General features: G+C 38.3%; 1 protein-coding gene and 1 long non-coding RNA gene across 4 annotated transcripts; one reads left to right on the plus strand and one right to left on the minus strand.

Moving 5' to 3' along the window:
* Positions 1 to 7,990: 7,990 nt before the first annotated feature.
* On the minus strand, positions 7,991 to 30,326 carry LOC143661305 (uncharacterized). 2 transcript variants are annotated; one of them, XR_013164497.1, is made up of 4 exons: positions 30,269 to 30,326; positions 27,452 to 27,569; positions 23,715 to 23,870; positions 7,991 to 9,841 (listed from the first exon to the last, which is right to left on the minus strand). It is a non-coding gene; the product is annotated as an uncharacterized LOC143661305 (long non-coding RNA). The 2 variants fall into 2 exon arrangements; XR_013164496.1 differs by lacking the exon at positions 30,269 to 30,326 and having other exon boundaries at positions 27,452 to 28,570.
* Positions 29,026 to 58,348, plus strand: RNF103 (ring finger protein 103). Of its 2 annotated transcripts, XM_077134836.1 has the most exons (5): positions 29,500 to 29,611; positions 30,092 to 30,345; positions 32,003 to 32,142; positions 53,239 to 53,354; positions 56,339 to 58,348. In XM_077134836.1, the coding sequence occupies exons 3-5, from the start codon at positions 32,011 to 32,013 to the stop codon at positions 57,909 to 57,911; spliced, it is 1,821 nt and encodes a 606-aa protein (XP_076990951.1). In that variant the 5' UTR covers positions 29,500 to 29,611; positions 30,092 to 30,345; positions 32,003 to 32,010; the 3' UTR covers positions 57,912 to 58,348. The 2 variants fall into 2 exon arrangements, with proteins under 2 accessions (XP_076990950.1, XP_076990951.1); XM_077134835.1 differs by lacking the exon at positions 30,092 to 30,345 and having other exon boundaries at positions 29,026 to 29,611.
* Positions 58,349 to 72,089: the final 13,741 nt, after the last annotated feature.

Genomic DNA, 72,089 nt, shown 5'->3' on the forward strand with positions numbered 1-72,089 from the left:
ATCTTAACTCCAAAGAAAGGGCCAATGAAGTTCGAGGTTTCTCTCTCAGGTGGGAGGGCACATGGCAACATCTACTAACTTTCTCTCCTCATTTGATAAGGCTTCCCCAGAGTCGTTTTTCCTCTGCATCTTCAAAAGTCTCTGGCTGTGTCCTGCTCTGAAATATGTTCCACAACTAATTGTGGTGCTGTGTTTTGAAACTTATTGCTTTTTTGTGTATATGTTATTTTTCACAAAAAAGAAAGAAAAAAGGTTATTGTGATGATAAAAAAATCTTTACGCCCTCTAGCCTCCTATATTCTGGAGCAGCTAGGAGGCAAAATATGAGAGGATTATATGGTAGCCATGACAAACTCTTGGATCTGTCCTGTAATTACTTATTAAACAGTGCTTTGAAAACTATTGCTTTTTTATTTCTTTGCTTTGTATATATGTTATACTATACAATAAAAAAATTTTTTTTAAGTCTCTGGTTGTGTGGGATATGTTGGCTTTAAAGTTTTTTTCAAATAGTTCCCTCTTAAAGGGCTCCACTAAGGAACCCCACTTTGAATGGGTGGAGACTCATCTCCCTGGAAACCACCTAATCAACAGTTACCCCCACAATTGGGTGGGTCACATCTCCATGGAAGCAATAAAAAAGATCCCACTTAGCAATATTGAATGAGGATTAAAGGACATGGTTTTTCTAGGGTACGTAATAGCTTCAAACCAGCATATCTTCTGACCAAAAGGGGAAAAAGAAATGCAATCAAATAAGGTATCTGCGGCTAAGAGATTTTCATACAACCCAGAGGCTATTCTGGAGGTTACTCTTATGCAAGCTTCAGCTAGATATTACTATTTGCCACGGTATATCAAGCCTCAAACAACAGTATTCCTATAAACCCTAAAGAATACCCAGGACTCGATCTGAAACTCTAAAAAAGTGTTACTCACTGTGCTGGTTTGAAAGGATGTATGGATCCTAGAAAAGCCATGTTTTAATCAAAATCCCATTTTGTAATGGCAGAATAATCCCTATTCAATACTGTATGTTTGAATCTGTAATTAGATCGTCTCCCTGGAGGTGTATCCCAATCAAGAGTGGTTGTTAAAATGGATTAGGTAGAGGCATATCTCCACCCATTTGGGTGGGTCTTGATTAGTTTCTGAAGTCCTACAAAAGAGGAAACATTTTGGAGAATGAGAGATTCAGAGAGGGCAGAGAATGCTGCAGCACCACAAAGCAGAGAGTCCATGAGCCAGTGACTTTTGGAGATGAAGAAGGAAAACACCTCCCGGACAGCTTCATGAAACCAGAAGCCAGGAGAGAAAGCTAGCAGATGACGCCATGTGTTCACCATGTGCCCTTTCAGCTGAGAGAGAAGCCCTGACTATGTTTGCCATGTGCCTTCTCAGTTGAGAGAGAAAACTTGAACTTCATTGGCCTTCTCTGGATGCCTTTGATTGGACATTTCTATAGACTTGTTTTAATTGGGACATTTTCTAGGCCTTAGAACTGTAAACTAGCGGCTTATTGGATTCCCCTTTTTAAAAGCCATTCTGTTTCTGGTATATTGCATTCCAGCAGTTAGCAAACTAGAACACTCACTAAGTTTATTTTTCAGAAACCTAAAATCTCCAGATGATTCCTAGGTCAGATAAGTCCTGATACTCAGAGTTACTAGTCTCTCCAAAAGCATCAATCAATTGCATCCTCCTACCCCATGATGGCAATTCCCCTTTTCAACATGAAGTTAGAATGTTCATTGCCCAAATATCCCTAAAGATTGGGAAAAGGATCAAAGGAGAAGGAGGAGTTATAACAGAGAAGATAAGATTTAACAATTAAGTATGACTACTGTGTCATTATATTGATATTTCTCTTTAGATTCCAGTGTTTTAGAGCAGCTAGAAGGAAATACCTGAAGTTGTGGAACAGTAACCCATACCATACATTAAAATTTGTTCTATAACTATTTGTTAAAATGTACTGTGAAAGAAAAACGTACTTTGAAATTTGTTACTATTTTTGTATATATGTTATATTTTACAATAAAAACATTTTTAAAAAAAATCAGTTGGCTGGTGACAAACCCACAACAATGTGATGATACTGTGAGCCATCGATTGCCACTTTGGATGGAGTGTATGGTGTGTGAATATATCTCAATAAACCCATTAAAAATCAATTGGCCATGTATGTATAGGTTTATACATACATGATATTTTAGTATTTTCAATTCTATTCCATTGTTCTATATGTCCATCCTTGGGCAACTACTCTGCTACTTGATTACAGTAATGTTGTAGTAAATTTTGAAATCAGGAAGTGTGAACTCTCCAAATTTGTTCTTTTTTCAAGATGTTTTTGGCTATTCAAGACCCCTTTCCCTTCCATATGAATTTGAGGATTAGCTTTTCCATTTCAGTAAAGAAGGTTGTTGGAATTTTTTTATTGGAATTGCTTTAAGTGGGTGGTACTGACATTTTAACCATATTAATTCTTCCACTTTATAAACATGGAACATCTTTCCATTTATTTAGGTCTTCTGTAATTTCTTTCAGTAACAATTTGCAGTTTTCTACATATAGTTCCTTTACATCTTTGGTTGCATATGTTCCAAGATATTAAGATTCTTTCTTTTTTTTTTTTTTTGGTTGCTATAGTAAATGGAATTTTTCCTTGATTTTCTTTTTGGATTGTTCTTTGCTGATGTCTAAAAACCCTTTGATTTTTGTATAAGTATCTCATAACTGCTACTTTAGAAATAGAAAATCACCATTTAACAAACACCACAATAATAACTGTTTCAGGCAAAAATCATCAAAGGATGCTAAAATTTATGGGTAAAAGCATGATACTACACACGATTTTTGTATAGCTTCTAGTATCTCCCCATAAAGTACTTATTAATTACAAAGGGAAAAAAAGGGTAACTTTTCAGTAGAGAAATCTGGAATATACCACCTTCAGCAAGTGATTTAAGTTACAAGTAAAAGGATGGAAAAAGATGTACCATACTAATACTAAAAAAACTGGAGTAGTCATTCTAATATCAGGTTAAGTAGATTTCAAAGCAAATGACATTACTAGGGATAAGGGAGGTCATAATGATAAACGATCAGCCAGTCAGGAGAACAGAACAATCCTAAATGTTTGGGCATCTTGTAACAGAGTTTCAAAAAACATGAAGCAATGTCAGGTCCACAAGTACAGTCAGATAGTTTAATACCCCTTTCAGAAAATCAGCAAAGATGGAGCAGACGGCGTGATAGATTGAATCATCTACCTCAACAAAAGACATGTTCTTAATCTTACTTAATTCCTACGGGTGTGAACCCAGCGTAAATAGGACCTTTTAAAGATACTATTATTAGTTAAGGTGTAACTAAACTGAATGAGGGTGGGTCTTAATCTGTATTACTTGAAGCTATATAGAGAGGAAATTTGAACACAGTCAAATTTCTAGTGGAAACTAGGAACTGGGAGAAGTAAAAAGATAGAGAAGCCAGGAGTCAGGGAAAGCCACAGGAGGATAGCAGACATCACCTTGTGATAGAGGCAGAGGTTATAGAGAGCATAACTTTGACTCAGGGCAAGTCAAAGAACTCCAAAGATTGTGGCAAGTCAGCATCAAAACCTACGGACTCCAAGTGAAAGTATGGCCTTGTCAACATTTTGATTTGGGACTTCTGTACTCCAATATCATGTTGTTTAAGCCAAGCCATTGTGTGATATTTGTTAAAAAAAACTCTGGTCAACTAAGACATACTCCATCCAACAGCAGAATTCTTCTTAAGTGCAATGGAACATTCATCAATTTATATCATGTTCTGGACCACAAAACAAAGTCTCAATAGATACTGAATGATTCAAGCCATACAAAATATGTTCTTTGATGCTAATGGAATTAAACTATATGTAAACAATAGAAATACTGTTAGAAAAATTCACAGGTATTTGGAAATGAACAAACTTCCAAATAACACATGGGTGAAAGAAGAAATCAGAAGTAATTAAAAATTATTTTAAACTAATATAAAGGTGAAAACACAAAAAATAAGAATTTGTTGGATGCTGCTAAAGCAGTTTTGTGGGAGGAAATTCATAGCATCAAACACCTACATTAGAATAAAAGTAAGATGTCAAATCAATGACCTCAGCGTCCACATTAAGACACTAGAAAAGAAGAGCAAATTAAACACAAAGTAAGTACAAAAAAAGCAAATAATAAAGATCAAAGCAGCCATCAGTTAAATAGAAAACAGAAAACAATTAAAAAGATTAGTGAAACTAAAACCTGATTCTTTGAGAAAATCAATAAAACCGACAAAACTCTTGCCAGACTTAAGAGAGAATACACAAATGACAAATATTAAAATGAAAGAGGTGACATTACTTCCCATTCTTAGACATTTAAAGAGTAATAAGGTAATATTAACAATCTTATGTTAATAAATTCAGCACTTTCAGTGAATGACACAAATTGTCAAAGCTCACTGAAGAAGAAATAGATAACTTGAATATATATTTCTTTTATATATATTTTAAACTAATATAAAGGTGAAAACACAATATATATTAATATATATATAGATATATAGATATATATTGGGTGCATGGGTAGTTCAGTGGTTAGAATGCCCGCCTTCCATGCAGAGGATCCGGGTTTGATTCCCGGACCATGCACCCCCCCCCCCCAAAAAATATATATATATACGTAGAGTTAGTTTGAACTATGTCAAAACTCTACCACAAAGAAAACTCCAGGCCCAGATGATTTCAGGGTGAATTCTACCAAACATTTAAGGAAGAAATAATACCAATTTTACGCAAACTCTTTCAAAAAACTCGACGAGAAGGGAACATTTCCCAACTCATTCTTTGAGGCATTACCCGTTAAAACAAAACCAGACAAAGACAGTACAAGAAAAGAATACTATAGACCAGTATCCCTCAAGAACATAGATGCAAAATATTCTACACAAATGTTAGAAAATTGAATTCAGCAACATATTTAAAAGATATTATGTCATATGATCAAGTGCAGTGTGATGGTTGGGTTCATGTGTTAGCTTGGCCATGTGATGGTGCCCAGTTATCTGGTCAAGTAAGCACTGGCCTGTTACTGCAAGGACATTTCGTGGACTTGAATCCATGAAATTAAGTCAATGGCTGATTACATCTATGATTAAATAAAGGGAGTGTCTTCCACTATGAGAGATGTTTAATCCAATAAGTTGAAGGCTTTTAAAGGAGAGGAGATGATTTCAGCAGTCAGGAGAGAGAACTTTCATCTGTACGGCAGCCAGCCAGCCTTTCCTGGAGAATTCATCAAAACCTTCACTGGAGTTGCCAGCTTGCAGCCTGCCCTATGGAAGTTGGACTCGTGCATCCCCGCAGTTGCATGAGATACTTTTCTAAAATCTCATACTATTTACAGATATCACCTGTTAGTTCTGTTTCCCTAGAGAACCCTGACAAATACATGAGGTTAATCCTGTGAATGAAGGTTTAGTTTAACATTTGAAAATCAAGCAATACAATTCAACATATTAGCAAACCAAAAAATACAATCATATGATTATCTCAGTAGATTCTGTGAAAACATTTAACCAAATCGAACATCCACTCTCAATGATAAATGCAAACTACAATTTGAATAGAACTTCCTCAATCTGATACAGAGTCTATAAAGAAACCTACATCATACTTAATGGTGATAGCCTAAATACTTTCCCCTCAACTCAGGAACAGGACATGGATGTTTGTTCTTTCAATTTAGCTCAACATTGTATTAGTGATCTTAACCAGTACAATCAGGCAGGAAAAAGAAATAAAAGGCATCCAGATTGGATAGGAGGAAGTCAACATTTTTATTTGCAGATGACATGATTGTCTATGTAGAAACATGATTAGTCCCAAGCTATTGACTAATAAGGTTCCAGGACAGAAAACCAATATACAAAAATCAATTGCATTTTTCTATGCTAGCAATGAAAACTTTCAAATTGAAATAAAAACAATGCCATTTACAATAACATAAAAATATGAAATATATAGAAATAGTCTTGGCAAAAGACATGAAAGCCTATACATTAAAAACTACAGAATATTGCTGAAAGAAATTAAGAAAGATCTAAATAAATGGAGAGATGCATTGTGTTCATAGATTAGAAGACTTAATGTTGTTAAAGATATCAGTTGCCCACAAATTTATCTATAGATTCAATGTAATCCCAACCAAAGAGGCAGCAGAGCATTTGCACAAATTGACAAATTGATTATAAAATTCCTATGAATGCAAAGAACCTAGAATAGCCAAACAACTTTGAAAAAGACAAAGCTGGAGGGATAATACTACCCAACTTCAAGTATTATTATAAAGTGACCCTAATGAAGACAGTATGATATTTATATAAAGATAGAAAATTATATCAGTGGAACAGAATAGAAAATCTAGAAATAAACCCCTGCATATATGGAAACTGGTCCTTGACAAATGCACCAAGGACAGCCTTGTCAACAAATGGTGCTGGAAAAATTGCATATCCATATGCTTGAAAAAATATCAACTTAGATCCACATCTCATACCATATGCAAAAATTAGCTCAAAATGGATCGTAGACCTAAATGTTCTGAACTTGCCTGGTGAGAACCTCCAATTAAACAGCAAACAGACAACATCACCAGATGCTGAGTATCCAGCCAGCATGGGAATTCAGTATCGCTCCACCCACAGCAGAAGGTCAGAACCCTAGGGATGGCCAGCTGAAAGCCAGGACAAGCTTGGTACCTGAGCTGGGGGTGGGAGAGAAGCTGCCCCTGTGAGTCACTGATCCAACGGTGTGGTGCCGCCGGCCCAGGAAGGAAGACTGCTGCCTCGCCCATCACCCCCTAAGGATCCGCATACAAAATGTATAGAAATGTTGTGTCTGCTTTATGATCTTCTCTGCTTTTTATAGGTACTTTTATATATCTTCTTTTAAAAGAGAAACAAGCATCCCAATAAAAAATAATCTAAAGACACAGACAATTCACAAAATAAAAATATAGGTGAGGAGGTGCCAGGGTAGTGCAGTGGTAGAATTCTCGCTTGCCATGCGGGAGACCCAGGTTTGATTCCCAGTCCATGCACTTTCCAAAACAAACAAAAAACCCAACAAAAACAAACAAACAAAAAATTCAACAAATGGTGCTGTAATAACGGGATACTCATATGGAAAAAGAAAGTAATGTGTCCCTGCCATACAGCATCCAATATATATATATATATATATATATATATATATATGTGTGTGTGTGAACAACAGATGTGAGGAAAGAAGTAATTTATCATTCAAGACATAATTTCAATCAAAATAGTGAAAATACACATGAGGCATAGGGCATCAGGCCTTTCTTTCCAGCAGAATGATCAATTTGTGTGGGCTTGTTCATTGTGTGAGAATGGTGGAACTGCGTGTGTTTTAAATTCTCTTCTTTTTGCTTATATGCGTTTGTCTAAATTTTCTATAATAAACACGTATTGCTTTTGTAACAAGATACACACATGTAAAACCCTCTGTTAACTGAAAACAAAATCACTATTTCTCTCTGTATCCTTTCCTTCTCCATGCTAACCAACTCCAATTTCCATTATCTTTCGAGACTTATTTCCATTTTGAAATGGTATTAACCAGATCTGTCAAGATTTTCTTCATTCTCTCCAGGTCTTTAATTGGGCTTACTTTCTGAAGTATTCTACCACAACCAAGGTGAATCTTTGAAAAATGCTTTTCTAGTTTCTCTTTTAAGTAATAGTTATTTCACCTAAGTAGTATTTCACCCAAAGTATCCTTTAGCCAAATTGACGTTAAAGACCATGTTCATACTAACCATGAAATTTTTTTTTTTTTGCATGGGCAGGCACCGGGAATCAAACCCGGGTCTCCAGCATGGCAGGCGAGAACTCTGCCACTGAGGCACTGTCAGGCCACCCCTAACCATGAACTTTTGTTTTGTTTTAAAAAAAAGACTTAATAACTACCTCCTCCATCCTCCAGGCCTGTCCATATGTGTCCTAGCAGACATACACGTATGCCAAGCTGTGTGGGGGGGGATATATGTATGCATAAAACACATGCCAGGCACTGACTTGGTGCCGCATAAACTTTATTTCATCGACTCCTTACTACAGTCCTGAAGATCCTTGTGATTATCTCTATTCTACACATAAGGCATCAAGAGGGGTTGCAATATGCTGGAGGAAAGCTGCAAAGGGAGCAAGTCCTTTCTGATGGTATCTGGGAAGAAAAGCTGGGCATGTACAGAAATAAAACTACATGCAAAGCAACATTTGGAAAAAACGTAATAAAAACAACAAATAGCCTTGGGCTCCACTGGTTTCATAATCCTGTCCCACAGCATTGTCTTCATGGGTATGGGGACAAGGCAGCTTGCTCCCTTGGAGTTGAGACAGTCTTGAAATTCTTAATAATTTCGCCTTTGAATGTGTGTTTTGTTAGGTGAGGCCTGATGGATGCTGGAACCTGTGCCAGGAACTTGGAGCTTTGGCTCACTTGTGGTCTTGCCTGCTGCCAGCTCCCCACCTCCCTGGCAGCCAGATCTCCACCCTTGGACACCCAGGGCCTTTCCAGCCTCCAGCTCCCACTGTGACCACTGCTGCCCTCCATCTGGGGTGGTGATCAGACTATTTAGGGGAGTGGGAGAGGTGGGGTAAAATCCCAGGTTTTGCTGGGACCCCCAGTGGGGAGGTCTGTGGTTGGGCACACCCTGCTGGAGTGACAGGTGGCAGGCGGCAGCCTCCCTGCCTGGGCTGGTGACAACACCCCTTTGGAATGGCAACTTGAGGGGGCAGGCCTCCTCGCCCACCCCCAGCTCAGGTACTGAGTTTGTCCTGGTACTGGGCTGGCCATCCTTGGGGTTCCAACCATCTGGTGTGGATTGGGCGATACTGACTTGCTGTGCTGGCTGGGCATTGTGCATTGGGATGCTGGTCTGAAGCTGGGTGGGGTGGGGCGGATGGTCCAGGCACCCAAAGTCTCTGCACTTGCTGAGGGGGCACCTCCACCCTTTAAACAGCAAATAAAAAACACCATGATGGGCCAAGAAAGAGATAGTGGAAAATGGGGAAAGCTTTAGTATCTTTAATGGCCTTTTACCCCTGCTTTCTAAACAGGTGCATGCATTTTCATTTTGGACTGGGCCCTCCAAATTCTGTAGCCAGCCCTACTGTGCAGCTGCCATGCCGTGTGTCAGCTTCAGGCAACCAGGGGATGGAACAGTTTACTGCAGGATGAAAGACAACTTATTTGCTTATTCCATCCTTATTTACCTTTCTATAAAAAATGTCTATAGTGGGACTCCTATGCTTTATGTTCCTGGTCTTGGAAGATGACAGCACCTGGGACTGCCATCTGAGGGTGAACTGCTAACTCCTGATAAGATTTCTTGACCGTGCATGCAAACGGGTGTGAGGAGAACTAGGAGAGGAAACGAGGAATTACTCATTTGAGATTATTGAGCAGTGTGACTTTATATGAACTAACCGTGCCTCCATTAACTGAAGTTCTGTAGCATCCTGGTTTTGTTTTTTGTTTTTTTTTACATTTTACTTTGAAATGCTTTCAAATTTACAGGATAGTTACAAAAATAATACAACCCCCTTACCAAGAATTCCAACATACCCAACGCCTCAAGACACCCAAATCCACCAATTTTAATATTTTGCCACATGTGCATCCCTCTCTCTCTCTCTCTCTCTCTCTCTGTCAATTTATTTTCTGAACATTGACAGTAGGTTGTGTAGTACATCATGCTCCTTGAACACTCAATGCTGCTATGTTCATTTCCTAAGAACGAGAATATTCACGATTATAACCATCTTAATTGCAATTGTCAAGTTCAAGGAATTTAAAATCGATATAAAGTTTACAGTCTATATTCCATATGCCTCAGTAATGTCCTTTTTGAGCCTTTTCCTCCTTCCTTGTTAGATCTTATCCAGGATCATGTATTGCATTAATTGTTATTGCTTATTTAGCTGTTCCTAATCTTTTTTTTTTTCCTTTTAATTGTAAGAACATATATACAACTTAAAATCTTCCATCCCAACCCCTCCCAGCCTCTCCCAATTCAGTGGGATTAATCATGCTCACACTGCTGCAGTACCCTCCCCAACTTCCATTACTGGCTCCTGGGGGTTCTCGTTTCAGCTATCTTAAAAGCAGCTCTCTGCAGACATCTCCTCCTGTTCTAGTTTGCTAGCTGCTGGAATGCAATATACCAGAAACAGAATGGCTTTTAAAAAGAGGAATTTAATGAGTTGCTAGTTTACAGTTCTAAGGCCAAGAAAATGACCCAATTAAAGCAAGTCTATAGAAATGTCCAATCTAAGGCATCCAGGGAAAGATACCTTGGTTCAAGAAGGCCGATGAAGTTCAGGTTTTCTTTCTCAAGTGGAAGGCACATGATGAATGCAGTCAGATTTTCTCCCTCATCTGGAAATGCACATGGTGAACACAGTTGGGGTTCCTCTCTCAAGGGAGAAGGCACGGGGCAGATACAGCGTCATCTGCTAGCTTTCTCTCCTGGCTTCCAGTTTCATGAAGCTCCCCGGGAGGTGTTTTCCTTCTTCATCTCCAAAGGTCACTGGCTGGTGGGCTGTGTGCTTTGTGGTGCTGCAGTATTCTCAGCTCTCTCTGAATCTTCTCATTCTCCAAAATTCCTCTTTTATAGGACTCCAGTAAACCAATCAAGACTCACCCAATTGGTTGGAGACATGTCTTCACCTAATCCAGTTTAACAACCAATTTATTAAATCACATCATCCAGGGAGATGATCTGATTACAGTTTAAAATTTACAGTATTGAATAGGGATTATTCTACTTTTATGAAATGGGATTTTGATTAAGGCATGGCTTTTCTAGGGGGCATACATCCTTTCAAACCAGCACACCTCCCATGAAGAGAGATACCCTCTTTTTTTTTTTTTTTTTTTATTAATTAAAAAAAGAATTAACAAAACAATTAGAAATCATTCCAATCTACATGTACAATCAGTAATTCTTTTTTTTTTTAATATTTTTTTTTTATTAATTAAAAAAAGAATTAACAAAACAATTAGAAATCATTCCAATCTACATGTACAATCAGTAATTCTTAATAACATCACATAGTTGCATATTCATCATTTCTTAGTACATTTGCATCGATTTAGAAAAAGAAATAAAAAGACAACAGAATAAGAATTAAAACAATAATAGAAAGAAAAAGAAAAAAAAAAAACAAAAAAAAACAAAAAACCTATACCTCACATGCAGCTTCATTCAGTGTTTTAACATAATTGCATTACAATTGGGTAGTATTGTGCTGTCCATTTCTGAGTTTTTATATCCAGTCCCGTTGTACAGTCTGTATTCCTTCAGCTCCAATTATCCCTTCTCTTTTTTTTTTTTTTTAATTAACGGAAAAAAAGAAATTAACCCAACATTTAGAGATCATACCATTCTACACATGCAATCATTAATTCTTAACATCATCACATAGATGCATGATCATCATTTCTTAGTACATTTGCATTGGTTTAGAAGAACTAGCAACATAACCGAAAAAGATATAGAATGTTAATATAGAGAAAAAAATAAAAGTAATAACAGTAAAATCAAAACAAAACAAAACAAAACAAAACAAAAACCTATAGCTCAGATGCAGCTTCATTCAGTGTTTTAACATGATTACTTTACAATTAGGTATTATTGTGCTGTCCATTTTTGAGTTTTTGTATCTAGTCCTGTTGCACAGTCTGTATCCCTTCAGCTTCAATTACCTATTGTCTTACCCTGTTTCTAACTCCTGCTGAACTCTGTTACCAATGACATATTTCAAGTTTATTCTCGAATGTCCGTTCACATCAGTGGGACCATACAGTATTTGTCCTTTAGTTTTTGGCTGGATTCACTCAGCATAATATTCTCTAGGTCCATCCATGTTATTACATGGTTCATAAGTTTATCTTGTCTTAAAGCTGCATAATATTCCATTGTATGTATATACCACAGTTTGTTTAGCCACTCTTCTGTTGATGGACATTTTGGCTGTTTCCATCTCTTTGCAATTGTAAATAATGCTGCTATAAACATTGGTGTGCAAATGTCCGTTTGTGTCTTTGCCCTTAAGTCCTTTGAGTAGATACCTAGCAATGGTATTGCTGGGTCGTATGGCAATTCTATATTCAGCTTTTTGAGGAACCGCCAAACTGCCTTCCACAGTGGTTGCACCCTTTGACATTCCCACCAACAGTGGATAAGTGTGCCTCTTTCTCCGCATCCTCTCCAGCACTTGTCATTTTCTATTTTGTTGATAATGGCCATTCTGGTGGGTGTGAGATGATATCTCATTGTGGTTTTGATTTGCATTTCTCTAATGGCCAGGGACATTGAGCATCTCTTCATGTGCCTCTTGGCCATCCGTATTTCCTCTTCTGAGAGGTGTCTGTTCAAGTCTTTTTCCCATTTTGTAATTGGGTTGGCTGTCTTTTTGTTGTTGAGATGAACAATCTCTTTATAAATTCTGGATACTAGACCTTTATCTGATATATCATTTCCAAATATTGTCTCCCATTGTGAAGGCTGTCTTTCTACTTTCTTGATGAAGTTCTTTGATGCACAAAAGTGTTTAATTTTGAGGAGTTCCCATTTATTTATTTCCTTCTTCAGTGCTCTTGCTTTAGGTTTAAGGTCCATAAAACCGCCTCCAGTTGTAAGATCCATAAGATATCTCCCAACATTTTCCTCTAACTGTTTTATGGTCTTAGACCTAATGTTTAGATCTTTGATCCATTTTGAGTTAACTTTTGTATAGGGTGTGAGAGATGGGTCTTCTTTCATTCTTTTGCATATGGATATCCAGTTCTCTAGGCACCATTTATTGAAGAGACTGCTCTGTCCCAGGTGAGTTGGCTTGACTGCCTTATCAAAGATCAAATGTCCATAGATGAGAGGGTCTATATCTGAGCACTCTATTCGATTCCATTGGTCGATATATCTATCTTTATGCCAATACCATGCTGTTTTGACCACTGTGGCTTCATAATATGCCTTAAAGTCAGGCAGCGCGAGACCTCCAGCTTCGTTTTTTTTCCTCAAGATGTTTTTAGCAATTCGGGGCACCCTGCCCTTCCAGATAAATTTGCTTATTGGTTTTTCTATTTCTGAAAAATAAGTTGTTGGGATTTTGATTGGTATTGCATTGAATCTGTAAATCAATTTAGGTAGGATTGACATCTTAACTATATTTAGTCTTCCAATCCATGAACACGGTATGCCCTTCCATCTATTTAGGTCTTCTGTGATTTCTTTTAGCAGTTTTTTGTAGTTTTCTTTATATAGGTTTTTTGTCTCTTTAGTTAAATTTATTCCTAGGTATTTTATTCTTTTAGTTGCAATTGTAAATGGGATTCGTTTCTTGATTTCCCCCTCAGCTTGTTCATTACTAGTGTATAGAAATGCTACAGATTTTTGAATGTTGATCTTGTAACCTGCTACTTTGCTGTACTCATTTATTAGCTCTAGTAGTTTTGTTGTGGATTTTTCCGGGTTTTCGACGTATAGTATCATATCGTCTGCAAACAGTGATAGTTTTACTTCTTCCTTTCCAATTTTGATGCCTTGTATTTCTTTTTCTTGTCTAATTGCTCTGGCTAGAACCTCCAACACAATGTTGAATAATAGTGGTGATAGTGGACATCCTTGTCTTGTTCCTGATCTTAGGGGGAAAGTTTTCAATTTTTCCCCATTGAGGATGATATTAGCTGTGGGTTTTTCATATATTCCCTCTATCATTTTAAGGAAGTTCCCTTGTATTCCTATCTTTTGAAGTGTTTTCAACAGGAAAGGATGTTGAATCTTGTCGAATGCCTTCTCTGCATCAATTGAGATGATCATGTGATTTTTCTGCTTTGATTTGTTGATATGGTGTATTACATTAATTGATTTTCTTATGTTGAACCATCCTTGCATACCTGGGATGAATCCTACTTGGTCATGATGTATAATTCTTTTAATGTGTTGTTGGATACGATTTGCTAGAATTTTATTGAGGATTTTTGCATCTGTATTCATTAGAGAGATTGGTCTGTAGTTTTCTTTTTTTGTAATATCTTTGCCTGGTTTTGGTATGAGGGTGATGTTGGCTTCATAGAATGAATTAGGTAGTTTTCCCTCCACTTCGATTTTTTTGAAGAGTTTGAAGAGAATTGGTACTAATTCTTTCTGGAACGTTTGGTAGAATTCACATGTGAAGCCATCTGGTCCTGGACTTTTCTTTTTAGGAAGCTTTTGAATGACTAATTCAATTTCTTTACTTGTGATTGGTTTGTTGAGGTCATCTATGTCTTCTTGAGTCAAAGTTGGTTGTTCATGTCTTTCCAGGAAGCCGTCCATTTCCTCTAAATTGTTGTATTTATTAGCGTAAAGTTGTTCATAGTATCCTGTTATTACCTCCTTTATTTCTGTGAGGTCAGTAGTTATGTCTCCTCTTCCATTTCTGATCTTATTTATTTGCATCCTCTCTCTTCTTCTTTTTGTCAATCTTGCTAAGGGCCCATCAATCTTATTGATTTTCTCATAGAACCAACTTCTGGCCTTATTGATTTTCTCTATTGTTTTCATGTTTTCAATTTCATTTATTTGTGCTCTAATCTTTGTTATTTCTTTCCTTTTGCTTGCTTTGGGGTTAGCTTGCTGTTCTTTCTCCAGTTCTTCCAAATGGATAGTTAATTCCTGAATTTTTGCCTTTTCTTCTTTTCTGATATAGGCATTTAGAGCAATAAATTTCCCTCTTAGCACTGCCTTTGCTGCGTCCCATAAGTTTTGATATGTTGTGTTTTCATTTTCATTCGCCTCGAGGTATTTGCTAATTTCCCTTGCAATTTCTTCTTTGACCCAGTCGTTGTTTAGGAGTGTGTTGTTGAGCCTCCACATATTTGTGAATTTTCTGGCACTCTGCCTATTATTGATTTCCAACATCATTCCTTTATGGTCCGAGAAAGTGTTGTGTAAGATTTCAATCTTTTTAAATTTGTTAAGACTTGCTTTGTGACCCAGCATATGGTCTATCTTTGAGAATGATCCATGAGCACTTGAGAAAAAGGTGTATCCTGCTGTTGTGGGATGTAATGTCCTATAAATGTCTATTAAGTCTAGTTCATTTATAGTAATATTCAGATTCTCTATTTCTTTGTTGATCCTCTGTCTAGATGTTCTGTCCCTTGATGAGAGTGGTGAGTTGAAGTCTCCAACTATTATGGTATATGAGTCTATTTCCCTTTTCAGTGTTTGCAGTGTATTCCTCATGTATTTTGGGGCATTCTGATTCGGTGCGTAAATATTTATGATTGTTATGTCTTCTTGTTTAATTGTTCCTTTTATTAGTATATAGTGTCCTTCTTTGTCTCTTTTAACTGTTTTACATTTGAAGTCTAATTTGTTGGATATTAGTATAGCCACTCCTGCTCTTTTCTGGTTGTTATTTGCATGAAATATCTTTTCCCAACCTTTCACTTTCAACCTATGTTTATCTTTGGGTCTAAGATGTGTTTCCTGTAGACAGCATATAGAAGGATCCTGTTTTTTAATCCATTCTGCCAATCTATGTCTTTTGATTGGGGAATTCAGTCCATTGACATTTAGTGTTATTACTGTTTGGATAATATTTTCCTCTAACATTTTGCCTTTTGTATTATATATATCATATCTGATTTTCCTTCTTTCTACACTCTTTTCCATATCTCTCTCTTCTGTCTTTTTGTATCTGACTCTAGTGCTCCCTTTAGTATTTCTTGCAGAGCTGGTCTCTTGGTCACAAATTCTTTCCGTGACTTTTTGTCTGAGAATGTTTTAATTTCTCCCTCATTTTTGAAGGATAATTTTGCTGGATATAGGAGTCTTGGTTGGCAGTTTTTCTCTTTTAGTAACTTAAATATATCATCCCACTGTCTTCTAGCCTCCATGGTTTCTGCTGAGAAATCTACACAAAGTCTTATTGGGTTTCCCTTGTATGTAATGGATTGTTTTTCTCTTGCTGCTTTCAAGATCTTCTCTTTCTCTTTGACCTCTGACATTCTAACTAGTAAGTGTCTTGGAGAACGCCTATTTGGGTCTAATCTCTTTGGGGTGCGCTGCACTTCTTGGATCTGTAATTTTAGGTCTTTCATAAGAGTTGGGAAATTTTCAGTGATAATTTCTTCCATTAGTTTTTCTCCTCCTTTTCCCTTCTCTTCTCCTTCTGGGACACCCACAACACGTATATTTGTGCGGTTCATATTGTCCTTGAGTTCCCTGATACCCTGTTCAAATTTTTCCATTCTTTTCCCTATAGTTTCTGTTTCTTTTTGGAATTCAGATGTTCCATCCTCCAAATCACTAATTCTATCTTCTGTCTCTTTAAATCTATCATTGTAGCTATCCATTATTTTTTCTATGTTTGCTACTTTATCCTTCACTTCCATAAGTTCTGCGATTTGTTTTTTCAGTTTTTCTATTTCTTCTTTATGTTCAGCCCATGTCCTCTTCATGTCCTCCCTCAATTTATCGATTTCATTTTGAAGAGGTTTTCCATTTCTGTTCGTATATTCAGCATTAGTTGTCTCAGCTCTTGTGTCTCATTTGAGCTATTGGTTTGTTCCTTTGACTGAGCCATATTCTCAATCTTTTGAGCGTGGACAGTTATCTTCTGCTGCTGGCGTCTGGGCATTTATTCAGATTTCTCTTGGTGTTGGACCCAGCAAGGTTGTAATATTTTTCTGTGAAATCTCTGGGTTCTGTTTTTCTTATCCTGCCCAGTAGGTGGCGCTCGTGGCACACGTTTGTCTGCGGGTCCCACCAGTAAAAGGTGCTGTGGGACCTTAAACTTTGGAAAACTCTCGCCGTCCTGGGGGTTCGCTAGCCAAAGCGGCTTGAGCCGGCCCGGGGTCCGAACGCAGGGAGGGTTGCTGGTCGCCGCAGTCAGGGAAAGAGCCCGTCCGAATTTCCTAGTCGGCCCTGGGCAACAAGCGTGGCGGGAGGGCGCCAGCGGCAGCGGCCCGCCCGAGAGAGTGCACGTTCCCCGGGAGTCACGGGTTTGGAAGGGGCCTCCCCCACCCGTCACCGTTCTCCGCGGCCTGGGGGTTTCCGATCCAATTCTCTCAGTTGGTCCGGGGGCTGCGCGTGGTGTGGGCGCCAGTCGCCTTGGTTTCAGGGGACCACCTCTCCAATTCTCCCAGCCGGCCCGGGAAGGGGGAAGGGAGTAACTCCGGCCGCTTGCCACCCCGCCCGGTAAGGCCCGCGCGCCTCGGCGATCTCACCCGAGCTGCTTCTCTCAGCCAGCCAGCCGTTCCAGGATGGGGTACGCTGTCTTTTTTATCTCTGTTGTGGCTTTGGGCGCTTTCTGTATCGTTTCTACTCCCCTAGTAGGTGTCCTGGAGAAGAAACTAAGATCCGCGCGTCTTACTAAGCCGCCATCTTCCAGGAAGTCTCTCGAGATACCCTCTTTTGAAGGTACCAGTTTGAGTGCCAAATAAACCTCTGTCTCCTGCATCAGGGTGTCACTTATTCCCACAGATAAGGACCAGAGTGCACTGGAAAAAGCAACCCATCCTAATGCTATGATGATGGTGCCCAGGTTGGCTCTGAGTAAGGACAGGCCGAGCAGTGCTCAGAATCTTGTTGGATTCCTGGAGAAACACTCTCAGACATCTGCTTTTCACACTACAACAGCCTAGAAGGTTAGATACATGCCTACAGGTTTTATTTTAACTCTTCTTTTTTGCATGACCATAAATGCCATATGCAAATCAGCTATAAATTATGCATTTGTACACTGCCCAGTAGTAAACTTTCAAAATGTAAATTAATGTGGTAGTAAGAAATTGATTATACAAATTTTCGGTTACCTTTAATTTTTTAGGAGAGTCTCTGGTGTCTCAGCTTTCTGGGCTGCTATAACAGACACCACACAGAGGGGTTTGGCTTAGCAACAGGCACTTATTGGCTCATGGTTTTGAGGCTAGAAGCGGCTTGCTTTCTCCTGGAGTCTAGCATTTGAGTGCTGGCTGTCTGCAAACCCTGGAGTTCTTTAGCTTGTATCTCTGCCTCCAGTCGCTTGGCCATGTCCTCTCCTTTCTTTGACTTCTGAGTTCTCTTTTTAAAGCCTCCAGTAAAATGGATTAAGACCCACCCTGATTCAATTTGGCCAAACCTTAACTAAAAACATCTTCAAAAGGTCCTATTTACAATGGGTTCATACCTACAGGCATGCAGATTAGGATGAAGAACATGTTTTTTTTGGGGGGGTCCATAATCCCATCTACCACAGGTGGGAAGGGGTTTGCGTGTGGGTGGAAGTGTGATAGGAGAGGGTCAAAGAGGAAGAGGAGCTATGGGCGGAGAAGGGAGGTGCCAGAGGGCCAGTAGGTTTCAGGGATGCCCTCACCTCACTGCAGTGGTAGAATGGGCAGAGTAGATCACCGAAGGGTGAGCTCTAAGTCAAGGGCTACCCATATCATCCCTTTTATTATGAGTTACTAAGGAAATTAATATTTATGTCCCCAGAATGGGAAGATTGTATATGATGGACAGAAACTTAGAGTTGCTCCCTTGCCTGCCTCAACTTTGTGCGTAGCTGGGTGCATCTGCCAGACATAACAATGATAAACAGCCAATCACCTGCACAGGACTCAGATTTCTAGAATTTTTTTTTAACCATTTCTGTCATTTCTTTTCCAAAATATGCTCTTGATAATGGGGTTAAAGAGCAAAGTGAAGAAAGGGGGCTTACTGCCTTTGACTTTATCTGCCACCTCCCCCACCCCACCCCAACCAGAAGGCAAAGTAGCAGATGGTGGGATTCCTTTCCCTACACTCCCTGCTACGGTTCTAGGTTCCTGCAAGCCCCATCCCTGTTCCTTTGGCTCTCTGGAATCCATCATGTCTTGGAGCAGAGAGCTCTGTGATGTACGTGTGTGTGTGCGCGTATCTCCTGGGAATGAACTTCCTGGGCCCCAGGGCCTGACCCTGTCATCCCCTACTCTATAGGGCCTGCTATAGTGCAAAGGTCTCGGGACTGTTCTCCCAGCCCAAACCCCTCCCTGTCCAGTTTTAGTTCTTCCCCTCACCCCCTCTGCTAGATAGCTCTACCAGAGGTTTCCCAAAATTCCACTAGGTGTAGCCCAAAAGGCATTTAGGCCCTTACTTCTGTGCCAGGCATGGACTGAGGGGGTGAAAACAAGTGACATGAAGCCTGCCTTAAGTAAGGCATTGGCATCTGGGATCCTGTTTTATTGTCAAGAAGACCCTTTCATCCTCAGCCTCTCTTAGGTGCTCCCTGAATTTGCCCTGACCACCCTCTTACTCTCTACCATGGCTATGGCTTTCCGCACTGCCCCATCTCATAGTTCAGAAAGAGGCATACCCTTCACGCCCCTATTACTTCCAACCATTATTCCAGGATAACTCACTGTGGTGGTTTGAAGCTGTATGTACCCCCAAGAAAACAGTTCCTTAAACCTAATCTGTCCCTGTGGGTGTGAACCCATTGTAAGCAGGACCTTTTGATGAGGCTACTTCAGTTAAGGCGTGGCCCACCTCAATCAGGATGGGCCTTAATCCTATTACTGGAGTCCTTTATAAGTAGAATGAAACTTAGAGAGAGAAAGTCAGAGGAACCAAGAAGCTGAAATCAACAAAACCTGGATGTGAGGCCTGAAGAGGCCGCCATGTGCACCATGTGACAGAGGAGCCCAGGGCCAAGGATCACTGGCAGCCAGCTCCAGAATGCCAGTCTTCAGGAAGAAAGCACCACCTTGATGATGCCTTGATTTGGATTTTCTCTTCGCCTCAAAACCGTAAGCTAATAAATTTCTATTATTTAAGCTGACCCATTTTAGAGTATTTGTTTGAGCAGTCAAAGGAAACCAATACTCCCACCAAAAACTTCCTATCAGCTCTGTATGTGTTTATATGGAAAGCATTCAAAAATGACACTTTATTTTATCTCATTTCTCTCTTCCCCCTTTCGATCAAGATGGTTTTCTCCATTCTTTGAAGGCATCTGGAGTTTGCAGGCAGAGTATGAGGGAGAAGTAAGCAGTGCTGGTAAGGAGCTTCAGCAATCTGCTTCTGAATCCCCTGGAATCACTGGCCAAATATAGAACTACTAGGTGCATGAACAGAAAGAGATGGCTTAAGGCCAGGCAAGAAAGACCTACTGGGGTGTGGGCAGGGGACTCCAAGGTGGGCAGGGAGTGCAATACCACCCAGCCAATGTAGAGGCATCTCTGGTCACCTCGGCATACACTGGAGAGCCTAGAGAGGCCACATCCTAGGAACAGAGCTACTCTAGATCTTGTGGAAGGGCTGTAGCAGACCCACACTCAGAAAAAGCAAATAAACCTAAAAGACTTGAACACATCAAGCTAACCCACCTATAAATGAACTAAACACCAGAACAAAACACTCTTTAAAGGATGACAACAAAGTCTAGGCTCTCAAAGATAGCCCCCAGAGCCAAGCAGACATTACAGCTACTGGATATGCAGAGAAGCAAAACAGACCTATTTAAGAATTGGAAAAGTCAATGGAAACAGACACAGAGTGGTAGAGGTTATGGAATTAACAAATAAGGACATTTAAAAGGGAATTATAACTACAATCAAGAATTTGAAAGAAAAGAGGCTATAATGAGGGTACTCATTGGGGAAATCCAGCAAAGTAGAAATCATAAAAAATAAACAAATGAGTTTAAGAGTGAGCACTAATGTAAACTATGGACTTAAATGAATGATATAATTATATTATGGCACATCAATTGTAACAAATGTACCACATTAATGCAAAATGTTAGTGTGCTGGTTTGAAAGGATGTATGTACCCTAGAAGAGTCATGTTTTAAGCCTAATTCCATTTTGTAAAGACAGCCATTTCTTTTAATCCCTATTCAGAACTGTATGCTGGAACTTTTAATCAGATTATCTCCATGGAGATGTGATTCAATCAAGCACGGATATTAAACTTGATTAGATAGAGATGTGTCTCCACCCATTCTATGTGGGTCTTAATTAGTTTATTGGAATCCTATAAAAGAGGTAACATTTTGGACAAATCTTGAGATTTGAGAGAGCAGAAAATGCAACAACCAGGAGAAAGCTTTAGAATGACATAGCCATGAGAAGCAGAGAGTCCACCAGCCAGCGACCTTTGGAGATGTAGAAGGAAAATGCCCTAGGGGAAGCTTCATGAAACAAGAAGCCAGAAGAGAAAGCTAGCAGACTTTGCCATGTGCCCTTCCGGCCAAGACAGAAACCCTGAACTTCATCAGTTATAGACTTGCTTTAATTGGGATACTTTCTTGGCCTTAGAACTGTAAACTAGCAACTTATTAATCCCCCTTTTTAAAAGCTGTTCCATTGCTGGTATATTGTATTCTGGCAGCTAGCAAACTAGAACAATTAGCAATAGGGAAAATGGGGGGTTATGGGAACTCTGCTTTCTGCATGATTTTTCTGTAAACCTACAGCTGCTGTAAATAAATAAACAAATGGACATTCTAGAATTAAACAAAAAACTAATTCAATCTCTTTTAAACAGTACAAAATAGTGTGATAAATGCTACCATTTGCTTGGATGTAGAAGTAATATATTTAAATGCATTCAGAAGGCTATGCAAGAAACTGGCAACAGTGGCTGTCTCTGAGGAGGTGTGGCCATTTTAAAACAAAGTGGCAAATTTGGGGGCATTCCTCCCATGAGAAAAGGGGTTTAGGTTCCCTCCCTCTGAAATTGGGTAGGATTTTGTGGCTGCTTGACTCACAGAGGATAATGGAGGGGATGCCATATGACTTCTGAGGCTGGTGATAAAAGGTGGTGCAGCTTCCATCTTGTTTGTGGTAATACTCACTCTTGGATCCCTAGACTACCACATACAAAGTTCAACTACCTCGAGCAGCCATGCTGGAAAGCCCATTTTAGATAGTCCAATTGACAATTCTAACAGAGCTTAGCCTTCCAAGAATCATTGAAGCCATCTTGGACTATCCAGACCAACCCACTCACCAGCTGAATACCACCAACTGACCGCTTCAACACCATGTATCACTCAGTCAAGCCCTGTACAAATTCTCAAGTCATGGAACTGAAAAGTGGAGTCAAGTGGTAGTTGTTTTCAGACACTAAGTTTTAGAATAATTTGTTATCCAGCAATAGATAGCTTGGAACAGGAGGGAAACTAAGTGGCTGGGGAGCAGGAGAGAGATATTACTGTAAACCCTACCGTACCTTTAGAATTTTGAATCATGTGATTACATTAGCTATTCAAAAAAGAAATTAATAACACTTTCCTACATTACCCTCTACCCACTCCCATCGCAATGCTTACTTGTTCCTTGGGTACTTCAGTCTGACCCACCATTCTCCTCTTCTCCCATTCACTGTCTTCATCCTTAGTGACTTTAATCTGTTTTTCTGGCTATCAACACACCAAGCTTATTCTGTCCCAGGGCCTTTGCACTCACTGTTTTCTCCTTCCAGATACTTTCTCACCCCAGAGTTTCAATCACACAGCTGTCTCCCTCTCATTCAGGCATTAAGTCAGAGGCCTTCTGTGCTGGTTTGAAAGGAAGTATGCCCACTAAGAAAAGCCAAGTTTTAATATAAATCCTATTTCATAAAGGTAGAATAATCTCTATTCAATACTGTATGTTTGAAACTGTAATGAGATCATCTCCCTGGATGATGTGATTTAGTCAAGAGTGGTTGTTAAATTGGATTAGGTGACGACATGTCTCCACCCATTTGGGTGGGTCTTGATTGGTTTATTGGAGTCCTATAAAAGAGGAAACATTTTGGAGAATGAGAGATTCAGAGAGAGCAGAACGATAAAGCCATGAGATGCAAAGAGTCCACGAGCCAGCAACCTTTGGAGATGAAGAAGGAAAACGCCTCCCGGGGAGCTTCATGAAACCAGGGGCCAGGAGAGAAAACTAGCAGATGATGATGCCATGTTCGCCATGTGCCCTTCCAGCTGAGAGAGAAGCCCTGACTGTGTTCGCCATGTGCCTTCTCACTTCAGAGAGAAACTCTGAACTTCATCGGCCTTCTTGAACCAAGGTATCTTTCCCTGGATGCCTGTGACTGGACATTTCTATAGACTTGTTGTAATTGGGACATTTTCTCGGCCTTAGAACTGTAAACTTGCAACTCATTAAATTCTCCCTTTTAAAAGCCATTCTGTTTCTGGTATATTGCATTCCAGCAGCTAGCAAACTAGAACAACTCCTCTTCAAGGGGGCCCTCAATGGCCTCCCTATTTGGAGAGGGCTGGAAGCTGTTTATGACGTCCAGTCCTGGAAGTGGTGCATAGCACTTCCACCCACTTCCTCCTCGCTACAGTTCAGCCACTTACCAGAGCTGTGGCCTGTCTAGACTACTGAGAATGGTGTGGTGAACCCATGGCATCATCTTTGCCACATTCATCAGCTAGTCCTACAAAGCTCAGGAAAAGTTCAGAAATTGGAAGGACAACACTTTGGAAGCCCAGGGTGGAAGGTAAGGCTGAAAATTGGAGGGTTTGCTAAAAATCTTATAAACTTCTGCTGGATCCTGTGCAGCCAGGCCCTTGCTCCACCTCCACTGCAGAGGCAGATTGGGGATAGGGTGGGGGCTATCCTCTGAAATGGACAGAGATGGTCTGACCTTGAAAACACCAGGCACAGCAGAGAAGGAAAGGTGAGGCATTCCACTGAAAACCGTGGTCTGGAGTGCAAGCCCAGCAGCTTAGTGGTGGCATCCATTCTTCCCTCAGCCGCAGAGTGCTGGCAGCCATTCTCCAACTTTCCAGGCAGGATTCCTCTTAGGGAAAGAACACAGCCGAAGAGAAAAGACTCATAGGTCCTCCCAGGAAAATGGCTGGAACCTACCCAGTCACCCTATAGGAGGCCCATCTGAGAACCCCACCCACTCTTAGGGAATGTCTGGTGAGCTTTCAGAGCATATTTGTGAACAGAGAGCCCAGACTTCCCAAGCAATTAAAGGGAGCCTCTAATGTGAAAGTCAGAGACCAAAATAAACAAATAGAAAATGAACCCAGAGCTAAGAGGGAATGCAAGGAGCAAAAGACTCCTTAGAGGGAAAACCACTATAATTAATATCTTCAGAGAGATGTGTATCTATTAGAAACATTAAAATAAAACAAACAGAAAAAAACAGATGCTATAGAAAAGGGATGTTCCGGTGACAAGGAAGAACTTTTGGAACTTAAAAATTAGGACAGACAAAATAAAGAATTCCATAGAAGGTGAAGTTGAAAAATTCTCTCAGAAACTAGAGTGAAAGGCAAACAGAGGAAAACTGGAGAAAAAAGAATAAAATTGTAAGATCAATTTAGAAGTTCCAACATCTCACCCATAGGCATTCCAGAGAACTGAGAAAGGAGAGGCAGGAAATTATCAAAGTTCCCTGAACTGAAGGTCAAGACTTTCCAAACTGAGAGGACCCACTGGGCACTCAACACAAAGAAAGGAAACTTGCGCTAAGGTGTGTATCACCATAAAAGTTCAGAACATCAAGGGAAAAGGATGACTATTGGAGCTAAAGAGGGAACGAACAAGGCCTTTTTAAAGGTCAGGAATCAGAATGGCACCAACCTTCCAACCACAGTAACAGAAGACAGAAGATAAGGGATCAATTCCTTCAAACTCCGGAGAGAAAATTATTTCCAATTTAGAATTCCGTACTTGGTCAAACTTTTGTTCAAATGTTATGGCAAGTGCAATTGACTCTGAAATGGTTCAAGGGAAAAATCTATTTTGCATATACATACATATATATATATATATATATATATATATATATATATATATATACAAAGGATGGGGGAAAGCAAATATAGCAAAAAATGCTAGTGTTGATGAAGCACTTAGAGTTTTTTTTTACAATATTCGTGCAGATTTCTCTAAGCCTGAAAAACAAAAAACAAAGCAAAACAAAAAAGATAAGAGTGTTTTAATACACATAAGGTCTCCAAAATTTATATCCTATGCCCACTTTCTTAGAAGCCACTGTTTGCATGCAAACAAGGAAGTGAATGGACGAAGTGCAAACATGGGATCCAGAAAACAGGGAGCCCACATAAAAGAGACGTGAAAGGAAGTTCCAGGATGGCAGCTGTGCAGTCAGTTTGGCAAGTAATAAGTCCATCCAGAGCAGGAGGAAAAAAGACAAAAGGGAACTGATAGCAGCTGTTTTGAGTAGCTTTATACTTTAGACAGAGAATTCGGGGATGAGAAAGTACACAGGGAATAAGAAACCAAAATTTGAGTTAATTATTAACTCCAAGGAAAATGAACAATTGCACATGAAAGGAAATACAAATGATATGGTTCAGCCATGAACAAGATTTATATGATTGCATTAATATAAAAAGGGATATTAATATACTCATGTTTGGAATGTGGGGAAGGAAGTGCTATGTGAAAGGAGGGTGTAAAAGAGATAATTCTTCATCTTCCACAAGAAGTCAATGGATGATCTATAAAATGGAAAAGCCCAGAAAAGCTGTAGAAACTTATTCTTTGGAAGTATAAAGGTGAAAATGAGAAAAATGCTTAAAAGAATTGAAGGCCGTTGCCTTTGAGGAATAGCAATTGGGTAAAGCTGTAGAAACTTATTCTCTGGAAGTATAAAGGTGAAAATGAGAAAAATGCTTAAAAGAATTGAAGGCTGTTGCCTTTGAGGGATGGCAGTTGGGGGTGGGGAGGGTTCAGCCGGGGACATGTTTTCAATGATAAGTAGAATTGGTTTGGGGACAGTCCCAGTTTATCCTCGACAGATTGGTATAATTTTACTATGGTTGTCTCTTTGACTTTTAAAATTGCCCAAGTTTGGATGAAGCTGTCAAGTGTTATTTGATTTTTTAAAGTACGCAAGTGTTATACTTTGATAAAAATAAAATAAAAAGAAAGTTCTCTTTGAACCCTAAATAAAATTGTCCTGTTTCGTCAAGATCAGCCAAAGATGTTTACTTTCTTTTTCCCTAAACTTAATTTTTCATTTTAAGTTAAATACAAGCAACAGGTCTGTTCTGAAGTACTTTACACATTTACTTTCTTGTTTAATCCTTGCAACAGGCTCCCGGGGCATACATACTATCTCATTTCATAGATGATAAAAATGAAGTTCAGAGAGCTCTAGTGAGTTCCAACAAGGTCACGCAGCTAGTACTAGTTCACGCTAGACCAGGCTCTTCAATTACTGTTGCATGCTCTTGCTTCAATAGCATATGTTAAGGAATTTAAGCCACAAATGAACAGAATCTGAGATATAAAACCAAGAACCCAGATTAATAGCCTAGCTTTAAAGAAAACAGATTATGAAAATCGATAAATAATTCAAAGGTTCTTTTGTCAGCCTGGTGTTTGAATAACAATTCTAATGAATCTGCCCAGGGAGGCATAAGTGAAGGCTGAAATCACTCTCAGGGGAGAACAGCCCACGCCCCCAATCCCAGACACCCTTGAAATCCCAGAAGACGGACCCCTGCTGCTAGAACGCAAGAATGGGAAAGCAGCCTTGGTGGATGTTTCATTATTATTTTTTAACACATTTTAAAATTACATGAGTGATGCATAATTGTTTCAGAAAAATAATAGAGACAAAGCCCAAAAGGAAAAAATAAATCTTCCAAATCCTTTCACCTAGTGATAAATACAGATAACATTTTACTGTGTACATCACTGATTTTTGGCTAGTAGAAAAACAAAAATAGGATCATATCATGCAAACTTCTCAGGAACTTGCATTTTTTACCAAACACTATTTTTTGGACATGATTCTATGTCTATAACCATATATCTACATCTTTCTTTTTAGTGCCTGCATAACAGTCCATCATTTGCATTACTGTATTTGTCCAATACTCCAAGGCTAGATATTTGGATTCGTTTTTCTATTGTAATTATTACATTTACAGCAACAAAACTGTGTAATACAGCTTGTACATATGTCCATAAGGATATGTCCAATCATATCCTTAGGATAAGTTCCCGAAAGAAGGATCACGTGCCAAAGAGCACATATGTCAGAGGGGCTTCTGCTCACAGTGCAAACCACGTCTTGAAAGGCTGTATTTCAGACGTGAAATTCATATTTAGTGATTTCATATTTAGTCCTACCACTTTTACCAGTGCTTTTATATTTCTTAAGAATTAAACCATGAGAGGAACAAGGTTGGGGATTTGAGACAGGAGGCATTACAAGAAACACAAAAGTTCTTTATTCCCTTCCTTTTAGTCCCTCCCACGTTAATTTTTTCCAATTTGGAAGTCTGGGACCAGCTGGTTCCATCCTCAGGTCATGCCCGCCATCCCTTCCCCTCTCCCCGCCCTGATACTATTAGAGTTTGGGTCAGTCTCTCCCCAAGGGCCAGAACATACCTTTGAGGTGAGGGATATAAGTCAGGGTTTCGACAGCCATCTTGTCCAGTGGCATGGTCACTGTGACATGCCCAAGGATTGAAATTTGAATACAGCCACCCACGTTGATCTGTCAGCTCTGGAAACAAAGCCACATTGGGGCTAGTTAAAACACAGAAGCAGGGGCCAAGAGCTGGTTGTACATTCCTACACCTCCTCCTCTGATTCTTTCCCCTGCCTACCCCTCCTAAGGCTTGCGGACATGTCTCTGTGGCTTTATTCTAAAGGTATGCCATTCTGAGGTCCTTTCTTTCCTTATTTCCTCCAAGATTGAGAATCACACCTTCTCCCTAAAATGTTCACCCCTACTTAGGATAGTTGACAGTTTTGCACAATAGCTAACTTTTCTCTGGTAATTCCAGAGTTTTCCCTTCATGATCTGGAGGGCTGGTAAAAACCCACCTTGTGCAGCTTACACACCCAACTCTCCCTTCTCTCGAAATGGGCACAGAGGTTGGCATAAAGAATATGTTCTATTGGGTTAAACACATACAGAACCAAGCACTACATGCCTGTCCATATTACTCATTTTATATAAGTTCTTTTGGTGGTGGAGCCCACACTCAGGATGGATAAGGAAAGAAAACACACGTAATTTTGCGCATATCAATGCTCAACAACCTTTGCCCTAGAAACTCAGAGCTATTATACCTGGCCTTTAAGACTCCCGAGGCTGGAGTGAGTGGAGGTGAGGGTTATAAGATGACAAATAGGGCAACTGGGCCCAGACCTAACTTGCCTTTCAGCCAACCTCCTGCAACACACACACACAAGCTATATTCTGAGTTAGATGTAGAAACATCTAGTTTCTGAGTTTCACCTTCTACCATCTCACACTAAATGTGCCCCAATTTTCCCATTTCACGAGGATTCAGCATAAACAACTCACTTCTGTTTTCACCTACTTTAAAGGGATAATTAACTGCTGTTTTTACACACACACAAAATACACAGTGTGACACAGTCCAAATTCCAATCCTCAGAAAAAATCAATTACTAAACACCTACAGGGAAAAAGGGAAGAAAGTGGAAAAGACAATGGAGCAGCAACTTTTGAAGTTGTGGGAAAGCAAACCAAACCCCCATTCCCCCCAGCTCCTAACAGCCAAGTCAGACACCCCCACACAAGCCAGATTCCCCATCCCACCCCCATTTCCTCTGCCCCAGCACCAGAGGGAGCCCCTTCTAGGTGCCGCCCCGCCCCGCCCTGGCGGCTCCGCCTCCGGCCCCGCCCCCGGCACGCGGCCCCGCCCCCCGCCGACGTCAGTTGTTATGTCTCCTCCGGCCGCCGCCGCCGCCGCGGCTGAGCCACTGCTCGGGGGACCGCGGCTGCGGCCTGGGAACACGGCGGGGGTGGCGGGCGCTGCGTGGCCCGGAGATAGCCAGAGAACCGGCCGCGTGGGACGGAGCGGGGCCTGCTTGTGCGTGCCTCCGTCGGCGCTGTCGCCCCGCGCGCCTGACCCCAATCCGCCGAGGCCGCGCCGTCCCCTCCCCCGCGGGATCGCGGCGCCCTCCCGCCTGAGCTACCCAGGCGCCCCGGAGCGGCCGCCACCGTGCCTGCCGCGCTTCTCGAGGAACCGGGGCGGCTGGCGGGGCCTGGGAGCGGGGCCGAGCACTGCGTCCTTCCTGAGCCGCCGCCGCCGCCGCGGGAGCCGGGCCCCTCGCCCCAACCGCCTCCCCGCGGACGCCTTGCCGCGCCCAGCGATCCCGGCCTGGTCGAGCGCATGGGGCCCTCTGACCCTCTGCGCCCTGCGGCCCGCGCCCCCTGACTGAAGGCCCAGCGCCGCACAGCCGCGCCCCTTCCCCGCCGCTCCCCGCGCGGCAGCACCCGCTGCCGGCTCCTGTGCCGCGGGCCGCGCCCGGGTCTCCCTGGGGAGCGGGGAGACGCCAGGAAGATGTGGCTGAAGCTCTTTTTCCTGCTGCTCTACTTCCTGGTGCTCTTCGTACTGGCCAGAGTGTTCGAGGCCGTCGTGTGGTACGAGACGGGCCTGTTCGCCACGCAGCTGGTGGACCCTGTGGCGCTGAGTTTCCGGAAGCTGAGGACCATTCTGGAGTGCCGGGGGCTGGGCTATTCGGGGCTGCCCGAGAAGAAGGACGTGCGGGCGCTGGTGCAGAAGTCAGGCGAGTAGTGGCGCGGGGCGGCTGGGCACTCCCACACCCCAGGACCCTGCCACCCCCGGGCCCCAGGCCTCCAACCCGGCACCCCCACACCCCGGGACCCCGACCCCCAGGGATCCCGACCCAGTACACCCCATGATCCTGACACCTGGCACTCCCACACCCCGAGATCCCGACTCTCCAGAAACCCCAACATCCCCACGCCCCTACACCTCGACGTCTGGAGCCCTACCACTCCACCACCCCCACACCCCTACTCTCAGACCCTCTCCCTGACACTCCCGCATCCCGGCACCCTTGAATCCCCGTACCCCGCATGTCCTGCGTGTCCTAGGGCGGCTGGTGCCCTGGAGGGTTTCCGAAATCAGGAAGCCTTGTTGGCATGGGTGTTCGTGTGTATTTTTTCAGGTTATTTTTTTTAAGGAACAGGATAAAGTGCGGCTTCTTAGCGTTGTTTACTTGTGTGATTTTCTCAAAATTCAGGAGTATCACCCAGTTGCAAACTGTTCTGAGTCCAGTGGATGGATGGGAAGAGGAAAACGCCAAAACGTTGCATAGATTTGCTCCCATAGTAATTGCACCCTACCCAGAGGGGAAAATGTCACTGGAGTACTTAATATCAAAGAGGCCTAAGGTAGTATAGGTAAAAATAATACTTACATTTCCTGTAGTGAGGGCAGACAAAGATACGGTGTACCCAGTCCAGCAATAGCTTTTCATGCTTTGGTGGAAATAAGGTGAGCATTTTGTGTAAATGCTAGTCTCTGTTGTTTTGCTTTGTTTTGATATCTCCGTCAGGATTAAAAACATATTTTTTGATTCTTGGAAGTAAATTTTTTTTTTCCTTCTATGTTACAGGCACTGCTGCACCAACTTAAATGGGTTGGGGAATAGAGTTGAATTATCTCTGATATAATATATAATCTCTTAAGGGACACATTTTCAATAACTGTTGGTTGGGTAGGGTTGGGTGAGAAATAAGGTTAATTTTTTTCCTCCTAGACAAAGTATATGTTTAGATATGCTTCCTGGAAGGGGAGCATGCTGTAATTTGAGAAGGATGCTCTGCCTTGCTGTAGCAAGCACTTGAAACTGATGGTTATCTTTTTTGTTGTTTCAAGTATATTTGTCCACTCTGTGTCTTTTACAAGATAATTCTTTCCCTTATTTATAACCAGTTAGAGTTGTAAGAGTGTAACTCCAGAGGAGCTCAACACTCGCATATCTGTATGTTCAGGATTATGAAACTCGTCTTACTGGGACGGAGTCGGGGAACCTTTTCTACAAAAGTGATAATTTGTTCTTTAGAGAAAATATAGGATGGTATATTATTCTTGTACCTTGTTTACTGACTGGTCTGTGGTGACTTTTATTTCTACCACAGGGAAAATAAATGGAGCAACTAAGGTAAAAGATCTATAATAAATAAACTCTCTAGCTTTACAGATGTCTTCAACTTCCAAAGCCAAACCATTTTTCATGGTAAAATCATTTGACCACACATTTTTTAAATTTTGACTTTTAATTAACATTTTAAAATTTTTGACTTTTAATTATTTTACTTAATGTTGCTCTCTGGGGGAGGCTAAAAGTACTTGTCACTTTTGAATATACAGGGGTTCTGCATATAATCTAAAGAGTACCCACAGATCCCCAAAATAGGACTCAGATCACACATTTTATAGCAGAGAAGAGTTGGTTGGCACGATAACTGTAAACTTAAGTGTTCATTGTAAATGAATTTGCTCTGATGATACTGTGCTTGATTTCTCATTGTGTTTAAGGCAGAAGTTAGAAAATTTAACATTACTGCTTACCTTTCCTCTTTGCTTGATGATACAAGCTCTAAATTTATAGTATAAATTTGTGTGTAGATACGAAGTTTGTTCTAAGAAAGTTCTAACCTCCAAGTCATATAAGCCCTCTTAATATTTTAAGCTCTGCTGATGGCAAATTCTGTGTAAACCGAATTCTCAATCTTTTAAGTCAGAAGTACATGAATTATACTGTTTAAAAATTATTTGAAGCCAGGACATGTTATATTCAAAACTAAAGTTTTAATTTCTGATTTTTTTTGGACTGGTACAAATTCAGTAATTTCCCAATTAAAGTATGATGAGCCCACTAGAATGTAAGCTCAACGAAGAGATAGATTTTTATGTGTTTTTTTTTCCTACTTTTGCCTGACACTTTATAACTTCTTCTTATATATTTATAGTATATATAAATCTTACATGGATGTATTTAGGTTCTGCTATTCTTTCCTATAGAATACATTGGCACTATTCTAATCAGTAAAGTATGGAATTAATTGTTGAAGTTGGGAAAGTGGGATTTTTGTATATTTTACCTGTCTGAAATCTAATAATTTGTGTTATTTTTGCCTTTCTTCAGGTGACTTGATGGAGGGTGAGCTCTATTCTGCTCTCAAGGAAGAAGAAGCATCTGAATCCGTTTCTAGTACCAATTTCAGTGGTGAAATGCACTTCTATGAGCTTGTAGAAGACACAAAAGATGGCATTTGGCTTGTTCAGGTATCAGAAACAATAATAGTTCTTGATAATTTGTTAACACTTAAGACAGACGTTATTTTTATAAAAATAGTATTCACTGGCTGGTAATACTTCTGTGTACTTGTACATCTTTCTTAGGCATAACTCAGTTCTTAAAGGGAGGCACTTAAAGAAGTTTTGTACACCAAGGGAAATGAAAATTGGAGGGGAAAAGCGGTTGACTTGTTTAGAATCAGCAGAGGCAAATCCATCCTGATTTAAATGAGAAACACCTATATATTCCTTTTATGTGGTGGTTTGCACTGTTTTTCTCAAGTGCTAACAATTCAGTTTTGAATTCAGTAATCCAAATAATTTTTGTATCTGAAGCAAGAACCATAAAAGTAAAGGAATCCTTCTCTTAGAAAAACAGCTAACTTTGGATGTCGGGATGGGAGGGGGGAGAATGTTTATTACATTTGGTGAGGTTGTAATTTTTTTACCTTGGTTCTTATAATGTCAAAACTGTGAAATTTAATTAACATATTGGAATTTTAGATCTATCAAGGGCCTCATAAATTATATTTTATGCTTCCTAAAGTATGGTTCCTGTCCCACTCATGGTAAATGAGTGACATGTATTATTATTTAAGTTTTTCATGTAAACTAGAAAAATCTGTGGCATATTAAATACGTGATTTCATAAATACTATTTTCGATAAGGCTAAAGTTATTTAAATGAAAATATGTAAGTTTATTTGAAGTAACATATCAGGCAAATTAACTGCATGAATGATGCTAAAATTATGAATGTAGTCTGAGAATATCTGAAGTTTGGAAGTCAAATTAGACTGACCCTTACTGAAGCTCTGAGAAGTGAAGTAGCTTGCCCAGAGTAACAAGACTAGTCAGTAATACTGAACCAGGTTAAATTCCTGATTGTCTCAGTTCTTGTCCCGTGCTCTTGTCATTTCGTACTGTGCTTGACAAAGTTTGGTTCAGGGTTTGAAAATCAAAATAGTTTCTTGTTATTTCTGTCTGAGAACAAAGATTGCAAACTATGGTAGGAAAAGCTATGAGGTCAGAGCCTTAGTTGCAAATTTGTTCTTATCACTGACTTGCATTATGATCACAGACAGAGGTTTTCTGTTGCATGTGGCCTTAGAAAAATACATTTACATCTAAAGCTGGAATGCTATACACAGCTGTGCTAAAGGGTTGAGGTTTGGAAACTCTTCAAGTAATTGTATGTCAAGAGTCTGGAAATTGTTTTAGGTGCTTTTACTCTTACAGAGTGCTCCCTGTGGAAACAAACACATCCTTGTTTACTAATTAATAATATGTATATATTACTAATGTATATATTATATGTACATGTTATATATAATATGTATGTATATGTATTTTAGTAATATTGCTCTTAGGGAATTCTCAATGCAGTTGGAAAAGGCAGGCAGTAAATAGTAAATATTTAATGTAATGGTAGAAAGTGCTCAGAAGAAAAATAAATAAGAATTGGAGACAGAGTGTGACAGAGACACTTGAATGAAGTAAAAAACAAATAATGAGTAATAGTGAATAATAGCATTATAAATTGTAGTACTATATTGTTTTTCTCTGAAAATATTTTTTAAACCTGATAGATATTAGTAGTTGAAATACAACTCCTAGGAAAAATGGAATTTATGCTGCAGTAGGGCACATGCTTAATTTTTCCAGTGACCCTCAGGGTTTGCTCTGTCTCTCTTGCCTTCTTTGGGGTCATTGCTTTATTCTTGTCAAATGACTGGCTTTGGCTGGAAGAACAGTCTTTGGCAGGGTAACTGAGAAGATTGAGATTGATACCTTGTGCTTGGCACTGTGAACTAATCAGCTAAGCTAATCAGCACACACTGATTCAAGCGCTTAAAAGAGGGTTAGGTTTTTATTTAAAATTAGAAGTCTCTGCTAGGAACTGAAGAGAAATGTTCTCTCGGTTTCATGTATTTTTTCAGCTCAGCTCATATTTATCTAATTTCCCTTTAAAGGATAACTTTTAAGAGTTCACTTTTTTTGTATGCTGTGTGGCAGGGGTCACATTTCATTCTTTTTCCATTTGAGTATCCCATTATTGCAGCACCATTTGTGGAATTTTTTTGTTTTGTTTTATTTTGTTTTTTCGTTTGTTTGTTATTTTGGGAAGTGCATGGGCCAGGAATTGGACCTGGGTCTCCCACATGGCAGACAAGAATTCTACCACTAAACCACCCTTACACCCCCTGTGAATTCACTTTTAAATAATTTGAATTATCTTTTCCATTTATTTTAAAAAGAAACTGATGAATTTCAATTTTCTGTTTTGTTTTTTTTTAATCTGTAAGGAGTGTTTCCATAAATAATGGTACATAGATCCTTGAACAATTCAGTCTTCTTCACTTTGCCTTTATTTTAGGTATCCTATATAAGAAATATTTAAGCTCATCAAAATTCTTTTTTCTTTCCCCCTGATTTTCTAATATCATTTTGTTGTTCAGATAAATTGTTTACTTGTATTTATTGGGATAAATTGTAGTTATGTGGCATGTAATTGATAATAAGCTTCTTAGACTTTATATATGATATCACTGAAAGGATGTCTGAATTTACATATTTTAGGGAAAATGGAAATGAATATGTGACTTAACTGTTCAATCACTTAACTATTTTTCTGGAAGAGATTCATAATCTACATTGGTTTTCTTGGTGATGCTACAAAAAAGTGTAGCGTGACACTATGAAATAATTTCTATAATTTTTTATTTGTCCTATCTTCATTGTAATGTCTATCTTTTGTACAGTTCACAGTGAATTTATTTTATGAATAATACATGTTAATGGGCTTCCTGTGTACTGCCTCTTTTTTTTTAATTGTGAAAAATAACATATATACAGAAAAGCTATAAATTTCAAACACACTGCAACAATTAGTTGTAGAATAGATTTCAGGGTTTGGTATGGATTACAATTCCACAATTTTAGCTTTTTACTTCTAGCTGTTCCAAGATGCTAGAGACTAAAAGAAATATCAATATAATGATTCAGAAATCATACTCATTTGTTAAATCCCGTCTTCTTGTTATAATTCCACCTTCTCCTTTGATCTATCTCCTAGTCTTTAGGGGTTTTTAGGCTGTGCCCATTCTAACTTTTTCATGTTGGAAGGGGCTATCAATAATATGGGATATGGGGATGGAGCTAGTTGATGTTCTGGAGAGACTGGCCCCTCTGGACTTGAGGAGTTATCTGGCCTAGGAACCCCTCTGGAGGTTGTGGGTTTCTGGAAAGTAATCATAGTGCATGGAATCTTTTTAGAGTCTCAGATAAAGCCCTAGGTGTTCTTTAGGGTTGGTAGGAATGGTTTTGGTTAGTCTCTTGTCTCTTAATCATTTTAAAATGTATTAGGCTCTCAAATTATCCTTATATTAAAGCAAAATAATGGGATATTCCTTTTATGTCAAACTTCCTTGTCTATCCTATATTCTCTGTAATGTGAAATGAACAGAACTCATTTTAGTTTTCAAGATAGAGGGACATGTATATGTCGTTTTTACCAGTAATACACTGGTAATCTATGGAAGAACCAAGATCTCTTTTTCCTAACAGTTCTGTCTAACATTCTGAAGTTTTCCTGCCTTACTCCCTATCTAACTTTGTATCTTTCATTAGCTGTTTATTTCCAGTGGATTCTTTGATTCCTGTGCCACCCAGGCTTTTTTCTTAGCATCACAAATAGAAGGCAGTCATTTTTCTTTGAAAAGACTCTTGGTCTAAGAGACAGATGGCACACTGATAGGATTCTGAAGTGGAAAGGCTAACATAATATATGGGTTTTCTGGATTTAGCCTCACCTTAACATTTCTATTTCTCTCTTGATTTTTGTCATAGTTCAAAGAAGGAATGTGATATTTATTTCCTAGTGGCTGTGTAAAAAATAACAAAAAGAATTTTAAATAACTGGAATTGAAGTAGCAGAAAAAAGTGTCATAGGACTTTGGGTCAATATTTACTGAAGGGCTATGTTAATGTATTTCCTGTTTGACTGAGAAGAGTTAATAGCTGTTTTTAGACTTGTTTATCTTTGCTCTTAGACAAATAGTTTTGTTCAGGGAAATTCTAACTTGTTAACTTCTTTATGACACACTCTAGAGGCAAAATATATGGTGCTTTGGTTTGCTAAAGCTGCCGGAATGCAATATACTAGAAATGGAATGGCTTTTGAAAACAGAATTTATTAAGTTGAATGTTTACAATTCTAAGGCTAGAAAAATGTCCAAACTAAGGCATCTGGAGAGAGGTGCTTTGACTCAAGAAAGGCCAATGGGTCTGGAACACCTCTGTCACCTGGAAAGGCACATGGCAAGATCTGCTAGCTTTCTCTCCTGACTTTTCATTTCAGAGTACTTCTCCTGGGGCATTTTCCCTCTGTATCTCCAAAGGTCTCTGACTGTGTGGGCTCCGAAGCCTTTTCCAAACTGGTTCCCTCTGAAAGGATTCCAGTAAGCAACCCCTCCTTGATTGGATGGAGACACATCTCCATGGAAACTACTACTCGCCACAGTTGAGCGAGTCACATCTCCATAGAAATGACAATAAAAAAGATCCCACCCAACAATATTGAATGAGGATTAAAGAACATGGCTTTTCCGGGGTACCAGCAGCCTCAAACCAGAACACATGGCAAGCCACTTTTTCCTTTATTGTGTATTGATGAAAAACTTTTATTCCATTTATTCATAAAGTTAGTTAGATTACAAGAAATATAAATGCCACTGAATTTTGTTCTGTCAAACACCTTCACTTTTAATGATTTTGCACAGATTGCATATATATACACACACATATATATTGCATATATATATATATACACACACACATATATATATACATACTTGTTTATGATTTTGAAAGTAGAGACTCCCTATTAAAATAAAATATTGAGAAATGCAGAAAATATCATAGCACAACACATGTTGTTCAAGGACTTTTTTTTTCTAATTAAACCTAGATGTTGTTGTGGTGGGATTAACAGTATTAAAGTGTTATGCCAAAGTTTTAGGTTGACCAACATGAAGGCATAAGATGTTCCAGCTAGCAAAACCTGGCAGAGCCATCTTTCTCAAAATTATGGAAAACAGTTAAAGGGTTACAGAACTGGGTGAGTGCCAAATCAAGAAAAGGCAGCTTTACAAAGGCTAGGAGAAGCTCATGGTGCCTGTGCTGGCCCCTCCTCAATACAATTTGGAGCCAGGCTATTCTACCACTATGGGTCCCAGGTTCTGTTCCAGAGGGAGAAGAATAACCTTTATGTGCAATATAGGTTGCCTCTGAGTCAGTGTCAGTCTATTGGGTGGTAGCCTGAAAAGCCTAAATGAAAATACTCTTTTCTGGCTCACTCTCTGAGAACCTGCCATGTAGGCAGAAGCAGCTTGCTGACTGCTAAAGCAGTATAAGAAACAATAAAAGACAGAATGACATGCGGAAAAAAATTAACTTCTTTAAGTCATACAATAGAGCATCTGGAAGAGTGAGAAAGTCTGTATTAGGGAGTAGAGGAGGCATTGAAATTCCACAAACGGGGAATTCCTAAGGCCAGGAGCAAGCACAAGTCCAGGATAAGCTCAGAAAAGACTGAGAAGATCCAGCATTTTGCATTTAATTAGGGCTGATTTTAATAGGAGGGCTACACTCTAAAGGAGAGCAGCAGCTAATACAGAGCAATTTGCAAAGATGGTGAAAGGTGTTTTTGTGCATCAGTTGTTTTGTTAGCTCCTGGCACTTATGGAAATCTCTTAAATCACAAGCTGGCTAAAAATTTAAGGAACAGACAGCTCAGACATTAAATCCCATAGTTAACTTTTTAAAATATTAAAATGCATAGCATGCAACAAAAGATTAGAAGACACACAAAGAAATAGGAAATGATGGCCCAGCCAAAGGAAAAGATAAGTCAGAAACCATCCATGGATTTTGGACGTATCAGACAAAGACTTTTTTAAAAAAATGATCCTCAGTATGCGCAGAGAGATGGGGGGAAAAAAACAGAAAGAAATAAAAGATATCAGGAAAACAATGAATGCACAATATGATAATCTAAATAAAAAGACTTAAAAATTTTAAAAAGGAAGTAAACAAATATTGGAATTGAAGAATACAATAACTGAAATGAAAAATTCCCTAGAGGGTATAAACAGCAGATTGGCACTGTCAAAAGAAGAATTAGTGATCTTGAAGACAAGACAATTTAAATGATTCAGGCTGAGGAGCAGAAAGAAAAAAGAAGGAAAACCGTGAACAGAGCCTAACAGACCTGAAATATACCTTCAAGTCTAACAATATATACATTATGGGAGTCTCAGAAGAAGCAAGAGATAAAGGGGCAAAGGGAATATTCAGAGAAATAAAAGCAGGGAACTTTCCAAATTTAATGAAAGACATGAGTATACACATTCAAGAATCCCCGCAGACTCCAAACTGTCAAATGCCAGAGACAAGAGTGAACTCTAAGAAAGCCACTCCCAGACAAGTATTAGTCATACAGTCAAATGCCAAGAGTAAGACAGAGTTCTGAAACCTGCCAGAGAAAAGCAACATGTTATGTATAGAAGAATCCCAATAAGTGCTGATTCCTCATCAGAAACCTTGGAGGCAAGAGGAGAGTGGGATGAAATTTTTTAAGTGTTGAAGAGAAAACAATTGCCACCCAAGAATTTCGTATCCAGCAAGACTTTGTTTTAAAAATGAGGGAGAGATTAAGACATTTTCTGACAAACAAAAGCTGAGGAGGTTCATCGCCACTAGACCAGCCCTACAAGCAAGGCTAAAGGGAATTCTTCAGACTGAAAGGAAAGGACATCAAAGAGTGAATCAGAGTGGCATAAAAACATGAAGTTCTCCAGTAAAGATAGATATATGGGTAATTGTAAATGCCAGTACTATTGTATTATTGTTTGGGTATTTAACTCCACTTCTTTCTTACTGATGCTAGAATACAAATGCATGAAAACTAATGATAAATCTATGGTTTTGAACATAGTATGTGTAAAGATATAATTTCTAGTAAGTACAAAAAATGCTAGTGGTATAGGAACCATATGTGTGTATGCTACTGAAGTTAAGATGGAATCGGTTTTAGTTAATAAGCTGCTGGAATGCAATATGCCAGAAACAGAGTGGCTTTTGAAACGGAGAATCTATTAAATTGCAAGTTTATAGTTCTAAGTCTGTGAAAATGTCTACATTAAGGCTATGAAAATGCCCAATCTAAGGCATCTAGGGAAAGATGCCTTGGTTCAAGAAGGCCAATGACATCCAGGGTTTCTCTCTTAGCTGGAAAGGTAGATGGCAAGATCTGTTAGCTTTCTCTTCAGTGGCTTTCCTGGGGCTCTGTCAGTTCTGGTGGCTCTAAAGCTTTTTCCAAAATGGTTCCCTCTTAAAGGGCTCCAGTAAGCAACCCCACCTGGAATGGGTAGAGACACATCTCCACGGAATCCATCTAATCAAAAGCTACCACCCCCAGTTGGGTGGGTCACATCTGAATGGAAACCATCAAAAAGCTCCCACTCAACAATATTGAATGGGGATGATAGAACTTGGCTTTTCTGGGGTATTCAACAGATTCAAACTGGCACATTCTGCCGTTTGGACCCCAAAAATAGGTGTTCTGTCCAAATGCAAGATGCATTCATTCCATAATAATACTAGAAACCCTTAAACCATTTCAGAAACAATACTAAGGCAGAAACAGTACAGAATCTCATCAAAATCAGCTATAAGCATATAAGACAAAATTCTCTGGCTCTGGACCTGCAAAACTCAGAGCAAGGTTTTTGCTACCCACATGCAAAGGAGGGACAGTCATAGGATACATATTCCCATTTCCATAGGGAGAAATTGGAAGGAAACGGGTTACCAGATGCAAGCAGTTTAAAAAAACTGCAGGACAAATGCAATTAGATTTCAAAGTCTGAGAGTCATTTATCTTCAGGGCTTTAGAAACGGCACTCCTACTCTTTCTAAGGGCCTGTGCAGCAGCCTGCCTCTCTCTGAAGGCAACCTTGGGGAACACTGGGAAGACTACCTTTTACTCAGCTCCACCTTCTCCAAGCACTGGGGCCCTACCTGGGTATCTGCCATCTCTGGGGCACATGCTCAACCCCTCCAAAACAATGGGGTGGCAGTCAGGCTCTCCCCAATACCCCAGGAATGTGTTCCACCCTCTCCAAAGTCTGAGGTGGCACAACGGTTCCACTGCAACAAGGTGGAAGGCCTATCCTCTGCTTTATGGGCCAGTTCACCCTGTCCAAGTACTTGGGTGGATCCATTCTCCTGGCCCATGGTTTCTTGACTTCAGACCTTAGCTTCCATAGTTTTGCCTCTGAGGTTATTTTTCCTTCAGTTTGTCCCTTTTCTCTTCCTTTTAGTCCAGACTGGCAGTGGTTCTGTTTATACAGTTCCCACGACACTCTTGTTGGTTTCTTATGCAATAAACTGGGATCATGCCCATCAGACAAAAGGACTTCCCACAAATCCTTCTTGGATAACTCCATCTCCAACCCTGGCTTTTTCTGAAATGGCTGACTAGTTCCATGTTAGGTTAAATCCTCACATGGGGAACTGTCCTCTGGGCTCTTTTAGGGATCGCAGAATTTTCCAGACTATCAGTTTCTTCTTTCTCTTACCCAAGAGTTCAGTTCTCAGATTATCTCTTTCCTGTTGCATTTCTCTAGAAACTGCAAGGAGAAACCAGACTTCACTTTCTACATTTAATTTGGAAATCTATCCTGCTAAATATCCAAGTTTAGCTTTTAAAATCTGCCTTCCATCTAAAGCCAGCAACCAGATTTGATAAATTTTCTGCAACTTTAAGACAAAGGTTACTTTCCTTCCAGTTTGCAATAACATGTTCCTCATTTCTGTCTAAAGCCCCATCAGAAGTATCTTTAGAGTCCATATTTCTACCAACAGTCTCTTCAAAGCATTTTAGGCCTTCTCTGTCAAGCTCCTCACTAGTCTTCCAGAATCTTCCCCTTATCAATTTAAAAAGCTATTCCAGCATGTTTGGTATTTGGTACTGTTCTAGTTTGCTAGCTGCCGGAATGCAATATACCAGAAACGGAATGGCTTTAAAAAAAGGGGAATGTAATGAGTTGCTAGTTTACAGTTCTAAGGCCGAGAAAATGTCCCAATTACAACAAGTCTATACAAATGTCCAATCTAAGACATCCATCCAGGGAAAGATACCTTGATTCAAGAAGGCCGATGAAGTTCAGGGTTTCTCTCTCAGGTGGAAGGGCACATGGTGAAGACAGCGTCATCTGCTAGCTTTTTCTCCTGGCTTCTGGTTTCATGAAGCACCCCAGGAGGCATTTTCCTTCTTCATCTCCAAAGGTTGCTGGCTCGTGGACTCTCAGCATCTCATGGCTACATCGTTCTGCTCTCTCTGAATCTCTCATTCTCCAAAATGTTTCCTCTTTTATAGGACTTCAGAAACTAATCAAGACCCACTCAAATGGGTGGAGACATGTCATCCCCTAATCCAGTTTAACAACCATTCTTGACTAAATCACATCAACCAAGGAGATGATCTCATTACAGTTTCAAATATACAGTATTGAATAGGGATTATTCTACCTTTATGAAATGGGATTTATATCAAAACATGGCTTTTCGGGCGGGCCGCGGTGGCTCAGCGGGCAAAGTGCTTGCCTGCTATGCCGGAGGACCTCGGTTCGATTCCCGGCCCCAGCCCATGTAACGAAAACGGAGAAACAAAATACAATAAAAACAAGAAAATGTTTAAAAGATGTTTCCCTTTCTTCCTCTCTTCCTTCCTTCTATCCTTCCTTCCTTCTCTCTGTCTTTCCTTTAAAAAAAAAAAAAAAAAAAAAAAAAAAAAAAACATGGCTTTTCTTAGGGGGCATACTTCCTTTCAAACCAGCACAGGTACCCACTCCTGGAACCAAAATCTGTTTTAGTTAGGAAGCTGCTGAAATACAATTACCAGAAACAGAACGGCTTTTATAAACGGGAATTTATTAATGTGTAAGTTTACAGTTCTAAGGCTGTGAAAATGTCCAGTCTAAGGCATCCAGGGAAAGATACCTTGGTTCAAGGAGGCCAATGATGTTCAGGGTTTCTCTTTCACCTGGAGTGATAAATGGCAAGATCTGCTAGATTTTACTTCACCAGTGCTCCTAGGGCTCTGTTGGTTCTGTTGGCTCTAAAACTTTTTCCAAAATGGTTCCCTCTTAAAGGGCTCCAGTTAGCAACCCCACCCGAAATGGGTAGAAACACATGTCTATGGAAACCATCTAATAAAAAGTTACCACCCACAATTGGGTGGGTTACATCTCCATGGAAACAATCAGAAAGCTCCCACCTAGCAATACTGAATGAAGATTAAAGAACTTGGCTTTTCTGGGGTAGACAGCAGATTAAAACCGGCACAGTATTAAATCAGAAATGATTGTTAGAGACTAAAGATGTTAAATTTAAGCCCTATGGTAACAACCAAGAAAATACCTGAAAAATGTATACAGAAAGAAATTAGAAGGAACGTGATGGTACAGTACAAAAAATTAGATAAATATGAAAATAGGCATTAAGTGAAGAATTGAGGTACAGAAAAGTATAAGATGGACAAGACCAAATAGTAAAATAGCAGAAAACAAGTACTGCATCATCAGTGGTGACTTTAAATGTCAGTGGACTAAAGTCTTCAGTTAAAAGGCAGAGCTTGGCAGAACAGATGAAAAAGTATGACCGAACCATATGTTGTGTACAAGAGACTAACTTAAATTCAAAGACATATACAGTAGGTTGAAAGTGAACAGATGGGAAAAATATAACATGCAAATGGTAACCAATAGACAGCTAGCAGAGCTACATTAATATCAAATAAAATAGATGTTAAGTCAAAATTATTCTGAGGGAAAAAGGTCACTATATACTGTTAAAGGGTCAATTCAACAAGAAGATATAACAATAATATATGCATATGCAGCCAACAGTAGAGTCCCAAAATACATGAAGCAAATATTGACAGATTTGAAGGGGGAAATAGACAGTTCTACATTAATAGCAGACTTCGAAACATCGTCTTTCAATATTAGAAAGACCATCAAGAAAGAAATCCAATTAAGATAGAGGGTTTGTATGATACTATAAATCAACTAGACTTAGCAGACATATACAGAACACTTCACCTAACAGCAGCAGTATATATATTCTTACCTAATGCACATGGATCATTCTCCAGGCTAGAGCATATATTGGGTCAGAAAACAAGTCTCAATAAATTAAAAATGTCCAAGTCATATTGGACCACAAAGAAATGAAGCTAGAAATCAATAACAGAGGGAAAACTAGAAAATTCACAAATGTGGTAATTTCCACAAGACAACACTATTAAGCAAGCATATGGCCTCTGAAATCACAGGGAAAAATCAGGCAATATCTTAAGGTGAATGAAAGCAAACAACATATCAAAACTTATGGGATGCAGCAAAAGCAGTGCTGAGAGGGAAATTTATAGCTCTAATAAGTGCTTAATTTAAAAAGTGAGTGATCTCAAATCAGACACCTGACTTCACAGCTGGAGGATCTAGAGAAAGAAGAGCAAACTAAATTCACAGTGAGCAGAAGGAAGGAAATAACAGAGTGGAGATATATGAAATAGAAAAGAAGGAGAAGGGAAAAAAAACCAGAATCAACAACACCAAAAGTTCATTCTTTGAAATGAGCTATAAAATTCACTAGACTGACAAAGAAAGAGAACAGAAAACAAAATCACAAAAGTGGGGAGCATTAGTAAGAAATAGAGAACTTCAACAGACAAGTAGCAAGAAACGATATTGAATCAGCAATAAAAAACATCGTGATAACAACACAAATCGCCCAGGACCTGATGCCTTTACTGTTGAATTTTACAAAAAACATTCCAAGAAAAATTAATACGAATCCTGCTCAAACTTTTCCAAAAATTAAGGAGAAGAAACTTCTTAACTCATTCTATGAGACCATCAACTTCATACCAATTCCAGATAAAGATACCACAAGAAAAGAATATTACAGACCAATATCCCCTATGAATAGAGACGCACAAATCTTCAACAAAATACCAGCAACCAAATCCAACAGCACATTAAAGTAATTGTACACCCATGATCAAGTGGGATTTATCCAGGTATACAAGCTTGGTTCAACATAAGAAAATCAATTAATGTGAGATATCACATTAATAGAGGAAAGGAAAAAAAATATCATCTCAATTGATGTAAAAAAGCATTTGACAAAATCCAGCACCCTTTCTTAATAAAAACACAGATAAAACTTGGAATAGAAAGAAAATTCCTCAGCATGATTGTTTTAGTTTGTTAAAGCTGCTGAGATGCAATATACTAGAAACAGAATGGCTTTTAAGAAGTGAATTTATTAAATTGCAAGTTTACAGTTTTAAGGCCATGAAAATGTCCAAATTAAAGCACAAACAAGAGGTTACCTTCACTCAAGAAAGGCTGATACTATCCAGAACACCTCTGTCAGTTGGGAAGGCACATGGCTGGCATCTACTGGGATTTCTGGCTTCTGGACACCTCCCTTAGCTAGGGAGGCACATGCAATATCTGCTAGCTTTCTCTTCTCATTTCATAAGGCTTCCCCAGGAGCGTTTTCCTTTTGTATCTCCAACGGTCTCTGGTTATGTGGGTTCTGTTGGCACTGTAGCTTTTTCCAAAATGGTTCCCTCTTAAAGGACTCAAATAAGCAACCCTACCTTGAATGGGTGGAGATACATCACCATGGAAACCACCAAATCAGAAGGTCCCACCCATAATTGGGCGGGTCACATCTCCATGGAAACAACTTAATCAAAAGATCCCACCTAGCAGTCCTGAACCAGGGTTAAAGAACATGGCTTTTCTGGACTACACAACAGTTTGAATCCAGTACAATAATAAAAATATATAAAAATCCTATAGCTAACATTGTACTCAATAGTGGAAGACTGAAAGCTTTCTAAGATTAGAAAAAAAGACAAGGATGCCCACTGTCACCAATGAATTAAACATTGTATTGGAAGTCCTAACCAGAGCAATTAGGTGAGAAAAAAAATTTTTAACTTCAAAATTGGAAAGGAAGAAGTAAATATTTCCCTATTTGCAGCTGATACGATCCTATACTTAGAAAATCCTGAAAAAATCAACAAAGCCACTAGAGCTAATGAGCATATTGGCAGGTTACAAGATCAACTCACAAAAATCAGTACACTTGTATTGAGCAGTCTGAAGAGGAAATCAAGAAAAATACTCTAGTTACAACAACAATTTATGGAATCAAATATCTAAGAATAAATTTAGCCAGGGATATAAAGGACTTACAAATGGAAAACTATGAAATGTTGCTGAAAGAAATCAAAGAAAACCTAAGTAAATGGAAGGATATTCCATGTTCATGGATTGAAAGACTTAAGTATTGTTAAAATTTCAACTCTACCTAAAGCAATTTACAGACTCAAAGTAATCCCAGTTAGTATTCCAACAGCCTTCTTTGCTGTGTTGTAAAAGGCATTCATCAGACTTATATGGAAGGGTAAGGGGCACTGAATAGTCAAAAAATATCTTGAAAACGAATACGTTGGAGGACTCATACTTTCCAATTCTAAAGTAATCAAAACAGCACAGTACTGGCAGAAGGACATACATATAAATCAATGGAATAGAATCAGGAATTCAGATATCGACTCATACATCTATGGCCCATTAATTTTTGACAAGTTTGTCAAGTCCACTGAATTGGGAAAGAATAGTCTCTTCAACAGATGCTGCTAGGGAACTGGATATCCATATATCCATATGTAAAGAATGAAGGTGCATCCCTACCTCACACCATATATAAAAATTAAGTCAAAATGGATCAAAGACCTAAATATGAGAGCTAAAACTATAAAACTCCTAGAAAAAAAATAGGGAACCTTTGCATGACCTTGTATTAATCTATTTTTTCTTAGACTTTAATCAAAAGCACAAACAGAAGAAAAATAGATTAATGGGATTTAATCCAAATAAAAAATGTGCATCAAATAAATTCATCATGAAAATGAAAAGACAAGCTACAGAATGGGAGAAAATATTTGGAAACTACATAGCCAATAAAGATTTAATAACCAGAATACAGAAAGAACTCCAGTGCAAAAACAAAAAGAGAAACAACCCATTAATAAATGGGGAAAAGGCTTCATAGACATCTAAGAAGATGTACAAATGGCCAATAAAGACATGAAAAGATGTTTAACATCATCCATCAGAGGAATGCAAATCAAAACCACAATGAGATACCTTTCCACACCCACTAGAATGGCTGCCACTACCAACCCCCCCCCCCCAAAAAAAAAACAGTAGTGTAAGTGTCAGAAGCTGAAGGAATTGGAAAACTCATTTATTGTTGTTGGGAATGTAAAATGATACAGCTGCTATGGAAAACAGTTTGGTGGTTCCTCAGAAATTTAACTATAGAATTTTTGTGTGACCTGGCAATGCCACTGTTAAGTATATCCAAAAGAATTGAAAACTGGGACTCAAACGGATGTTCATAGTGGCATTATCCACAATTGCCAAAAGATGGAAGCAACCCAAATGTCCATCCACGGTTGAATGTGTAAACAAAATGTGGTGTATCCACACAATCTGATATTATTCAGTTGTAAAAAGGAATGAAGTTCTGATACATATGACATGTATCATGTAGAGTGAAAGAAGCCAAGCATAAAAGGACAAATATTATATGATCTCACTGATATGAAATAATTAGAATTCTGTAAGCCAATTTATAGAGTCAGAAACTAGAATATAGATTACCAAAGGCTGGGTTGGAGTAGGAAATTGGAAGTTAATGCTTAATGGGTACAGAGTTTCTGTTTGGAGTGATGGAAAAGCTTTAGTAATAGATGGTGGTGATGGCAGCATAATATCATGAATATAATTAACAGATTACATTATTATTGTAAAAAATGGTCAAATGGGAAATTTTGAGTTATATTTATGTTACTAGGATAAAAAACGAACAAAAATCATAGAAATGTACAACACAAAGTGACTGTAGTGTGAAGTATGTACAATGGTTTATGGTATAATTATTATAATGTTATTTCATCAGTTTTTTAAATAACTTTTTTATTGTATAATATCACATATGTATAAAGCAAAAAAATAAAAAAGCAATAGTTTTCAAAGTCCTCTTCAACAAGTAGTTACAGGACAGATCCCAGAGTTTGTCATGAGCTACCATACCATCCTCTCAGATTTTTCTTTCTAGCTGCTCCAAAATATAGAAGGCTTAAGTATTTTTTTATCATCACAATCAACTATTATTTGTGAAAAATAATATATATACAAAAAAGTAATGAATTTCAAAGCACAGTACCACAATTAGTTGTAGAACATATTTCAGAGTTTGACATGGGTTACAATTCCACAATTTTAGGTTTTTAATTCTAGCTGCTGTAAGGTATTGGAGACTAAAATTTACCAGTTTATTGATTCAGCATTCATATTCATTTGTTAAATCCTATCTGCTCTGTATAACTCCACCATCACCTTTGATCTTTCCATCCTTCTTTTTAGGGGTGTTTGGCTTATGGCCATTCTAACTTTTTCATATTGGAAGGGTCTGCCACTAATATGGGATAGGAAGATGAAACTACCTGATGTTCTGGAGAGGCTGAGCCCTCTAGGTTTCAGAACTTAATCAGGACCAGGGACCCATCTGAAGGTTGTAGGTTTCTGGAAAGTTATACTAGTGCATGGAACCCTGGTGGAATCTTATATTTTGCCCTAGGTGTTCTTTTGGTTTGGCTGGAATGTTCCTGGTTGGGGTTTGGCATGTTTGTTTCAGCAGTTTTAACAAATGTTTCTACACTACTGCAAAAAGTTAGTAACAGGGAAATCTGTGTGTGTTTGTGTGTGTGTGGTGGGGGTCGTGGTTATTATTTGGGAACTCTACTTTCTGAGTGATTTTTCTGTGAACCTACAAGTGCTTTAATAATTTTTTTTCACAAAAAAGCTAAGAAAAAGGGCTCTGCTAAATCTTCTTATCAGTAATAAACACCCACCTTCCTCTAAAAAAGTACATGCATTGTATTATAAAACACACTGAGTTGGAAATGTCTTTATGTCTTACTGGGGTCAAGAACATAGAAGTACATTTGCATAGCAAAGTACTTTTATACTAAGATTTGTCCAGAAAATATCTCAGGCAGGTCATTGGGAAAGGGGCACTCATTATAACAGAAATTAAAAACTTTAGAAAGCCTATGTAATAAGAATTATAATAACAAGTTTGTAAGTTGTAAAAAGCTGAACTAGTTTAGGTCAACTGAAATAATGAGCACCAGATAAGCTGGGTCCTGTTGTAGGTACAGGAAATACATGGTGAACAGGTATAGAGACTCCAGTTAAAGAGGCAGAGACCCTGAAGGGGTCATGAAAAGATTGTGATACTTCTGATTCCAAGTCTACTCCAGATCTGGAACTCACGTTGTGCTTTTCTTCCAGTGTTTTTTTAGTCTGAAAATACTTTCAGAACACAGCCTTCTTCTGAACTGCCAAGGAATATGTGTCCCCTTACAATAAGACCAGCAGTGTGAATGCCACCCAGAATTATCAGGTCTACTTTAGAATATGAGCTATGTGTTGTGGACTCCTATTGGTTTGATACAGTAGTAGTCGGCTTAGAGTATTTTGTTGTAGACTCAGCCAGATGAGTTATTTTGTGAAGATATAAAAATTTTAATAGTAATCATTTAATTCAGCCTCCATCAAGTCTAATTTATACTCAACCTTCCATTGAATATCATGATTATATAGGACAGTAGACAAGCAATTTTTTACTGCATAAACATGGTAATAGAGCCATATAAAATGATTTTTCTTTTCTTTCCTGGCTCTCAGTAGGATCCCTAAACAGGTGCTAGAACAACTTGTTGATGCATAAAGCTCTGGGGCTGAACCTTGTCCTTGCCTTCCTCAGAAATGTTCCCACTCTCTCTCCACTTGCTTCTGCTCTGTATGCTGGAACCAGAAGTGGTTGGACTAGCCCTTCTCCTTCCTTTCCTAGCACGGGAGCGCTTGTCATAGGTCTTGCCTGAAAGAGGCCATCTATTACCTTGGTCAGCCGCATAGCACAATATCATTATAAAACACATACCTGAAATGTTGGGGTTATTTACAGACTCATCAGGAAATTGGAAAATGTGTGAAAAGGGAGTTCTTAAAAAAAGAGGACCAATGCCATCCTGACCAAAAAGGGGAAAAGAAGTGTAACAAATAATGTATCAGTGGCTGAGAGAATTCAGATAGAGTTGAGAGGCTACTCTGGAGGTCACTCTTATGCAAGCTTCAGTTAGACATTCAGTACTATCATAACTTGCCAAACCCCAACCAGAACCATTCCTGCCAATCCTAAAGACTACCTAGGGCATTATATAAGATTCAACAAAGGTTCCATGCACTAGGGTAACTTTCTAGAAGCCTACAACCTTCAGATGGGTCCCTGGACAAGATAAATCCTGGAATGCAGAGGGGCCAGCCTTTCCAGAACATCAACTAGTTCCATCCATTGTCCCATATTATCGACAGCCCCTTCCAATATGAAAAAGTTAGAATAGGCATAGCTCAAATACCCCTAAAGAGTGAGAGAAAGATGAAAGATGATGGTGGAGAGTTATACAAAGAAGCTTGGGTTTAACAAATGAATATGAGTGCTGAATCAGTATATTGATATTTCTTTTAATCTCCAATACCTTTAGAGCAGCTAAAAATAAAAACGTAAAATTGTAGAATTGTAATCCATACCAAACTCTGAATCTGTTCTACAAATTTGTTGCAATGTACTTTGAAATTTATTGCTTTTTTTGTATATATGTTATTTTTTACAAGAAAAACAGAAGGAAGAGTATAATAGAGAAGATAGGATTTAACAAATGTATAAGATTGCTGAATCAATATATTAATATTTCTTTTGGTTTCCAGTGTCTTGGAGCAGCTGGAAATAAAAATGAAAAATTGTGAAACTGTAAACAATACCAAACCTTAAAATCTGTTGTATAACTACTTGTTAAAATGTACTTGGAAATTTATTGCTTTTTTGTATATGTATTATTTTTCTCAGTAAAAAAAATGTTTAAAAAAAGAAAGAGGGCTGAGAGTAGGGAGTATGGTGATAGGGTTTCAGAGACTTTTTAATCCTCCTGAAGGATATGAAAAATAAGTTCAAGATTCCTTTGATTACTTGCCTCAACGAAGAACTACCACATTGACTCTTGAGTGGTAACAAAAAGAAGGAAAAAGAATTCCCACCTTGCTTTATTTCCCTGTTTACTTTCAAGTAAAACTTATAAAGCACTTTTGTACTATGGAAAAATGTAAAAGCAAAGGACTTACTGGGCAGAGTTATTTGTATGAACTGCCTTAAAAAGAGCCTTCACTGCTGAGACCAGGTCCTCAGATTGGCTTCCTCCTGGTTACTTCTGAACATTCGAATAATAACTCATCTTCCTCAATAAGGCTGTTTTTATTTTAAAAAGTGTCAGGGTTCTCAGAGAAACAGAACCAACAAGATATATTTTTATAAGTGCACACACATTTACATTCGCACACACACATAGGCATGTAACAGGATATATATGTGTGTATTATAGGAATTGGCTTACATCACCATGGGGATTGGCAAGCTTGAATTCCATCAGGCAGGCCACAAGTTGGAAACTCATTAAGGTGTTGGTAAATTCCCCAGAAGACCTGGCTATCTGGAGTAAGGACTGAAATTCTTTTTGATTGCTGAAATCATCAGTTCTCCCACAAAGACCTTCAGCTGATTGGATAAGGAGACTACACTCATTGCTGAAGGCAGTCTCCTTAGTTGATAGTAGGGAGGTAATCAACCAAAGATGCAAATCAACTGTTTAAGTCCAGAAATACCCTCACAGTCACAATCAGGCCAGTGCTTGCTTGACCAAACAACTGTGCATCACCTGGCCAAGTTGACATATGAACTTAACCATCACATTGGGATCAAAGTCATGCTTAATGCCCTAAATTTTGTGTACATGTGTGACGGCTAAGCATCAAGGTAATATTACAAAATGTTACCTGTGCATTTATGTCTCTGTCACTATATGGTAGTATCAGTAGCATAGCACAGGGATTGCTGAACAGTGATCCTCTGGCAAATAAAGTGAACTTGCTGCTACCCTCTGGTGTCTCTCTCCCTGCTGCCTTCTGAAATTTGTTAGACCTCTGTTCTAGTTTGCTAACTGTCGGAATGCAACACACCAGAGATGGATTGGCTTTTAATAAAGGGGGGTTTATTTTGTTAGTCCTTCAGAGGAAAGACAGCTAACTTTCTACTGAGGTTCTTTCTTAGGTGGGAAGGCACAGGATGGTCTCTGCTGGCCTTCTCTCCAGGTCTCTGGGTTCCAACAACTTTCCCCGGGGTGATTCCTTTCTGCACCTCCAAAGGCCTGGGCTGAACTACAAGTGCTGAGATGAGGAATGCCGAGCTGCTTAGGCTGTGCTACATTGTGCTCTCTCATTTAAGCACCACCCAGTTAAGTCAACCGTCATTCATTGCAGCAGGCCCTCCTCCTAGCTGACTGCAGATGTAAATCAGCAACAGATGAGGTTCATGTACCACTGGTTCATGTCCACAGCAACAGAACTAGGCATGTTCACCTGGCCAAGTTGACAACTGAATCTAACTACCACAACCTTCCAGCAGAGAGGCCACAGTGAGGTAGTAGTTGCACCACCTCTTGCCTCCCTAATTTCACCCACCCACCCACCCTGGATTTCATTTCCTGGAGGCCCTTCCTCTCTGAAAAGTTAGAGGCCCCAAGGGTGTTGTGTTATACTTTTGAATTGAATAGTATCAATAATATAGCATTCATCAAACAAATTTGGCCCATAAACCTTTGACTTAAAATAAATCAAGCAACTGGTTTTACAAAGTTTAAGCATTTTTGACTTTCCTTTAAGTTCCCATTTAGTTATTCTTGTGTATTTTTTTTTTGTTTTTAATTGTTTTGTTTACTGGCCTCTTGAAATTTTGCTTTCATTCAAGGCTGAAAGATTAAGGGATAAAGGCAAAAGGTATTGATAATTAGAAAGGCTAGCATTTATAAATGTAAAGAGGAATCATTACATATTTTGAAGGTTAACTTTTTCTTTCTTTCCTTTTTTAAGCTCCCCCCCCCCACTGTAATCATATTTGAAAGTAGAAGTTCAAAAATGTAGAATTCATTATAGTAATTCTTTTTATATTTTGGAAGCTTTTAAGATTGTTGAAAAAGCCGTAGAAGTTGTGGTATTGATTTAGTCAAAGCATAGTATAATAGAAAAAAAATGTTTGACTCTTGGCTTCATAATATACTTCATAATTATACTTAGAATTAAAGTGAACTTTCAACTCATTGAACCCACACATGATCATTTTTAGTAAGCTTTATTTACATTAATTTTTGCAGAGCAATGAGAAATGACTCTAGAGGCCAAGGAATTGATTCTTCCTGTGTAACTTAATTCTGGAGAATTAAGACCACATAGTGGAAAACATGGCTAGCTTTTTAATTTGGTGTTGACTCCCTCTTTATGTACTGCCAGAGAGTGTAGGAATTTAATGTACCATGTTCAGTGTTTTAAGTGCTTTCTAGTTGAACATTTGCTTCTTCCACAAGAATTGCATTGGGCGGGCCGCGGTGGCTCAGCGGGCAAAGTGCTTGCCTGCTATGCCGGAGGACCTCGGTTCGATTCCCGGCCCCAGCCCATGTAACAAAAACGGAGAAACAGAATACAATAAAACAAGAAAATGTTTAAAAATGTTTCCCTTTCTTCCTTCCTTCCTTCCTTCTATCCTTCCTTCCTTCTCTCTGTCTTTCCTTTAAAAAAAAAAAAAAAAAAAAAAAAAAAAAAAGAATTGCATTGATGCTATGATGATATAGTAAACAAATAAGAACTGGGAATAGGATACCTTTTTCAAAAGAGTAAAGTTATATTGTAGATATAGTTAGTTTAACTACAGTTTAGGTGATTAAAAGTTTCTTTTTCTTTTACTTTTTTTTTTTTGGAATAGGTCATAGCAAATGACAGAAGTCCTGTTGTGGGTAAAATCCACTGGGAGAAAATGGTCAAAAAGGTGTCAAAATTTGGAATACGTACAGGCACTTTTAACTGTTCCAGTGATCCCAGGTAAGTGGATTAGACAATTCTTAGAATTTGAGTCCTAACTTGGCCTTTTCTTTGTTTATTAAGACAGTGAAATCAGAAGCCTGTTTGATCTGAAACCTAAACATAATGTTTAGTACCCTGTTGGCTGCATAGGAACTTGATTAATAGTTTTGATAAACTATGAGTTATTTACTTTCTCTCTGAAATCTCTCTCTGGTTCATCTGTGTTCTTTCTAGTAGGGATGTTTCTTAAGAGTACATTGTCAGTCCTTTTTGTTTGTTTTCTTTCACAAAGAGACCTCAGAGATTCATGGCTTCAGGTGATACCTCTGTGCTGATGTAACTCTTCTGTGATTCTCGGAGAGTTTTGTTTTTATTTTTGTCTTCATCTCTGTTATTGTCTGTCACATTTATTTCTTATTTTATTATTCCATATTTTCCTCCTAATGCTGCTTATTTCCACTCCAGTGCCACCAGATAGAGTAAGAAATTGTCTTGCCATAGAAGACTCAGGGTTATGGTACTTAGGGTCATTTTTTCCTTTTGAGGATTATGAAGATAAAGAACAACAACACAGGGAGATACAAAAATGCCTGGTCTTTTTATAAGTATTAGAGATTTTTGCAAGACTGGGAAACATGATTTAACTTGAAAGATATATGATGACATGGAATTTTCTTTTCCCATGGATATTTTTAAAAGTTTATCTGGAATAATAACCTTAAGCCTTTCACTTAGCTCTGAACTGAAAAGAAAGCCCATAGTGTATTTGTTTTTTACATGAAGACATGCATGCACTAAGGCCTTATAAAGTTTTCTGTCAGAAAGACTTTGTCATCTAATTTATGATGACTATTTAGCAGAGCTAAATAGTCTATGAGGTAGTTACAGAAAGACAAAAAGAATGACCAAGAGTAGAAATGTATCGTCACAAGTGTAGTATGTAGTTAAAAACTTAAGCTACCTAAACCTCTTAAGGTATAAATTAAGGCAATTATCTATATGCATTTGACTTGTTGCTTTTTTATGGGAGAGTGAAAATAGAATTTGTGTCAGTGAATTTTTGTTTTCAATTGAACAAATATTATGTAAGGAATAGAAGATACTTCATTTTGGAGGAATAGATAATTTTTAAACTGTTTTGGTTGAAGTAGAATATTGACATTAATGGAATCAACCTTCTTAAGGATGTGAATCAACTCAGCCAGAGCAAGCCTGTGATTCTGAGTCACCAGATAGTTTCCCAGAGTCATTACTGTCTTTAAGACATAACACATCTCCAGAAATCTTAAAATTATATCACAAAATTCCTGAGATAAAATTAATCATATCATAAAGTCATATGCCACATGCTCATGTCAGTTCTTTCCTCACTCTTACTCTGATCATAGATGGATGTGTGATGGACTTTTTAATTTAATAAAATAAAAGCCATGTATAACATTTATGATTTTACATCAGTATTCTAGAATAAAAAGGTTAGAAATCAAGTATTTATTACTAACCATTATTTACAAATCTGGAATGAACAAAATGTATACACGTGTCCCCTTCAGTCATTTTTTTTTTAATACTTTTATTGACAAATCTTCGCACACATACATTCCACACATGGTGTACGGTCAATGGCTCAATTCCTTACTTTTTGACACAAGGTGTTCCAGGCTCACTTTTCAAAAATTTTTTAAGTTTTTGGCATGGGCAGGCTCAGGGAATCGAACCCAAGTCTCTTGCATGGCAGGCGAGAATTCTGCACTGAGCCACTGTTGCACCGCCCCCAGGATCACTTTTATTTTCCCTGACCAACCACTGTAATCAGCCATATCTCCAAACAGCCCAAATTTCATGGTGGGCCTTTTTTTCTTTCAACTTTACTAAGGTATATTTTAAGTATCATAAAATTCCACATGGTAGGGAAATGCACTTTTTATTTGAAAGAAAGGAAAATGTTTTCACTTACAATCCCTTCACTGTAATTCAGTAGTTGTTTTCGTTTTTCAGTATTTCCTTTATTTGTCACTTAGTTATTTTTGGAACAAAGGGATATCAAAAATCTCATAGCAAGAATCAATGCAGCTACAAAAGGAGTGGAATCGTGACTCTACTTGATAAACCTACAGAAATGATTTAATTTTAAATTAAATGATTTTTCGGTTTACTCTGTAACATGGGAATAATCCTTGGATTGAATCTCTTCTTAATCTAAATGCTTTCTGTCTGTTTCCTCTGTGTTGAAGTAAAGTAAAGTACTCCTCTTCATGGTCGTCATTGAAGAGATGAGAAAAACAAGAGAATACGGGACATATAATAGCTCTTTTCTGGCTTCTTTTTCATGCAGATTACATTCTTGTAGCAGTGTCTGTGTGCACATGACACTGGTAGGTGCTTGGTTAATAAACAGGTAAGACACAGCTTCTACCCTTGAGCTTGCGTTCAAGTCAGGGACTCAATGTCTGGGATCATCTGTTTTCTTCTCTCTTCTCCACACATCTGAATTCAAACTATCCTCCATAGACCTAGCTCAGTTCCCAGATTTTTCATGAAATCTTCACTCACCCAAACTCCCAAAGATAGTCCCTTTCTTTGAACATCCTTTGCATTATTTGGCAAGAAAACATAGGCAGTTTTATGTATCCAAGTTTTGTGTCCTTAGTAGGATTTTAAGTTCTTTGTGAGTAGGAACTATTTTCCTGCTATCTCTTGGATCTTATAATGTAATAGTAACTACTTAATAGATATTGGAGTATTTGCTGATTCTCTTTGCTTCAAAGGCTATTGAAGGTGCATTTTCTTATAAAAAATAAAAGAACAGAAATATACAACAAAAGTACTACAAAAAGAGAGCTTGTTTTTCCCTCTTGCACTGCTGCCAAGTATTTGTACCACTTTTGATTATTTAGAGGTTACTTATAAATGTGTTCTTTTGTGCTAAAGATATATAAGTTGTTTGCACAACAGTTAAGATGAGCAGGCAAGCTGTTTACTTACAGTTTACTCTTTCGTAGATACTGCAGGAGAAGAGGCTGGGTACAGTCTACGCTCATTATGTCTGTTCCGCAAACGAGTACATCTAAAGGGAAAGTCATGCTTAAAGAATACAGTGGACGCAAGATTGAAGTTGAGCACATTTTTAAATGGATAACAGCTCATGCAGCTTCTCGGATCAAAACCATTTATAATGCTAAACATTTGAAAGAAGAATGGAATAAAAGTGATCAGTACTGGGTAAAAATCTACTTATTTGCAAACCTTGACCAACCCCCAGCTTTTTTCTCTGCATTAAGTATAAAGTTTACTGGAAGAGTTGAGTTTATTTTTGTTAATGTGGAAAATTGGGACAACAAGAGTTATATGACAGATATTGGTATACATAGTATGCCATCATATATACTTAGAACTCCTGAAGGAATTTACAGATATGGAAACCACACAGGCGAATTCCTATCCCTTCAGGCCATGGATTCATTTTTGCGCTCATTACAACCAGAAGTAAATGATTTGTTTGTTTTAAGTTTGGTTCTAGTTAACCTTATGGCTTGGATGGACTTATTTATCACACAAGGGGCTACCATAAAGCGATTTGTGGTTCTCATAAGCACTTTAGGGACATATAATTCTCTATTAATTATTTCCTGGCTACCTGTCTTGGGCTTTTTACAGCTCCCTTATTTAGATAGCTTTTATGAATATAGCTTAAAGTTGTTGAGATATTCCAATACAACCACACTGGCTTCCTGGGTCAGGGCGGACTGGATGTTTTATTCCTCACATCCAGCCCTGTTTCTGAGCACCTACCTTGGACATGGTTTACTGATTGATTACTTTGAGAAGAAGAGACGACGCAGCAACAGTGATGAAGTCAATGCCAATAACTTAGAATGGCTGTCAAGTCTGTGGGACTGGTACACCAGCTACCTCTTCCACCCGATTGCTTCTTTTCAGAACTTTCCTCTGGAATCTGATGGGGATGAAGACCCTGACTTCTTCTTGGAGCGGTTAGCTTTCCCTGATCTTTGGCTTCACCCTCTGATACCAACTGATTATATAAAAAACTTACCAATGTGGCGATTTAAATGCCATGGAGTCCTGTCTGAAGAGGAAATGTCGGAGGGCTCTCAAGATACTGAAAATGACTCAGACAGTGAAAACACAGACACTTTTAGCAGTGAGAAGGATGTATTTGAGGATAAGCAAAGCACAGTTCACAGTTCTCAAAGAAGAACAAGTCCCTGTGATGCTGAGGCTTGTTCATGTGCCAATAGATGCTATCAAATCAGCCTAGAAGAGAGGAAAGAAGGATTGGATGGACCAGATAGCACCGATGATGATGTGGAACCTGATTGGTTCACTTGGCCTGCTGATATGTTGCATTGTACTGAATGTGTTGTTTGCCTGGAGAATTTTGAAAATGGATGTTTGCTGATGGGGCTGCCTTGTGGTCATGTGTTCCATCAGAATTGCATCGTAATGTGGTTGGCTGGGGGCAGACACTGTTGCCCTGTATGCCGGTGGCCTTCTTATAAAAAAAAGCAGCCATATGCACACCACCAGCCCTCGTCTAATGATGTCCCACCCTAACCATGTGCAATTTGTTCTTTATAAGCTTTGAGTATCTTACAGCTTGCCTTTTTAATGTTAGTCACAATGTTTTTGGGGTTTGAAGTTTAGTTTAATGTTAGTACAATGACAGGAAATATACATTATGCTAATGTTGAAGACAAGAAATATTTGGTTGCCTTGTGTGTCAGTTGAATGCATACTTAATTGTAAAAAATATTATTTACAACATTGGAAATTCAGAAAGTAATGTTTTTTGTAAGCACAAAGTATGATAGAAATTTATCCTAGCAAGAGTTTACAAGGTAGGATCAAATTCTAATGAAATTGAGCCGGTTCTTATCCTAAATGTTTCCTCCCTTTTTACAACTTCTGTCCAGCACCTCTTGGTTAAATAATGTATGCTCTGAGACATGAAATTAAACAGACCTATGAAATAAATTATTTTAAAACCAGAAGGTTGCAGAACTTGCAATGTTAAATTTGTTTCGATATGTAGTTGAATGGTGTAAGTGTTTTGCTAGTTGGTTAATTTCTCAGGTAAGTCACACATGATTCTTGACCCTTAAAAAAAAAACAACAGAAATTAGGTCATTGACATTGACCAGAAAGGTCATGTTAGTTCACCTGTTGGCTTTGTTAGCTTTGATGGAAAGAATTTTATGGTAGACTTTTTTTAAAGTATTAAAAAAATTATTAGTATTTTGCATATTCATCAAAATGAAATCATCTATAGCATATTAACCATATACATATGACCTTAATATATTTTTCCTGACATTATTTTGAAAAATTTCAAAATGATGGAAAAGTTGAAGACATAACCCTAGAAATGTTCATTTCTCTTCATCTAGATTCACCAAGTGTTCACATTTTGTTACATTTGCTTTATCTCCTCTATTTCATGTTTCTCTCTTTTCTCCTTTTTTTCTTTTGCTGATCCTATTGAAAATAAATTTCAGTCACCATGAGCCTTTTCCCCTGAACATATCACCATGTACCCCCTAAGAACAAGGATGTTCTCTTATATGACCACCAGACCATCACTACATCCAAGAAATTTAGCGTTGATTCAGCACTAACTCATGTTCAATCTACACTCCCCAATGCTCCCCAAATACCCTTCATTTGTTTTATCGAGGATCCTGTTGTCATGTCACTTTAGCTCCTTCCTTTGATCCTGAGCAGTTTCCCTGCCATTTTTGTTCTATGTGTGTGAAGTCTTTTCTGATCCTAACATTTTTGAAGAGTCCAAGGTCAGTTGGCTTACAGAATGTTCCACATTCTGAATTTGAGTGTTTCTGCATGATTAGATTTAAATTAAAGAATGTTGCGTGAGTGATATGTAGTTCACATTTTTGTGGCATCAGGAGGCACACAATGTCAGTTTGTCCCACTGTTGGTGGTGCTAAGTTTGATTAACGTGATATCTGCCTTTTCATTTAAGGTACTTTTTACTTAAGACGGAACCTGTGAGACTTTGAATATCTTGTTCCACAGCAACCTTTAACCCAACAGTTTTAGCATGCATTGATGATTTTTTGCTTGAATCATTTAGTAAATAGGAGTTGGAAACAATGGAGATTTCCTAATTCATTCCACATTTATTAGCTGGCTGTTTTTGTTTTTTTTAAAGAACTTTCAATTTTTCGATTTTTCTTTCTCTCACTTGGAATATCACTGGACTCCCAGATTCTTTTTATATTCTCTGTGTTAAAAATCATTATTCTCTTTGATGCTCAAACTGCCACAAATTTATAGGCTTTTAAATCTTTATTGGCTATCCCCCCAAATGGTAAGAAAAAATTATCTCGTTCCAAATTGCTACTAGATTACTAGCAGAAATATATTTTTCTTCATAGTGCATGTAGTCTCATTTTCATACACTAATGGAACTTGTAAGTAATAGCACCTATTAACTTTTTATTAATATTTGGGTTTATTTTTAAAGTGCAAATGCTGTCTCTTGTAGTCTGATTTTCCTTTTGAAACAGTGTTAGTGTTTACACTAATATAAATTTAGTGCTTCCTAAATTCTGCCCACTACTATTCTCTGCTTCCAGTGGATATCTCCCAAATTTACAAGTCCAAGCAAAGGCCCCTCCCCAGGTCTTCAGATTAATACACGGCTGTCTGTTGGACAGCTCTTCGTGGATGCCTTTATGTACTTACCTCAGTAACTCTAAAACAGCTTTTCATTTCCTCCAGCAGCCCTTTTCCTCCCCAGCATCTGCACCCTAATACTCCTCTTATGATCCTGATCCCTGTTAATAGGTATCATATACGTATAATACTGTCCATTATGAAATATACACAGAAGTACAGATTTTTTAAAGATGAAAATTTCTCTTCTAGCATCAGTACACACCACACTTCTAGACTGCTAGCCTAAAAGATACATCAATCTCTCTAACATTGCTTTAAGGCCTTCATAATCAATTCCTTGATCATATCTTTGATTTGTCATGGCACTTCATAATGTTTATCACTCCAAGCGCATGCTCTATTTTTTCTCAACTTGGTGCTTTTCTTCCATATCTCCTCTCCCAGATGTTCTTTCCTTCTCCTCTGTTTTGCCTGACAAAATCCCACTTTCTCCAAGAACTCTCCTCCCTCCCATTCTTCCTGTCCTTTCCCACCAGACTTATAAAAGGCTGAAGACATCTTTACAAATGAAGTCTCAGTAGGATGTCAGTTTTTTTCAGGTGATCAAACGTAACCACCTACATGAAGCAAACTGATGTGAGCCCCTCTTCCATGTCCCCATGATACCTTGACCACGTCTGTCATACTTAGGCTGTTTGTATTAAAACCGTGTGCATGTGTCATCTTCAGGTGAGCTCCTTCATGCTAGGAATTGTGCTTTAATTCATCTAAGTGTCCATAGTGCATGGCATAACATAGAATAAAATGTGCACTAAAAATATCACAATGAGGTCAAGGGAAAAATACTTGGCAGAGGTTCAGGTCTCTAGGGAAGCTTGACTCATCTCTTGATTGTTATGCACAGGAAATAATAATGCTTTTATCAGATTTTTCTGGAGGTGGAGAATCAAAGGAAATATTCAGGATTGACAGACTCTAAACTTTAACTGTGACTGTTAAAAAAAAGTTTGAATTCTTAGAACAACCTATTGAAATTAATGAACTTCAGATACCAAGTGTGGGTGTTGTAATCACTGAACTCTGGTTGACTGTAACGGTAAGACACACAATTGTGTTCTGTCCAGGAGTTTTTCCACCACTTTTTCTCTTAATTGTTTCATTGTGTGTAAGTGTTCTTTCTTTAAGGATAATAAGCCCCCTGAAGGCAGGACTAGTGCTATACTCTGCTGTTAATATCTTTAATGTATTGGACCTAGAGTAGAGCTTCAGTAAATAATTATTGACTTGAATTTTAAGAATAGATTTTAATTTTGCCCTTTATCACCCATCTAGGACAGGTAGAAAAGATAAAAGAGATTATATTGCCAGTGCCCATTTTTAGTGACAAAGATATTGATGCTTATGAGCTGCTCCAAGACTAAATCTTAATAGGTGTTCCAACCCAACTCAATGCCCAAGAACAAAAAATACGCCAGGCAAAATTAACCCATGAGTTAATTAGGGACATACTAACAGAATATATCTTCTCAATGGCAACCTGTTGGGAAATGAAGGTGAGCACTCCAGGACATCAACCGAAAGGGAAGGGGCATGCCAAGAAGGTGGCTTATGAAGTTTGCCAGAGTCCCACGAGATGTGGTTATAACAGACTTTCAGCAGATTCTTGTATGATTTGGTTCAGAAGAGTCTCTGAACCAACAGTGCTTACCAACAGTGATATGGTGGTGGGTGTGGAAGGGATTGTTACATGACCTTTAATGTCTGTCCTGGGTTATGTAGGCTGCTGCATGTAGTGACTTGCTCTCAAAATGGAGGAAGGGGCGGGCTCGGGCCCTGCATCCTTACAATATGTTTCTTTTTCCACAGCCACATTTGTCTTTGCATCTAATCCTAGTATTTGGGAGCCTGGTAGATTATTCTTGTAATCTCTTTCCCTGCTCTCTCATGATGTTCACCTTGGTCATTTAATTATTCCTTAAAACTCTTCCAAAGGCACATATAGGGCAGAGAGAGGTGAGGTGTTGGGTCCTTTTTGCTATTGGGTCTGATTAAAAATTTACAGAAGGAAAAAATGGAAATATAATTGTTAAAAATATTTTTAATCATTCATGTGTTAATTATCCTGTTCTCTTTTTTTGTTGTCAATAATTGAGTTTGATGATAAATGATTAATTTAGTAATTCTGTTGACTTAATTTTTTTGTGACCTTCTGACCAAAAGTTTTTATAATTGCATGTATAGTAGATCAGTTCACTTCATATAATATACCCATGTAACATGTCGAAAAGAAAGAATTCCCATTTTATAGATGAATCAAGAATTCAGGAGAATGGGCTCTAGAGGCGTCCCAAAGAGGACCAAACCTTTCTGTGGTGCAGTAGCAACAGTGTTGGACTGAGTGGCACTCTCCAGTGGGCTGCTTCAGACTTAATACTCATTTAATTAGATTCATTCTTGGCTTTCAAAAATGCTCCTACTGAGGGTAAGCATTGAATTTTATGGCTTTGTGTTTTCTAGGCCACAGTGGGTTATGTTTCAAATAGAAGGAAATGGGTTTGCAGGGGCTTTGATCTGTGCAAGAGGAAACGCTAAAGCTCAAGTCCTAGCCAGTTGGCGGGCATGGAAGTCTTTGGGGAACTTCATGCAAGAAAGGAAGAGAAGAATGTGAAGCTTTTTTGTAGAGTAGGAGCCTGTGGACCCATCCAGCTAGTAGAACTGAAGTGGTTGATAACAAATGCTTTCCCTTGTAAGAGCCTCTCTGTAAGAAACTTCCATCTCTGTGGTCCACTCTGAGGGGCACTGCCCACTAAGATTAAACAATAAAGGCTGGAAGAAACCGTTTGGGGTGTTAAGTATCCAGCCTGCTGTGTACTTGGCAGGACCCATGGATGATGATGGGGTAGTAGATCCCCACTGGCTCACAAACCCTAAAGGAGTTGTTTGCATTTAGAAAAAGAAATAAAGACATTACCTTCCTACCTCTGAGCCTTCTCTTTGTAGAATCACCATGGAATGGTAATGATTATTTGAAACATGTTGCACTCCCTTATTGAATTCCTGTCCCTAAACACACAGAAACAAATAGCCAAGAAACCATATGCAACCACCCCAAATTTCCCAAGGAGTTGAAGTAATGCTAGAAGGGAAAACCTTCCAAATGAATGGCTCCTCTGCTTTCTTAGAACAAGTATGATGAGAGACTGGTTGCACTGGTGATATTGTGGTGTTAGATGTATAAAAAGTCAGGCATTCTTCTGGTTTTCTCTTCCAATGTTTTTACTACGTGGACGAATAAAATGAAGTATGCAAATTATATGAAACCCCTGGAAGGAAGATACTTTTCAAATACATCTTGTTTTTTAACCAATAAACTTACTACTTTGACAGCAATAAATAAATAAATACAATCAGGGAACTGAGATAAAGATATTACTAGGGCACAGCTTTCAAAATTCACCTGTCATCAGGGTTCAGAGAGACAGTTTGAATAGAGAGTGGTGAGAACAAGAGTGTATGGTCCATCTAAGGGTATTCTAATATACTTTTAGAAGATTGTGCCAACTGATCAAAGCTAGTGGTGGCCTCTGTAGCCTGTGGATAAGGAGCCTATCCTGTCTTGTTCTGGATTCTTTCTACCATATTTTCACTCTCATAAAGTAAGCACAAATTTGTAGACAAGAACTATAGGCAGCTGCCTCTTCTGTCAAAATTATTATATTATCCTTTATGCTGGTGCTAAATTGCACACTTGTTATTTTCAAATTCTGTGCATGATGGGATAACAGGCTCTTTACATTATATGTTAAACAAATGGTGCTTGGGTACTTAATCTACAGCCTATGTTATAAGTATATGGTACTTAATAAACATAATCTACAGCCTATGTTTATACAGCCTACACTCACCATTGATATATAGGATACCAAACTGAATATATAGTATAATATTCTTATCTAATGATGAAGAACAAAAAAATAAGCTTAAATAAATAGAGGCACATCTGCTCCCAATCCCTGAAAGTATAACGCCAACCTGCTACCACAGCTCTATGCATGCGCACAAAGGACCCCATGCCTTAGACCAGTGCACACCAGGCTTATGTTCCCCAGACCAGTGCTTCCATACAGCTACATCCTTCCTGGCTGCTGGGCACTCACGTTCAAAAGCATCAGTGTAACATCCCCAACCTGTGCCTATACCTGCCCTGAAACAAATCATTGCACTGACTGCCCCACCCTGTACCCTGCTCCCTGCGATACAATATTCCCACAAACACAGGGCCTTAGACTACTGAAAGAAATAAACTCCAAAGTAAGTCAATCAAGATATTTTTACAGTGCCACAAAGAGAGCAGAAGGTCACTAAGCATATCACAATGAAAACAGATATAGCCCTGCCTAATGATCAAATTCAACACCAGAGGAGACAGGCATTGGAACAAGTAATCAAAGATGTTCATACAACTCTGGTTAATAAAATAAGTGGGATAGAAAATGACATAAGGGAGATCAAGAAGACAACAGAGCAGCATAAAGGGGAATTTGAAGGAATAAATAGAAAAGTAGTGGATATCACAGAGATTAAAGATTCTGTTCACCAAATAAAGAACATATTAGAGGCATGCAACAACAAATTTGAAGAGACAGAATAAAGAATAAGTGTTATAGAGGACAGCATAACTGATTTTGAAGACTTAAAACAGCAAATGGCAAAAAAAAAAAAGATGAAAAATATTGAATTGGATCTCGGGGAAATGATAAACAAAACAATGTGCACAAATATAAGAATCATTGGTGTCCCAGAAGAAGAAGAGAGGAGTAAAGGGATAGGAAGAGTAGTTTAGGATATAATGGGGGAAAATTTCCCAAACCTCATAAAGGACATAAATATGCAACTCAAAGAAGCCCAACAAACTCCAAACAGAATAAAACCAAATAGGCCTTCCCCAAGACATATACTAATCAGTCTGTCAAATGTTGAAGGGAAGTAGAAAATCCTGAAAGTGGAAAGAAAAAATCTTTTTTCTTTCTTGTATGTAGTACAATACTACATACAAGGGAAACCAAATAAGACTGAGTTCAGACTACTCAACTAGCACCCTGGAGGTGAGAAGGTAGTGGTATGATATATTCAAGATCCTGAAAGAGAAAGACTTTGAACCAAGAATTCTGTACCCAGCCAAATTGTCCATCCAAACTGAGGGAGAGATTAAAGTTTCCACAGACGAAGAAGTACTGAAAGAATTTGTCAACAAGAGACCAGCCCTACAAGAAATACTAAAAGGAGTTCTGCTGGCTGATAAACAGACAGGAGAGGGAGATCTGGAAGAGGGCACAGAATCGAAGAGTACCACTAAAAGTAATTTAAAGAATACAAAGAGAAAGAGGGAAAAGAATATATAGCACTGACAAAATTAAAAAGATAAGATGGTGGATTCAAGAAACGTCTTTTCAGTAATAACTATGAATGTTAATGGACTAAACTTACCATTTAAAAGATACAGATTGGCAGAATGGATTAAGAAATATAATCCAGCTATATGCTGCTTACAAGAGACTCATCTTAGACAGAAGGCTACAAGTAAATTGAAAGTGAAAGGATGGAAAAAGATTTTCCATGCAAGCTGTAACCAAAAGAAAGCAGGAGTAGCTACACTAATATCAGACAAAATAAAGACCTTAAATGTAAAGACATCATAAGAGACAAAGAAGAACACTATATACTAATTAAAGGGTCAATTCACCAAGAAGGTATAACAATCATAAATGTTTATGCTCCCAATTAAAGAGCTCCAAAGGACATGAGAGAGACATTGGCAAAACGGAAGGGAGTGATAGATATTTCAACAATAATAGTAGGAGACTTCAATACACCATTCTCTTCTATAGAGAGAACAACCAGACAGAAGATCAGCAAGGAAATAGAGAAGTTAAATAACTTGATAAATGAATTAGACCTAACAGGCATATATAGGTCATTGTACCCCACAGCACAAGGATATACATTCTTCTCTAGTGCTCATGGAACACTCTCCAGGATAAATCATATGCTGGGGCACAAAACAGGTCTTTATAAATTTAAAAACATAGAAATTATTTAAAGCACTTTTTCTGATCACAATGGGATGAAGCTGGATCTCAATAACTAACTACCCAAGAATGAGAACATTCACAAATATAGGGAGATTAAATAACATGCTCTTAAACAACCAGTGGGTCAAAGAAGAAATCAATAGAGAAATCAATAGCTGTCTGGAGACAAATGAAAGCAAGAATACAACATATTAGAACTCATGGCATGCAGCAAATGCTGTGCTGCGAGGAAAATTTATTTCCCTAACTGCGTATATTAAAAACAAGAAAGAGCAGAAATTGAGGACTTAACAGCACACTGAGAGGAACTCTAGAGAGAGCAGCAAACTATCCCCAAAGCAAACAGAACAAGAAAAATAACAAAGATTAAAGTAGAGATAAATGAATGGGAGAACAAAAGAACAATAAAGCCAAAAGTTGGTTCTTAGAGAAAATCAATAAAACTGATGGGCCACTAGCAAGACTGATGAAGAAAAAAAGAGAGAAGATGCAAATAAACAAAATCAGAAATGAGAAGAGGTGTGTTACCACCCACCCTGAAGAAGTAAAAGAAATCATAAGAGGACACTATGAACAACTATACGCCAACAAACAAGACAACCTAGATGAAGTGGGCAAATTCCTGGAGACACACAAACAAGCTACACTGACACAGGGAAAAATACAAGATCTCAACAAACCAATCATAGGTAAAGAGATTCAATCAGTCATCAAAAATCTTCCTACAAAGAAACCCCAGGGCCAGATGGTGTCACAGGGGAATTTTATCAAACGTTCCATAAAGAACTAACACCAATCCTGCCCAAACTTTTCAAAAAAATTGAGGAAGTAGGAACTCTACCTAACTCATTTTGTGATGCTAATATCATTTTAATACCAAAACCAGGTAAAGATGCTGTAATAAAGGAAAACTATAGACCAATATCCCTAATGAACAAAAACACAAAAATTCTCGATAAGATGTTAGCAAATTGAATCCAACATCACATTAAAAGAATTATACACCCTGACCAAGTGGAGTTTGTACCAGGGATGCAAAGATGGTTCAACACAAGAAAATCAATTAATGTAATACAGCACATTAACAAATCAAAAGGGAAAATCACATGATCATCTCGATTGATGCTGAAAGAACATTCGACAAAATTCAGCATCCTTTTTTGATAAAAACACTCCAAAAGATATGAATCAAAGGTAACTACCTTAATATGATAATGGGAATATATGAAAAAACAGTAGCCAGCATCATATATATTTTTTATTAATTAAAAAAAATAAACTAACACAACATTTAGAAATCATTCCATTCTACATATGCAATCAGTAATTCTTAATATCATCAGATAGATGTATGATCATCATTTCTTAGTACATATGCATCGATTTAGAAAAAGAAATAGCAAGACAACAGAAAAAGAAATAAAATGATAATATAGAGAAAAAATAAAAATAAAATAAAAAATACAAAAATATATAAGAAAAAAACAAAAAAAAACTATAGCTCAGATGCAGCTTCATTCAGTGTTTTAACATAATTACATTACAATTAAGCAGTATTGTACTGTCCATTTTTTTTTTTTTTTAGAAATCATACCATTCTACATATGCAATCAGTAATTCTTAACATCATCACATAGATGCATGATCATCATTTCTTAGTACATTTGCATCGGTTTAGAAGAACTAGCAATATAACTGAAAAAGATATAGAATGTTAATATAGAGAAAAAAAATAAAAGTAATAATAGTTAGAACAAAGCAAAACAAAACAAAACAAAACAAAACAAAAACCTATAGCTCGGATGCAGCTTCATTAAGTGTTTTAACATGATTACTTTACAATTAGGTATTATTGTGCTGTCTATTTTTGAGTTTTTGTATCTAGTCCTATTGCACAGTCTATATCCCATCAGCTCCAATTACCCATTATCTTACCCTGTTTCTAACTCCTGCTGAACTGTGTTACCAATGACATATTCCAAGTTTATTCTCGAGTGTCGATTCACATCATTGGGACCATGCAGCATTTGTCTTTTAGTTTTTGGCTAGACTCACTCAGCATAATGTTCTCTAAGTCCATCCATGTTATTACATGCTTCATGAGTTTATCCTGCCTTAAAGCTGCATAATATTCCATCATATGTATATACCACAGTTTGTTTAGCCACTCATCTGTTGATGGACATTTTGGCTGTTTCCATCTCTTTGCAATTATAAATAACGCTGCTATAAACATTGGTGTGCAAATGTCCATTTGAGTTTTTGCCCTTAATTCCTTTGAGTAGATTCCCAGCAATGGTATTGCTGGGTCGTATGGCAATTCTATATTCAGCTTTTTGAGGAACTGCCAAACTGCCTTCCACAGTGGTTGCACCATTTGACATTCCCACCAACAGTGGATAAGTGTGCCTCTTTCACCGCATCCTCTCCAGCACTTGTCATTTTCTGTTTTGTTGATAATGGCCATTCTGGTGGGTGTGAGATGATATCTCATTGTGGTTTTGATTTGCATTTCTCTAATGGCCAGGGACATTGAGCATCTCTTCATGTGCCTTTTGGCCATTTGTATTTCCTCTTCTGAGAGGTGTCTATTCGAGTCTTTTTCCCATTTTGTAATTGGGTTGGCTGTCTTTTTGTTGTTGAGTTGAACAATCTCTTTATAAATTCTGGATACTAGACCTTTATCTGATATGTCGTTTCCAAATATTGATTCCCATTGTGTAGGCTGTCTTTCTACTTTCTTGATGAAGTTCTTTGATGCACAAAAGTGTTTAATTTTGAGGAGTTCCCATTTATTTATTTCCTTCTTCAGTGCTCTTGCTTTAGGTTTAAGGTCCATAAAACTGCCTCCAATTGTAAGGTTCATAAGATATCTCCCTACATTTTCCTCTAACTGTTTTATGATCTTAGACCTAATGTTTAGATCTTTGATCCATTTTGAGTTAACTTTTGTGTAGGGTGTGAGATATGGGTCTTCTTTCATTCTTTTGCATATGGATATCCAGTTCTCTAGGCACCATTTATTGAAGAGACTGTTCTGTCCCAGGTGAGTTGGCTTGACTGCCTTATCAAAGATCAAATGTCCATAGATGAGAGGGTCTATATCTGAGCATTCTATTCGATTCCATTGATCGATATATCTATCTTTATGCCAATACCATGCTGTTTTGACCACTGTGGCTTCATAATATGCCTTAAAGTCAGACAGTGCAAGACCTCCAGCTTTGCTTTTTTTCCTCAAGATGTTTTTAGCAATTCGGGGCACCCTGCCCTTCCAGATAAATTTGCTATTGGTTTTTCTATTTCTGAAAAATAAGTTATTGGGATTTTGATTGGTATTGCATTGAATCTGTAAATCAATTTAGGTAGGATTGACATCTTAACTATATTTAGTCTTCCAATCCATGAACACGGTATGCCCTTCCATCTATTTAGGTCTTCTGTGATTTCCTTCAGCAGTTTTTTGTAGTTTTCTTTATATAGGTTTTTTGTCTCTTTAGTTAAATTTATTCCTAGGTATTTTATTCTTTTAGTTGCAATTGTAAATGGGATTCGTTTCTTGATTTCCCCCTCCACTTGTTCATTGCTAGTGTATAAAAATGCTACAGATTTTTGAATGTTGATCTTGTAACCTGCTACTTTGCTGTACTCATTTATTAGCTCTAGTAGTTTTTTGTGGATTTTTCCGGGTTTTCGACGTATAGTATCATATCGTCTGAAAACAGTGATAGTTTTACTTCTTCCTTTCCAATTTTGATGCCTTGTATTTCTTTTTCTTGTCTAATTGCTCTGGCTAGAACCTCCAACACAATGTTGAATAATAGTGGTGATAGTGGACATCCTTGTCTTGTTCCTGATCTTAGGGGGAAAGTTTTCAATTTTTCCCCATTGAGGATGATATTAGCTGTGGGTTTTTCATATATTACCTCCATCATTTTAAGGAAGTTCCCTTGTATTCCTATCCTTTGAAGTGTTTTCAACAGGAAAGAATGCTGAATCTTGTCAAATGCCTTCTCTGCATCAATTGAGATGATCGTGTGATTTTTCTGCTTTGATTTGTTGATATGGTGTATTACATTAATTGATTTTCTTATGTTGAACCATCCTTGCATACCTGGGATGAATCCTACTTGGTCATGATGTATAATTCTTTTAATGTGTTGTTGGATACAATTTGCTAGAATTTTATTGAGGATTTTTGCATCTGTATTCATTAGAGAGATTGGCCTGTAGTTTTCTTTTTTTGTAATATCTTTGCCTGGTTTTGGTATGAGGGTGATGTTGGCTTCATAGAATGAATTAGGTAGTTTTCCCTCCACTTCGATTTTTTTGAAGAGTTTGAGGAGAGTTGGTACTAATTCTTTCTGGAATGTTTGATAGAATTCAGATGTGAAGCCATCTGGTCCTGGACTTTTCTTTTTAGGAAGCTTTTGAATGACTGATTCAATTTCTTTACTTGTGATTGGTTTGTTGAGGTCATCTATGTCTTCTTGAGTCAAAGTTGGTTGTTCATGTCTTTCCAGGAACCCGTCCATTTCCTCTAAATTGTTGTATTTATTAGCGTAAAGTTGTTCATAGTATCCTGTTATTACCTCCTTTATTTCTGTGAGGTCAGTAGTTATGTCTCCTCTTCCATTTCTGATCTTATTTATTTGCATCCTCTCTCTTCTTCTTTTTGTCAATCTTGCTAAGGGCCTATCAATCTTATTGATTTTCTCATAGAACCAACTTCTGGCCTTATTGATTTTCTCTATCATTTTCATGTTTTCAGTTTCATTTATTTCTGCTCTAATCTTTGTTATTTCTTTCCTTTTGCTTGCTTTGGGATTAGTTTGCTGTTCTTTCTCCAGTTCTTCCAAGTGGACAGTTAATTCCTGCATTTTTGCCTTTTCTTCTTTTCTGATAAAGGCATTCAGGGCAATAAATTTCCCTCTTAGCACTGCCTTTGCTGCGTCCCAGAAGTTTTGATATGTTGTGTTTTCAGTTTCATTTGCCTCGAGGTATTTGCTAATTTCTCTAGCAATTTCTTCTTTGACCCACTCGTTGTTTAGGAGTGTGTTGTTGAGCCTCCACGTATTTGTGAATTTTCTGGCACTCCGCCTATTATTGATTTCCAACTTCATTCCTTTATGATCCGAGAAAGTGTTGTGTATGATTTCAATCTTTTTAAATTTGTTAAGACTTGCTTTGTGACCCAGCATATGGTCTATCTTTGAGAATGATCCATGAGCACTTGAGAAAAAGGAGTATCCTGCTGTTGTGGGATGTAATGTCCTATAAATGTCTGTTAAGTCTTGCTCGTTTATAGTAATATTCAGATTCTCTATTTCTTTATTGATCCTCTGTCTAGATGTTCTGTCCATTGATGAGAGTGGGGAATTGAAGTCTCCAACTATTATGGTATATGAGTCTATTTCCCTTTTCAGTGTTTGCAGTGTATTCCTCACGTATTTTGGGGCATTCTGGTTCGGTGCGTAAATATTTATGATTGTTATGTCTTCTTGTTTAATTGTTCCTTTTATTAGTATATAGTGTCCTTCTTTGTCTCTTTTAACTGTTTTACATTTGAAGTCTAATTTGTTGGATATTAGTATAGCCACTCCTGCTCTTTTCTGGTTGTTATTTGCATGAAATATCTTTTCCCAACCTTTCACTTTCAACCTATGTTTATCTTTGGGTCTAAGATGTGTTTCCTGTAGACAGCATATAGAAGGATTCTGTTTTTTAATCCGTTCTGCCAATCTATATCTTTTGATTGGGGAATTCAGTCCATTGACATTTAGTGTTATTACTGTTTGGATAATATTTTCCTCTAACATTTTGCCTTTTGTATTATATATATCATATCTGATTTTCCTTCTTTCTACACTCTTCTCCATACCTCTCTCCTCTGTCTTTTTGTATCTGACTCTAGTGCTCCCTTTAGTATTTCTTGCAGAGCTGGTCTCTTGGTCACAAATTCTCTCAGTGACTTTTTGTCTGAGAATGTTTTAATTTCTCC

The sequence above is a fragment of the Tamandua tetradactyla genome, chromosome 17 (genome assembly GCF_023851605.1).
Source record: "Tamandua tetradactyla isolate mTamTet1 chromosome 17, mTamTet1.pri, whole genome shotgun sequence".
Lineage (NCBI taxonomy): Eukaryota > Metazoa > Chordata > Mammalia > Pilosa > Myrmecophagidae > Tamandua > Tamandua tetradactyla.

Bases quoted from the DNA above. Each gene is read 5' to 3' on its own strand.
- RNF103 (XM_077134835.1), top strand. From the start codon at position 29,386: ATGTGGCTGAAGCTCTTTTTCCTGCTGCTCTACTTCCTGGTGCTCTTC. The intron at 29,612-32,002 runs GCGAGTAGTGGC...GCCTTTCTTCAG, and splicing joins GGCGCTGGTGCAGAAGTCAG to GTGACTTGATGGAGGGTGAG. The intron at 53,355-56,338 runs GTAAGTGGATTA...ACTCTTTCGTAG, and splicing joins AACTGTTCCAGTGATCCCAG to ATACTGCAGGAGAAGAGGCT.